General features: G+C 37.0%; 2 protein-coding genes, 1 long non-coding RNA gene and 1 pseudogene across 3 annotated transcripts in view; 1 reads left to right on the forward strand and 3 right to left on the reverse strand.

Moving 5' to 3' along the window:
* Positions 1-2,408: 2,408 nt before the first annotated feature.
* LOC104415993 lies at positions 2,409-21,824 on the reverse strand. Its single transcript, XR_005545914.1, has 2 exons — positions 21,511-21,824; positions 2,409-2,715 (listed from the first exon to the last, which is right to left on the reverse strand). It is a non-coding gene; the product is annotated as an uncharacterized LOC104415993 (long non-coding RNA).
* A 5,159-nt stretch (positions 21,825-26,983) lies between these two features.
* Positions 26,984-30,312, reverse strand: LOC104417930 (annotated as a pseudogene).
* Positions 30,313-64,765: 34,453 nt separating this feature from the next.
* On the forward strand, positions 64,766-65,209 carry LOC108958099 (nucleolar protein 3-like). Its single transcript, XM_018869993.2, has one exon. It carries the CDS (start codon positions 64,766-64,768, stop codon positions 65,207-65,209), a length of 444 nt encoding a protein of 147 aa, XP_018725538.2.
* A 5,387-nt stretch (positions 65,210-70,596) lies between these two features.
* Positions 70,597-72,089, reverse strand: part of LOC120286090 (amino acid permease 4-like) — a 3,633-nt gene continuing 2,140 nt past the window's right edge. Inside the window, exons 4-6 of the mRNA XM_039299438.1 lie at positions 71,864-72,078; positions 71,613-71,752; positions 70,597-71,513 (exon numbers count right to left, since the gene is read on the reverse strand). Coding sequence (XP_039155372.1) covers positions 70,860-71,513; positions 71,613-71,752; positions 71,864-72,078 — 1,009 coding nt within the window. The 3' untranslated portion in view covers positions 70,597-70,859. The remainder of the gene's footprint in view (positions 71,514-71,612; positions 71,753-71,863; positions 72,079-72,089) is intronic.

Below are 72,089 nucleotides of genomic sequence, written 5' to 3' on the forward strand. Positions count from 1 at the left end.
TAGAGCATAAAGATACTAGGAAGATAAAATTGAACAATTAGTGTTCATTGATTGATTGGTGGTCCATACTACAAAATACGAACCAAGCATTTATACTACCATGAATAGTTAACTACGCTTACAAACAAGGCAAATATCATCCTACGTGACTCCTTGAAATTAAGACAGCCTTAGTATATCACAACATCCACATTAAGATTTTGTCTAAATCAACTCGTGTATTGTATAAAAACCTCCAAATACTTTTAATGTTCTTAATAACTCCTCAAGTAGAGCTCATTGATAGCATTAGTTCAAAATTACTCCTTCAAGCAAAATGGAATTATTAACTTTTCGCCTCTCCTCAATATATTTATTACCTTTCGCCAAAAAAAAAAAAAAAAAAACCTTTAATGCACCCTAAACACTCCTAGCATCACTATATTTGAATACGACTATGGTATTCTGAATCATAACACTAAGATAAGATCTACTTCCTCGAATTTTATCTCAACTTTCTCCCAAGGCAATGTACTGTATTCCTCTCCAGGACAAGGATCACCAAAACAAGAACTTATATATTTATACCACAAAGCCTCATAAAAATGTCACCACTCAAAAAGTCATCACTTAAGATTGAATGCCTATAACTTCCTAAATCACCAAAATTTGAACTCATCTACTTTTCAATAAAATTCAATCAACTTGACTTACAAATGAAACCTCAGTTGAAATTGATCTTAGCTACTTAGTTCCACAAAACTCTTTAAAGTAAGATCATAACCTAAAACTATGAAGATCACAACCTACAGTTATGAAGATCTTGCCTACTAGTTCCGCAAAACTTTTTAAAGTAAGATCATAATATACTACTCAAAAGATCATAGAAAAACTTTTTAAAGTAAGATCATAATATACTACTCAAAAGATCATAACCTACAACTATGAAGATCACAACCTACAGTTATGAAGATCTTGCCTACTAGTTCCGCAAAACTCTTTAATGTAAGATCATAATATACTACTCAAAATATCACAACCTACAGTTACGAAGATCACACATGTTACACCGAAGGAAATTTAATTTTCAAGCTTACTTCCTCTAAAGATCAATTCTTATTATACTAAATATCACCATGTAACCTATTGAGACTTCCAATATAAATTCTCCTTTTAATCTCCTCCGACTACGATGTAATCCTCAAAATCATGACTTACATCTAAAGATCATAAATTGTCATGAAATTGATCGTGACATATCGCTAAAGGATCGTCCACTATTATTATAAATTAATACCTTAAAGTTTGTGTTTTGCAATCTAAATTTGCCTAATTTCACCAATAACTAAATCTCAACCATTTCATATTGAATACTTATGACAGAAACAATAACTTGCGACTTGGCGAAAATATCCAAACACCAAAAAGACAATCACTCATTGCCTGAGGTTTAAATTAAAACTTAAACACTTCTAAAATCCACTCTAACCATGATGTAAATCAACCAATACTAGGATTCATGGCTCCATCAGATATACTAAATTCCCAAAGATCATAGCTTATCAAATAACCTATTAATCTTTCTTTTGGAACTTATTATTTCAACAATTCCTCCACCAAATTAATCATGAAACTCAAAGTATATATCCACACTCTATCTAATTCTATTTTATCACTCCATTAACCTCGCTCTAATACCAAAAATTGTCACCACTTGAAATTCCCATAAAATTTGAACTTCAAATGAAAAATAATTTCGCCTCAAATGATGTAGAAAATATACATGATCAATACTCCCTACATAAAATATACACCTCTACTCTTGTTGTGTACTGTGATCCAAACCTTAAAAGAGATTCAAAAGCACAAATCTAAACTCCAAAAACTCTACTAATCTATAACGTATTTTGAAAGGATCCTAAGCACAATAAATGAAATCTCTATGTTTAAGGTATGAGATAATCTTACCAAGAGCAAAATAGCATAGTAACATTCAATGAGTAATTACATAACATTTTGAGGTATCGCCATAATATATTTTTACCTTATTTCTCAATTATTTGCATGCATATAATAGAAAAAGTCAATCCCTTGAGGGACACATTCTACATAGTTCAAGTACTTATAGCCCCATGCCAATCTAACATGTCAACGATTTCATCTTTTATCAGCATGTATCATAACAAAAATTCACAAACACGTCAAAAAAATCCAGGTACTTCACTGCCATAAAAATCATTACGAGTGCAAATCAACCATGTCAAATTTCCTCATCATTTGCTCACTTCAGTAATAATCAACTTAATTTAAACCACGAGTATTTAACTACCTTTCCCGAAAATGATCTAAATTCATTTAAGGTGTTAGTCGTGCATTATCACTACACATAACTATAATCATGTATGCAATGAATAAAAATAAGTACCGGATGAATGAATGGATAATCTACAATTAAATTGGTCAAACAAAAATTTGTCAAAATATAGTGTCGAGCTTATTGCACAAATATCCACTTAAGGTAGATTAGTTAACTATATCAGTTGCACATTGATATGAAATACATTGCCAAAATTATAAGCTGACTATAATTAAAATCAGTTGCTCAAAGGGAGTGAGAACTTGTACCCTCTCTCTCTCTCTCACACACACACACACACACACACACACACACACACACATAAAACCTGCCCACCTGAAGACCAATTTCTTACCACAGGATGCTTTATCCATAATCACCTGAACAAAACACAATTACTGTTAAAGAACAAGATATTATGAGATTTAGGAAAAATAATGAGATATCCATCTCGTATACAATGGGACAAGGGTGAAACATGTCGAGAGAGTAGTTTGGGCTTGACTTGAGAGATCACCTCATATGGTTTCAAGTCAAGCTCAAAGTCTGAGCTACTTAAGTATCTTATCGAGTCAAGTCAGCTTGACAGGCTTGTAAGCTTAATAGAGCTTTTGTTTTTTCATTAATATTTTGCTAGTCACAGTCACAAAAACAAATCATATAATCGATTGAGAGTATATAAGGTCAAGCTTGAGAGTATTGATTTTAATCTAGTTTAAGCTTTGACAGCTTAAAGAGTATTGATTTGTAATCTAGCTTAAGCTTGATTATTTCGATTCTCTATTAAGGCAAGTTCAGGCAGAAATTCTAACACAAACGAGCTTCGAGATCAAGCTTGGCATTATTATCAACTTGACTGGACGTGATTACTCCCCTTAAGTGGGACAATACTGCTTGTTTCAAAAGTAAAATAATAACCTTGCGCAGAGAAACTCGCTAGAGTCAAAGGTTTACAAACAGAGCCATCAAAACAGTAGAAAACATGAAAAATAAAATCACTTCAATAGTATACAGAAGATTGACATAGCCACCCAATATTTGTGTCTATATAAAGATCAGGGAAACGTGAAAAGGAACATGATTGCAACGGTAATCACAAAATAATATAGCCAACATAAGGTAAATGTTCGATCTATAATTTTCTTTCCTGACAGAATTGCTCATGATTCCAATTTATATAGATCCCTTTTTGTTATATTAAGACAAAGCAAGATCAAGAAGGAACACCAAAGGGTAAACTAAATGGAGATTTAAATAATATAGCACGTCCGCCCCCTTATGGAGTTGCTAACTAATTTGCAAAACATCAACCACAAAATTTCTCAAGGGAACCTATGACTCTATCAACTTCAGAAAACAGGACACTAGCAAAGTAGCTTATGCTCTATAAAATCAGTACTCCGACAGTCATTCTTCTTTAAAAATCCCAGAAAATAACTGATTTCAATAATTCAACATTTTAGGTATTCACTTTGTCCTGCCCAGTTTATTTTCACCCACTGATAAAATGTGCAAAGTCTGCCACTGCACAACATCTACCCAAAATTATTCTGCTCTATGTTTCTCCCTAAAGTCAGGACACTAGCATCTCGTCACCTCAAATGAATTTCACCCTTGAAAGTCGCCAAAGATCAATGTCAAATACTCACCCAAAATAATAACAATCATCCTAGCATCAAGCTTAAATAATCACCCAAGGCTCTATTTAAATGATTCCTCAATCAACTCAAGTGCAAAAGTTAAGAAAAATCAATACTCCAACAATCACCTCAGGGGAACCAATGACTCAATATTGAAACTTAAGAAAATGGAGCACTAGCAAATATTCGCCTCAAATGAATTCCATATTTGAAATTTGCCGAACATCCATAGCCTCCATAGCAAACAATCACCCAAAGTTCAATCATTCCAACGTCAACATCACATAATCACCCAAAACTACAGAAACCATTTTGCAATCAACTCACCTTCACCCATCAAAAGTTTTAGAAATCATACTCCAACAATCATCTACTCTATATTTCTTTCCAACAGCAACATATAGCTTCTGCCCCATTAAACGTTGTCCACCAATTTGCTGAACATCAACCTCATAATTTCTTAAAAGAACCCATCACTTGAGATATCAAACATAAGAAAACAACCCCAAAATTATTATGCTCTACATTTCATTTTTAAAATAAGGACATGAGAATTACCTCAACAGAATTTCATCCTTGAAATTTGCCAACCATCAATCTCAAATAATCAACCCCACTTATGAAAAACAATCAAAGGTCAAGCTCAAAAAGTCACCCAAAATTATTAAAACCATTCCACAATCAACTCACAATATCAACATAGTTCCCTCGTCTCTAGTCCATCACTAAATCTGATAGCTCATCAAATCCCCAAACATAATTCCCTCAGCTCCTGCCAAATGGTCTCACAAACTAACCCGGTGGAATTTAGTTTGATCTTATATTGGTTTCTTTGGAAAACGTACATATGCTTAAGACAGAAAAGTAGCCAACCAATCAAAGTGAAAATGACAGAGGACTATTGAGTTAAAAATCCAAGGACCACATAATTTAACATATGGTGTCATCCAAAAATAACTTAATGTGTTTGTCTTGACATTTTTTTGTTAAAAAGAAGTCAGAAAAAGTTTTGTCCTTGCTGCAAGTATTCATACCATTTACAAAGAACACATTAGTCGTGACAGAAAAAAGCTCTCCTAATGACAATTAAAAGATATGCAATTTTCATTTGGCATTTGGGTGGCTCATTTCATAAATTGACAAACTTCTGTCCAGTAAACTATCTCTTGCAAGTCAAAAGCAAATTTTACTGCCGAAACACGTCAAACGTCAATTTGAAACACTCACCCAAAATGATAATAATCATTTTTATAATCAATATAACCTACAAAAAATTGATCAAAATCACTTGCTCTGGAAGCTGTCTGGTTCTATATTTGTTTTTATTTAACTTAGCCTCTTAAATGAATATATTCATTCTCAAAGTTGCCGCTCATCATCCTCAATAATCAAGCAAAATCATATGAATCATTTCATTTATCCTTCTAGGTTTCTCACCACAATAAGTAAAAAATTTGAACATAACCAAAGTATTATCAAATATCCACTAACTTAACATTACATAAAGCTCTTAAAACCACTTTAGTCCTACATCCTGTCACTTTTCCTCTTCCAAACTTCATACTCAATCCCAGTGAAGACCATCATTACCCTTATCACGCAGCTTTTCTCGACCCTAAAGTGGAGTTTCGATCAATAGGCATGCAAAAATTTAGAGACCATTCCATAGCTAAATATTTTAATATTATAACATCTACTCACTGCAAATGATACTTCCTCAAAATTACACAAATTGTTTCGACATCAACCTCTAACCAATAATCGCCCAAAACTAGAAAATTATACAAATCATCCTGTAATCAACTAACAAGATCAATATAGCTGCCGAATCTCCTATTCCATACAAAGACCCAGCAAACATTAAAAGGAAAATGACTGGAGTAGTAATCACAAGAAAATCTAGTAACAACGAAAAATTTCAAAGAATTTCTTTCTTGAAATACCTATCTTGATTTGAATTTATATAGATCCACTGTTTTCTTCGTTAAGACAGAGCAAGGTCAAGCAGGAAAACCCATAATAAGGGGATAAACAAATGAGTAGAACATGCCAATTCACAACGCACAAATAGCAGAAGTAGAAAGCATATTTCAATCAAAACTCATTCTTGTCCACCATCCTTCGCTCACCACCAGTAGTGTCATACTCTATTTTCAGTGATCTCTCTATAATCAATCTTATCAGTCAGCCATAGAAAACCATTTTCCAGCTCACCACACTGAGACCTCGAGAGCATACTAGGGCTTTCTAATGGTATAATAGTTAGTCAACGAATTTCCACCAGATATCAATCAAAACCCATCCTTGTCAACCATCCTTCGCACCCCACCAGTTGTGTCATACTCTAATGTCAGTGATCTCTCTATGATCAATCTTACCAGTCAGCCACCAAAAACCATTTTCCAGAACACCACATGGACACCTCATTTGCAGCTCTCCAATCTAAACACCATCAATGGACATATGAATCCTTCCACTTATCACTAGACACTATTATTACTTTGTCCTTAAATTTTGCCAACCCAAGAAAGCCAAGATAAGTCAAAATTTAGCAGCCTAGACATTCTCCTCCTTTAGTTAGCCCAAAAAACCACTTGATCATCTAAAAAATAATTTGTGAGAGAAATGTGAAATTGTCAAATGCCAATTTGGAACCTTGTTGACAATGCTCTCTCAACACTCAAGTAGATCATCTTACTTATGTTAACTACCATTGCTATTGAGCTAAAAACTTGCAGTTAATAAAGCAACTGAGAAATAGATTCGACTAACACTTGATAAAATCTACCATAATGCGCATTATGTTCTTTAAAGGCAAATTTATACTCCAAATTTTGTTTCAAAATAACAGGTCTCGGTAATATATAGAAAATTGCAATCCAGTTACCAAAACTGAAAATTAAGAAGTCTCACTATTCTTAAGAACAGACAGACATGTTCCAAAACCTCTCTGAGAAAGAACTTTTAAAAAACAAACATATATAGAGAAGGAGAAAACCAGAGTTTTAACTTATTTTGCAGAAAAAGATATTTGAAAACATCCTGCTCATAAACCTAATGAGAAATAAATTGAAAAACTTGCAATAGAATCTAAAATAATATGCATTACATTCTTTGAAAGCAAATTTAAACTTACAATGTTTGAAAATAGTAGGTCTTGTACAAAATAGAGTAAGGAAGAAAATTGTCATTATTTGCAACATATGTAAACAACTTTGAATTCCTCTAGGACAGAAAACTTGCAATCAAGAAGTAGATATTTATAATGGAAAAAACATAAATCTCAAAATCCTTTAGAATAGAGAAAAAAAAGGTAATCTCTTTAACAGAGAACTTTTAAAACAGAGATAAGTAAACAAAATGAGAAAACAAAAGTGGCACAAAAGAGATATTTGCAAACACACTGCTCATAAAGCTATTGAGAGATAGTTTGACAAACTTGTGATGGAATCTAAAATAATTTGGATGACGTCCTTTAGAAGCAAGTTTAAACTCCCAATGTTGTTTGAATATAGTAGGCCTTGTACATAACAAAGTTTGGAGGAAGCTTGCCATAATTTGCAAGATATGGGAGCTAGTCTAATGAAAACGTTGAATCCAGTCACTCAAAGGCAGGAAACTTTAAGTCAAGAAGTTAATATTTAGAAAGGAAAAAACAAAAAGTCTTGCAATTTTTAAAAAAGAGGGATTAGATAATCTGTTTAACAAAACATTTGGAACGACTTTGGAAAAAAAATTGAATCCAGTTACTCGAAGACAGGATACTTAAAATCAATAAGTAAACATTTTGAAAAAACAAAATAAAAGTCTCACAACAGAGATATATATTAGAAAATCTATTTAACAAAGAACTTTTAAAAATACAAAACAACAAAAAAATAGTGTATGTTCTTTTGGCTAAAAAGAGAGATTTCCATGCCTACTACTCATGAGCTATTGAGAAATTGGTTGGAAAAACTTGGGATAGAGTCTAAATTAACTTACATGACGTTCTTTAAAAGCAAATTTAAACTCCCAATGCTTTTTTAAAATAGTAAATCTTGTACAAAACAGAGTAAGGAAGAAAAATGCCATCATATCTCCACCATTTACAAACGGTTACGAAAGAAAACTTTCAATCTGGTTGCTACGTGATAGAAAACTTCAAAATCAATAGTTAATATTTAGAAAGCACAACAAGTCTCAGAATTCTTTAAAACAAAGAGAGATAATAGAAAATCTGTTTAACAAAGAACTTTTCAAACAGAGAAATAAATAGACAGACGGAGAAAACAAAAGTTTTAAGATATGGGAAAAAAAGAGATACTTGCAAACCTTTTGCTCACAAGGCTATTATGAAATAGATTGGAAAAACTTGTGTGTAGAATCTAAAATGATTTGCATGGCGTCTTTATAAGCAAATTGAAATCCAATGTCCATTGAAAATAGTAGATCTCGGACAAAACAGAGTAAAGAAGGAAATAACCATCATTTCCACAATTTACAAAAATTTTTGAAAGAAAACTTTAAACCCAATTACTTTTCGGAAAAAAGGAGATACATGCAAACCTTCTGCTCATCAAGCTATTGAGAAAGAGATTGGAATATCTTGTGATAGAATCTAATATAATTTGCTTGATGTTCTCTAGAAGCCAATTTAAACTTCCAATGTAATTTGGAAACATAGTAGGTCTTGCACAAATTTGCCCAAATTTGTAATATTTGGAAATGAATTTCAAAGAAAACTTTAGATCCAGTTACTCTAAAACAGAAAATTCAAGAAGTCAATATTTAGAAAGGACGAAATCATATGGTCACAATTCTTTATTACACAGAGATATTAACAAATCTCCTTAAGAAAGAACTTTTAAAACAGAGAGAGAAAGATAAAGAATAAAACAAAAGTTCAGGTTTTTTGGCACGTAAAAGAGATACTAGCAAGCTTCATAAAGTAATTCAAAATCAGATTGGAAAAGCTTGTGATAGAATCTAAAATAATTTGCACGACGTTCTTTAAGAGCAAATTTAAACTTTGAAAACAATAGGTCTTGTTTGGAGGAAAATTGCCATAATTTGCAAGATTTGGAAACTACTTTTAATAAAATCGTTGAATCTAGTCACTCAAAGGCAGGAAACTTAAATTCAAGAACTTAATATTTAGAAAGGACAAAACAAAACTCTTGCAATTTTTAAAATAGAATGATCTATTTAACAAAACATTTTAAACGACTTTAGAAGAATATTTTGAATCCGGTTACTTAAAGACAGGATACCTAAGACAGGATACCTAAAACAAAGAAGTTAATATTTTGAAAAAACAAAGTAAAAGACTCACAATTCTTTAAAACAGAGAGATATATTATGAAATCTGTTTAACACAGAACTTTTAAAAATACAAAAAAGGACAAAATAGTAGTGTACGTTCTTTTGGCAAAAAGAGATTTGCAAATAATTCACATGACATTCTTTAAAAGCAAATTAATTCTCATGAAGCTATTGAGAAATCGATTGGAGAAACTTGCGACAAAATCTAAATTAATTCACATGACATTCTTGAAAATAGTAAGTCTCGTACAAAACAGAGTAAGGAATAAAAATGCCATCATTTCCACCATACAAACCATTATGGAAGAAAACTTTAAATCCAGTTGCTCTATGATAGAAAACTTCAAATCAAGGAGTTAATATTTAGAAAGGACAACACAAAAGTCTCAAAATTATTTAAAACAGAGAGATAAGAACTTTCAAAATAGTGAGGTACACAAAAAAAGAGAACAAAAGTTATAAGTTTTGGGAAAAAGAGATACTTGCAAACCTTCTGATCATGAATCTATAAAGAAATAACTTGGTAAAACTCGTATATAGAATCTAAAATGATTTGTATGACATTCTTTAAAAGCAAATATAAACTCCCAATCCAATGTTGATTGAAAATAGTAAATCTCAAACAAAACAGAGTAAGGAAGAAAAATACAATCATTTCCACGATTTACAAACATGTTGAAAGAAAACTTTAAACCCGGTTGCGTTCTCTCTCTCACAGAGAGAGATATTTTTACAAAATGTCAGAACTTCCCAAAAAAACGAAGATATATTCAAAAGGAGAAAACAGAATTGAACTAATTTGGCAAAAAAGAGATACTTGAAAACTTGCTGTTCATATATAGCTATTAATAAAGAGATTCCTGTGTGACGTTCTTTAAAAGAAAAATGGTATAAAAAGACGAATCTAGTTACAATTTAAAATAGAGTGAGATTTTAACGAAATGTCAGAACTTCCGACAAGTAAAAGGATATTTCAATAGAAGAAAATAAAAGTTCAACTTATTTGGAAAAAAAAGAGATACTTGAAAACTTGCTTAACAAAACAGAGTAAGGAAGAAAATTGTCATTATTTGCAACATTTGGAAACAACTTTGAGGAGAAACGTTAAAATCCAGTTATACTCTTTAACAGAAAACTTAAACTCAACAAGTTTATATTTAGAAAGGACAAAACAAAAGTATCACAGCTCTTTCAAACAGAGAACATTTTTACAAAATGTCATAATAAAGAACTGTCAAAAAGACACATAAAGAACTGTAAAAAGAACTGTAAAACTTAAAATCAAGAAGTTAATATTCAGAAATGACAAAACAAAACTATCACAGCTCTTTCAAACAGAGAACATTTTTACCAAATGTCTATAATAAAAAGCTGTAAAAAAAGAGATATATTCAAAAGGAGAAAACAAAAGTTTAAACTTATTTGGCAAAAAAGGGATATTTGAAAACTTGCTGCTTGTAAAGCTATGAAGAGATACAGTGGGAAAACCTGTGAAAGAATCTAAAATAATTTGCATGATGTTCTTTAAAAGCAAATTTAAACTCCCAAAATGGTTTGAAAAAGTAGGTCTTGTACAAAATAGAGTAAGGAAGAATATTGTCATATTTTGCAACATTTGTAAACAACTTTGAGGAGAAACTCTAAATCCAGTCATACTCTCAACAGAAAACTTAAACTCAAGAAGTTAATATTCAGAAAGGACAAAACAAAAGGATCACAGCTCTTTTAAATTGAGAAAAATTTTACTAAATGTCATAATAAATAACTGTAAAAAAAGACATGTATTCAACAGGAGAAAACAAAACTTTTAAACTTAGTTTACAAAAAGAGATATAAACTCGCTGCTCATTAAGTTGACGAAATAGATTGGAAAAACTTGTGAAAGAATCAAAAAAAATTTCCATGACCTTCTTTAAAAGCAAATTTAAACACCCTAAGTTGTTTGAAAAAGTGTCTTGAACAAATAGAGGAAGGAAGAAAATTGCCATAATTTGCAACATTTGGAAACGACTTTGTGAAGAAACTTTTAAATCCGGTTACTCTTTTACAGAAACTTAAAATCAAGAACTAAATATTTAGAAATGACAAAACAACAGCATCACACATCTTTCAAACAGAGATAGATCTTATGAAATGTCTTTAAAAAGTTTTAAAAAGGAGAAATATATTCCAAATGAGAAAACAAAAGTTTAAACTTATTGGGCAAAAAGAGGTATTTGAAAACTTCCCGCTCATAAAGCTATGAGGAAATACATTGGAAAAACTTGTGAAAGAATCTAAAATACTTTGCAAGACGTTCTTTAAAAGAAAATTGAAACTCCCAAAGTCGTTTGAAAAATGTAGGTCTTGTACAAAACAAGAGTAAGGAAGAAATTGTGATAATTGGCAACATTTGGAAGCAACTTCAAGGAGAAACTTTAAATCCAGTTATATTCTTTAACAGAAAACTTAAACTCAAGCAGTTAATATTTAAAAGTAACATAGCAGTTTCAAACAGATAACATTTTTACGAAATGTCATAATAAAGAACTATAAAAAAAGACATATTCAAAGCAAAAAACAAAATTAAACTTATTTGGCAAAACAGAGATACTTGAAAACTAGTTATGAGGAAATAGATTGGAGAAACTTGTGAAAGAATCCAAAATAATTTGCATGACCTTCATTAAAAGCAAATTTAAACTGCCAAAGATGTTTGGAAAAGTGTGTCGTAGAAAACAGAGTAAGGAAGAAAATTGTCATAATTCGCAACATTTGGCTACAACTTAGGAGAGAAACTTTTAAATCCATTTACTCTTTGACAGAAAACTTAAAATCAAGAAATTAATACTTAGAAATGACGAAACAAAAGTAACACGCCTCCGTCAAACAGAGAGATTTTCACGAAATGTCTTACAAAAAGTTTTCAAAAAGAGAAATATATCCAAAAGGAGAAAACAAAAGTATCACATCTTCACAAAAAAAAAAAAAAAAAAAAAAAGTATCACACCTCTGTCAAACAAAGATAGATTTTCATGAAATGTCTTTCAAAAAGTTTTCAAAAAAGAGAAATATATCCAAAAGGAGAAAACAAAAGTTTAAATTTATTTGGCAAAAAAGAGATACATGAAAACTTGCCACTCAAAAAGTTTTGGAGAAATACATTGGAAAAAGTTGTGAAAGCATCCAAAATAATTTGCACGGCCTTCTTTAAAAGCAAATTTAAACTCCAAAAGTTGTTTGAAAAAGTAGGTCTCGTACAAAACAGAGTAAGCAAGAAAATTGTCATAATGTGCAACATTTGGAAACAACTTTGAAGAGAAAGTTATAAATCCAGTTACTCTTTAACAGAAAACTTAAAATCAAGAAGTTAATATCGAGAAATGGCAAAACAAAAGTATCACACCTCTTTCAAACACAGATCGATTTTTACAAAATGTCTTTAAAAAGTTTTCAAAAAAGAGAAATATATTCAAAAGGAGAAAAAAAGTTTAAAACTTATTTGGCAAAAAGAAATATTTAAAAACTTGCTGCTCATAACACTATGAGGAAATGCATTGGAAAAACTAGTGAAAGAATCTGAAATAATTTGCATTACCTTCTTTAAAAGCAAATTTAAACTCCCAAAGTTGTTTGAAAAAAAGTAGGCGTTGTACAAAATAGAGCAAGGAAGAAAATTGTCATAATTTGCAACATTTGGAAACAACTTTGAGGAGAATCTTTAAATCCAGTTATACTCTTTTAACAGAAAACTTAAACTCAAAAAGTTAATATTCAGAAAGGACAAAACAAAAGTATCACAGCTCTTTCAAACAGAGAACATTTTTACAAAATGTCATAATAAACAACTATAAAAAAAGACATATTTAAAGGAGAAAACAAAATTAAACTCATTTGGCAAAAGAGAGATATTTGAAAACTTGCTGTTTAGAAAAGTTACGAGGAAATATATTAGAAAAACTTAATTTGCACGACTGTCTTTAAAAGCAAATTTGAAGTGCCAAAGTTGTTTGAAAAAGTGTCTTGTACAAAACAGAGTAAGGAAGAAAATTGTCAAAATACGCAACATTTGGAAAAGACTCTAAGGAGAAACTTTTCAATCCACCCACTCTTTAACAGAAAATTAAAATCAAGAAGTTAATATTTAGAAATCACAAAACAAAAGTATCACACCTCTTTAAAAAAAAAAGATAGATTTTCACAAAATGTCTTTCAAAAAGTTTTCAAGGAAGAAAAATATATCCACAAGGAGAAAACAAAAGTTCAAATTCATTTGGCAAAAACGAGATATTTGAAAACTTGCCGCTCATAAAGCTATGAGGAAATATGTTGGAAAAACTTGTGAAAGAATCTTAAATACTCTGCATGATGTTCTTCAAAAGCAAATTTAAACTCCCAAAGTTGATTGGGAAAAAGTAGTCTAGTACAAAAGAGAGTAAGGAAGAAAATTGTCATAATTTGCAACATTTGGAAATGACTTTGAGGAGGAACATTTACTCAAAATCAAGAAGTTAATATTGAGAAATGGCAAAACAAAAGTATCACACCTCTTGCAAAAAGACAGATGTTTATGAAATGTTTCTAAAAAGGTTTTCAAAAAAGAGAGATATATTCGAAAGGAGGAAACAAAAGTTTAAAACTTACTTGGCAAAAAGAGAAATTTGAAAACTTGCTGCTCATATAGCTACGAGGAAATACGGTAGAAAAACATGTGAAAGAATCTGAAATAATTTGCATTACCTTCTTTAAAAGCAAATTTAAACTCCCAAATTGGTTTGAAAAAAGTAGGCCTTGTACAAAACAAAGTAAGGAAGAAAATTGTCACAATTTGCAACATTTGCAACATTTGGAAACAACTTTGAGGAGAAACTTTAAATCAAGTTACACTCTTTTAACAGAAAACTTAAACTCAAAGTTAATATTCAGAAAGGACAAAACAAAAGTATCACAGCTCTTTTAAAGTTATGAGGAAATACGGTAGAAAAACATGTTAAAGAAACTGAAATAATTTGCATTACCTTCTTTAAAAGCAAATTTAAACTCCCAAATTGGTTTGAAAAAGGTAGGCCTTGTACAAAACAAAGTAAGGAAGAAAATTGTCATAATTTGCAACATTTGGAAACGACTTTGAGGAGAAACTTTAAATCAAGTTACACTCTTTTGACAGAAAACTTAAACTCAAGAAGTTAATATTCAGAAAGGACAAAACAAAAGTATCACAGCTCTTTTAAACAGATAATATTTTTACAAAATGTCATAATAAAGAACTGTGAAAAAAGACAGATATATTCAAAGGAGAAAACAAAAATAAACTTATTTGGTAAAAAAGAGATATTTGAAAACTTGCTGCTCAGAAAGTTATAAGGACATAGATTAGAACAACTTGTGAAAGAGTCCAGAATAATTTGCACGACCTTCTTTAAAAACAAATGTAAAGTGCCAAAGTTGTTTGAAAAGGTGTCTTGTACAAAACAGAGTAAGGGAGAAGATTGTGAAAATTCGCAACATTTGGAAACAACTTTGAGAAGAAACTTTTAAACTCAGTCGCTCTTTAACAGGAAACTTAAAATCAAGAAGTTAATATTTAAAAATCATAAAACAAAAGTAGCACACCTCTTTCAAACAAAGATTTTCACGAAATGTCTTTTAAAAAGGTTTTCAAAAAAGAGAAATATATTCAGAAGGAGAAAACAAAAGTTTGAACTTATTTGGCAAAAAGGAGATATTTGAAAACTAGTTGCTCATAAAGCTATGAGGAAATGCATTGGAAAAACTTGTGAAAGAATCTGAAAAAATTTGCATTACCTTCTTTAAAAGAAAATTTAAACTCCCCATGTGGTTTGAAAAAGTAAGTCTTGTACAAAACAGAGTAAGGAAGAAAATTGTCATAATTTGCAACACGTGGAAATGACTTTGAGGAGAAACTTTGAATCCAGTTATACTCTTTTAACAGAAAACTTAAACTCAAGAAGTTAATATTCACAAAGGACAAAACAAAAGTATCACAGCTCTTTTAAACAAAATGTCATAATAAAGAACTGTCAAAAAGACATATATTCAAAGGAGACAACAAAATTAAACTTATTTGGCAAAAAAGAGATATTTAAAAACTTGTTGCTCAGAAAGTTATGAGGAAATAAATTAGAAAAACTTGTGAAAGGCTCCAGAATAATTTGCACGACCTTCTTTAAAAGAAAATTTAAAGTGCCAAAGTTGTTTGAAAAGGTGTGTGTTGTACAAAACAGAGTAAGGAAGAAAATTGTGAAAATTCGCAAAATCTGGAAATGACTTTGAGAAGAAACTTTTAAAAGCCAGTCACTCTTTAACAGAAAACTTAAAATCAAGAAGTTAATATTTAGAAATGACAAAATATAAGTATCACACCTCTTTCAAATAAAGATAGATTTTCACAAAATGTCTTTCAAAAAGTTTTCAAGGAAGAAAAATATATCCACAAGGAGAAAGAAAAAGTTCAAATTCATTTGGCAAAAAAGAGATATTTGAAAACTTGCCGCTCATAAAGCTATGAGAAAATACATTGGAAAAACTTGTGAAAGAATCTTAAATACTCTGCATGACGTTGTTCAAAAGCAAATTTAAACTCCCAAAGTTGATTGGGAAAAAGTAGTCTAGTACAAAAGAGATTAAGGAAGAAAATTGTCATAATTTGCAACATTTGGTAACAACTTTGAGGAGGAACATTTACTCAAAATCAAGAAGTTAATATTGAGAAATGGCAAAACAAAAGTATCACACCTCTTGCAAAAAGACAGATGTTTATGAAATGTCTCTAAAAAGGTTTTCAAAAAGAGAGATACATTCGAAAGGAGGAAACAAAAGTTTAAAACTTACTTGGCAAAAAAGAGAGATTTGAAAACTTGCTGCTCATATAGCTACAAGGAAATACGGTAGAAAAACATGTGAAAGAATCTGAAATAATGTGCATTACCTTCTTTAAAAGCAAATTTAAACTCCCAAATTGGTTTGAAAAAGTAGGCCTTGTACAAAACAAAGTAAGGAAGAAAATTGTCATAATTTGCAACATTTGGAAACGACTTTGAGGAGAAACTTTAAATCAAGTTACACTCTTTTAACAGAAAACTTAAACTCAAGAAGTTAATATTCAGAAAGGACAAAATAAAAGTATCACAGCTCTTTTAAAGTTATGAGGAAATACGGTAGAAAAACATGTGAAAGAATCTGAAATAATTTGCATTACCTTCTTTAAAAGCAAATTTAAACTCCCAAATTGGTTTGAAAAAAGTAGGCCTTGTACAAAACCAAAGTAAGGAAGAAAATTGTCATACTTTGCAACATTTGGAAACGACTTTGAGGAGAAACTTTAAATCGAGTTACTCTTTTGACAGAAAACTTAAACTCAAGAAGTTAATATTCAGAAGTTAATATTCAGAAAGCACAAAACAAAAGTATCACAGCTCTTTTAAACAGATAATATTTTTACAAAATGTCATAATAAAGAACTGTGAAAAAAGACAGATATATTCAAAGGAGAAAACAAAAATAAACTTATTTGGCAAAAAAGAGATTTGAAAACTTGCTGCTCAGAAAGTTATAAGGACATAGATTAGAACAACTTGTGGAAGAGTCCAGAATAATTTGCACGACCTTCTTTAAAAACAAATGTAAAGTGCCAAAGTTGTTTGAAAAGGTGTCTTGTACAAAACAGAGTAAGGGAGAAAATTGTGAAAATTCGCAACATTTGGAAACAACTTTGAGAAGAAACTTTTAAACTCAGTCGCTCTTTAACAGGAAACTTAAAATCAAGAAGTTAATATTTAAAAATCATAAAACAAAAGTATCACACCTCTTTCAAACAAAGATTTTCACGAAATGTCTTTTAAAAAGGTTTTCAAAAAGAGAAATATATTCAGAAGGAGAAAACAAAAGTTTGAACTTATTTGGCAAAAAGGAGATACTTGAAAACTAGTTGCTCATAAAGCTATGAGGAAATGCATTGGAAAAACTTGTGAAAGAATCTGAAATAATTTGCATTACCTTCTTTAAAAGCAAATTTAAACTCCCAAAGTGGTTTGAAAAAGTAAGTCTTGTACAAAACAGAGTAAGGAAGAAAATTGTCATAATTTGCAACACGTGGAAATGACTTTGAGGAGAAACTTTGAATCCAGTTATACTCTTTTAACAGAAAACTTAAACTCAAGAAGTTAATATTCACAAAGGACAAAACAAAAGTATCACAGCTCTTTTAAACAAAATGTCATAATAAAGAACTGTCAAAAAAGACAAATATTCAAAGGAGACAACAAAATTAAACTTATTTGGCAAAAAAGAGATATTTAAAAACTTGTTGCTCAGAAAGTTATGAGGAAATAAATTAGAAAAACTTGTAAAAGACTCCAGAATAATTTGCACAGCCTTCTTTAAAAGAAAATTTAAAGTGCCAAAGTGGTTTGAAAAGGTGTGTGTTGTACAAAACAGAGTAAGGAAGAAAATTGTGAAAATTCGCAAAATCTGGAAATGACTTTGAGAAGAAACTTTTAAAACCTAGTCACTCTGTAACAGAAAACATCAAGAAGTTAATATTTAGAAATGACAAAACAAAAGTATCACACCTCTTTCGAATAAAGATAGATTTTCATGAAATGTCTTTCAAAAAGTTTTCAAGAAAGAGAAATATATCCACAAGGAGAAAACAAAAGTCTAAACTTATTTGGCAAAAAAGAGATATTTGAAAACTTGCCACTCATAAATTTGAGGAAATACATTGGAAAAACTTGTGAAAGAATCTAAAATAATTTGCATTACATCCTTTAAAAGCAATTTTAAACTCCCAAAGTGGTTTGAAAAAAGTAGGTCTTGTACAAAACAGAGTAAGGAAGAAAATTGTCATAATTTGCAACATTTGGAAACAACTTTGAGGAGAAACTTTAAATACAATTATACTCTTTTAACAGAAAACTTAAACTCAAGAAGTTAATATTCAGAAAGGACAAAACAAGAGTATCACAGCTCTTTTAAACAGAGAACATTTTTATGAAATGTCATAATAAACAACTGTAAAAAAAGACAGATATCTTCAAAAGGAGAAAACAAAAGTCTAAACTTATTTGGCAAAAAAGAGATATTTGAAAACTTGCTGCTCATAAAAGTTTGAGGAAATGCATTGGAAAAACTTGTGAAAGAATCTAAAATGCTTTGCATGACGTTCTTTAATAGCAAATTTAAACTCCCAAAGTGGTTTGAAAAAGTAGGTCTTGTACAAAATAGAGTAAGGAAGAAAATTATCATAATTCGTAAACATTTGGAAACAACTTTGAGGAGAATCTTTAAAGCCAGTTATACTCTTTTAACAGAAAACTTAAACTCAACAAGTTAATATTCAGAAAGGACAAAACAAAAGTATCACAACTCTTTTAAACAGAGAACATTTTTCCAATATGTCATAATAAAGAATTGTCAAAAAGACATATATTCAAAGGAGAAAACAAAATGAAACTTATTAGGCAAAAAAGAGACATTTGAAAACTTTATGAGGAAATGCATTGGAAAAACTTGCGAAAGAATCTGAAATAATTTGCATTACACTCTTAAAAAGCAAATTTAAACTCCCAAAGTGGTTTGAAAAAAGTGGGTCTTTGACAAAACACAGTAAGGAAGAAAATTGTCGTAATTTGCAACATTTGGAAACAACTTTAAGGAGAATTTTTAGATCCAGTTATACTCTTTTAAAAGAAAACTTAAACTCAAGAAATTAATATTCAGAAAGGACAAAACAAAAGTATCACAGCTCTTGCAAGAGAGATAGACGTTTACGAAATGTCTTCTAAAAGGTTTTCAGAAAAGAGAAATATATTCAAAAGGAGAAAACAGAAGTTTAAAACTTATTAGGCCAAAAAGAGATATTTGAAACTTGTTGGTCATAAAGCTACGGAGAAATGCATTAAAAAAACTTGTGAAAGAATCTGACATGATTTGCATTACCTTCTTTAAAAGCAAATTTAAACTACCAAAGTGGTTTGAAAAAAAGTAGGTCTTGTACAAAACAGAGAAGATTGTCATAATTTGCAACATTTGGAAACGAATTTGAGGAGAACTTCTAAATCCAGTTACTCTTTAACAGAAAATTAAAATCAAGAAGTTAAAATTGAAAGATGACAAAACAAAAGTATCACACGTTTCAAACAAAGATAGATTTTGTCTTTCAAAACGTTTTCAAGAAAGAGAAATATATCCACAAGGAAAAAACAAAAGTTTAAACTCATTTGGCAAAAAAGAGATATTTGAAAACTTGCCGCTCATAAAGTTATGAGGAAATACATTAGAAAAACTTGTGAAAGAATCTTAAATACTCTGCACGACGTTCTTTAAAAGCAAAATTTAAACTCCAAAAGTTGATTGGAAAAAAAGTAGTCTTGTACGAAAGAGAGTAAGGAAGAAAATTGTCATAATTTGCAACATTTGGAAACGACTTTGAGGAGGAACTTTTAAATCCACTTACTCTTTAACAGAAAACTCAAAATCAAGAAGTTAATATTGAGAAATGAGAAAACAAAAGTATCACACCTTTTTCAAACAGAGAATGATTTTTATGAAATGTCCTTAAAAAGGTTTTCAAAAAGAGAAATATATTCAAATGAGAAAACAAAAGTTCGAACTTTTTCAGCAAAAAGAGATATTTGAAAACTTGCCGCTCATAAGGCTATGGAAAAACTTGTGAAAGTATCAAAAATAATTTGCATTACGTTCTTTCAAAGCAAATTTAAACTTCCAAAGTGGTTTGAAAAAGGTAGGTCTTGTACAAAACAGAGTAAGGATGAAAATTGTCATAATTTGCAACATTTGAAACAAATTTGAGAAGAAACTTTAAATCCAGTTATAATCATTAACAGAAAACTTAAGCTCAAGAAATTGATATTCAGAAAGGACAAAGCAAAAGTATCACAGCTCTTTTAAACAGAGAAGATTTTTACAAAATGTCATAATAAAGAACTGTAAGAAAATACAGATATATTCAAATGAGAAAACAAAATTGAACTTATTTGGAAAAAAAGAGATATTTGAAAACTTGCTGCTTGGAAAGTTAGGAGGAAGTACATTAGAAAATCTCGTGAAAGACTCCAGAATAATTTGCACGACCTTCTTTAAAAGCAAATTTAAAGTGCCAAAGTTGTTTGAAATGGTGTCTTGTACAAAACAGAGTAAGGAAGGAAATTGTGAAAATTTACAACATTTGGAAACGACTTTGAGAAAAAACTTTTAAACCCGGTCACTCTTTAACGAAAACTTAAAATCAAGAAGTTCATATTTAGAAATCACAAAACAAAAGTATCACACATCTTTCAAACAAAGATAGATTTCCACGAAATGTCTTTTAAAAAGGTTTTCAAAAAAGAGAAATATATTCAGAAGGAGAAAACAAAAGTTTAAACTTATTTGGCAAAAAGGAGATATTTTTGAAAACTTGCTGCTCATAAAGCTATTTAGAAAGAGATTCTTGTGTGCGATTCTTGTGCTCATAAAGTCATGGATAAATCACAGTGAGGAAAAATTCCATCAGGTACAGCAGTTAGCAAAGCAAAATGGTAAAGAAAAAGCACGGGTGCAAGATCTATAGCAAAATGATTACAAGGCTTGATCTGAGGATAAGCAATAGTGAATCAAGGTGCTTTGCCAAAATCAAAGTACAACAAACAGTATGATTTGTCGAGGCATGTCACTGTCTTGATATGTTCACGTTACAACAGGATCACCAAACAGGTTGAAAAACCAAAAAAAACCCTGGCAAACGAATTACTCCGTAACAAAGAACTTTCTAAGCACCAGATTCATATTCTATGTACAAAAAACAAAAATCAAAACTTTTTTTATAAGAAAGAGAACAGATTTGTCAAAAAATTACTGCTCAAAGAGATATTCTATCATAAGTCATGTTCTTTAAAAGAAAATTCCTACTCCGTAACAAAGAACTTTCTAAGCACCAGATTCATATTCTATGTACAAAAAACAAAAATCTGAACTTTTTATAAGAAAGAGCACAGATTTGTCGAAAAATTACTGCTAAAAAAGATATCCTATCATAAGTCATGTTCTTTAGAAGAAAATTCCTACTCCCAAAGATGATCTGAGAAATAAAAGGTTTTGGCACAAATCAGAGTAAGGAATCAAAAAACCCATCTCCTCCGACAAGATTTACGCCCCAAACGACAGCAGCATAATCATCACGCAACAACACCCATTCAACCAAGCCAGAGAGAAAAAATTCGAGATACTCACACGTCCGCCTCAACTCCAGCACGCCCTCGAATCCGTCGCCCGCCTGAACGTCGTTGCTCAGCCCCGCCTTTGCAGCCACAGAGAGCGCCGTGCCCCGATCATAGCCCCATTCCTCTCTCTCTGTGGCCCCCACACGGGGGCGTCCCGTCTTCGACGATCGGCCGCACGGCCGAAGCAGATGCAGCTCCGGCATCTCCCATTGAGCCGGAATGTGGCTCCGTCGAGAGAGGAAAAGGAAGCAAGCGGAGGGAGCAACATGCGAAGAAGAAGAAGAAGAAGAAGAAGGTGGGAGAGAGATGATGCGACTGAACCGATGAAGCCGTAGCGAATATGTAGCGTCATTTCGCCCGTCGTTCCGAATTTGCCCCTTGCAGAATAGGAAAGTGGATTGAGGTCGAAACGGTAAATTGGCTACGGCTAACAGTAACTTATTTAATTCGCTTCCGAATTTGCCCCTTGTAGAATAGGAAAGTGGGTTGGGCGCGCGAGGTCGAAACGGTAAATTGGCGACGGCTAACCTCTTCAGGTAATCAGCGTGGTGGATTTGTTCAAATTTATTTGATATGATGTAATCGTAACAACGGCTACAGTAACTTACCTAATCCGAAGTCGCAGTGGTAGTAAGTAATTTTCCTTCTAATTAGGAAATCGAGCGTGCCCTAATCCTTGACATTCTTCTTAATTATACTTATTCATAGCTAATAAAGTCTTATCGTAGCAATACAAGCTCTTATATCACGAAAGCAAACTTATATTTTTAAAATTGTATTTTGTGTATGTAAATTTAGCTTCGGCATCGTTAAATTACCTGTGCGTTGGTAAGTATTTTATGAATGCAAAAATTACCTTACCACTCACCAATTAACGTAAATTGCCCACGTCAAAAATAAACTATAAATAAATATATTCAATCAGTCAATTTTGCACAAAAATAAACTCTGAATAAGTGTATGCTTGTTACACAAAAGATCAACATTTGGGAAAATATTTTCTCAAAATTTGATCACTTGTATATTTTATAAATTGTTTACAAATATGTTTAAACATAAATTATAATAAAAAATATTATTTATTGACTAGTTATTTTGAACAATAAAAATCATCATCTTTTGGAAAATATTTTTCATATCACTTGTTTTCTGCAAAACAAATGTATAATGAATGTCTATAAATTTTTGCTCGGTAAAAAGTCAAAGTGGAACTTCGCTTTAAAAGCATAATCTTGTGAGTATAGCAAGAACCACATTTCCAACTAAACTAGAGCTCTCTCATATGGCAATATGAAGATGTAAAATAAGATTCCTTTTACCCAACAACAGGAGTGACATCAGGGAAAAGGGATACATTCGAGGTTTCTAAGATATCTTGGATGCTTTGCTCTTCTGTTGGTGCAGCTACAAAAAGGGTTTACCATATGATATTTCTTCAAAATGCCATGGTTATGTGAAAGTGTTGTTATAATGATAGGTAATTTTTCTGTTCGCTACCCTTGTCGTTCACCCTGACATTCTGCACTTTGACTGTTGCTAGCCATTTTTGGATAATCAAAACAAGATTTTAATGTGACCAATACCACTGTTAGGCCAATCTTACATCCGATTCTTCTCATGTCTCGGAGTTGTCGAGATCATGCAGCAAATCCAAATGCCCAGGTTTGAGCAGGGAATACTAGTCGAAGCAAACCACTAGGACAAACTAAAAGTTAGATTAATATGATCATGATCCGGTCTCCATGGTGGATGTCTGGAGATTTATATCCCCCAAAAAATCTCACTCTTCTATTTTCATCCATTGGATCTTTTGTTCATGTGGGAAATTTAATCAAAGTGCGGATTTCAAGTAATGAGAAGCGATAATATGTGATGGAATTCCATACCAAGGATTGAACGAATAGAGTCCATGTAAGTGTGGTTATATCTGCTAGAGTTAAGGTTGCCAATGCGGTAACAATTAAAGAGCAGGCGATTGGTGCAGTAGCACACGGAGGGGAAAAAGAACATCACAACAGGACTTGCAATCCAGCCCAGCAGAGCAATGTCCGATGCAAGCAAAAGCACTCCTGATCCTATCACGGCTATTATCATGTGTGCACTCACCATCCACAATGTCCCAGATTGATCAACTGATAAAATCTAATTGACTCTTTACATTTGAAATATTTTCATTGTCTCCTAAGTTTTTTAGTAATAGTATATGAAGGAATTATGTTTAAATTGTTAGTTTGAGTGCAAAAATTTTATCTTTCTCACAAGCAGAAATGAATTAGGAATGTAAGAAGATAAGGTTGATTAGGCCCTGCATGTTTTCACTTCTGAAATCTATTTATAAACAGATTTTCTGTTTTTTTGTTTCGGGAACAAAAAAGAACAGAAACGCGTTTGGTTGCATTTTGTTCTTTTTTTGTTTTTTTGTTTCCGGAACTCAAAAAGAACAGAAACGAGAAAAAAAAAAAAAATTGTTTCTCGTTCAAACAATTTTGAAGAAACAATTTCTTGTTTCTTGCTTCTTCTTCTCTCTCTTCTCTTTTCTTCCTCTTTTCTTCTTCTTTTCTCTTTGGCCGCGACGCCGTCGAGGGTCGGCAACCTCGCCGGAGCGTCGCCGGCCCTCGGGCGAGGCTCGCGTCGCCCCGCACGGGCGAGGCGCGGCCTCGCCAGATCCGGGCGAGCCCGAGCTCGCCGCGCGGCGACGCCGAGCCTTGCCTTGGCCGGGTGAGCTCGGGCTCGCCAGATCCCAGGCGAGGCCGAGCCTCGCCCAACGACGGCGAGGCTCGACCTCGCCGGGGTTGGCGAGCCTCGCCGTGGCCGGGCGAGGTCGCCCCCGTCGGCCGGTCGCCGAGGCCGGCGACCGGCCGAAAGAAGAAAAAAATAAAAATATTAAAAAAATTAAAAGAAACAAAAAAGAACAAAAATTTACCAAACGTGTTTCTATTCATTTTTATTTTGGAACAAGTTTACCAAACGCATCTTTTTGTTCAAAAATTGTTCCCAGGAATAGAAACACTTTTTTCTATTTTCGTTCCCGGAACAGTTTTTGAACAAACGTTACCAAACGCGCCCTTACTAGTTCGTTTGAGGTGGCTGTCGGAGGAGTATGAACTAAAGCATCTGAAGACGCTTTGGGGAGGCATTCAAAATGGAGATGTCACCGATTTGGCGGCGGCGGCGGTTTTGGTTGTTCTTGGTGGCAGCGTTCTCATCCATTTTTAATGTCCTAAAGAAAAAAAAAAAAAGAGAGAGAGGGAAGGAAATAGCAATTGTTAGCAAGTTTGTGTGTGTGGATACTAAATTCTGTTTTGCCAAATGAAAGGACCTCTAAAATTTATTCATCCATCAGAATCCGTGTAGTTTCAATCTGGATGGTAGCTAGTCCTACTTGCAAGTTTTATTAGTACTAACCGGTTCAAAACCAGTGGAAAGTGGGTCTCTGTGACTCTGAGGTTGCTTTGTGTTTTGTGCACCCACCTGAAAGCCAAAGGCTCAAACTTACTCCGAGAGAGGGAGAGAGATGGGTGTGGCAAAAAAGTGACTATATGGTAGTATTTGTATTGTGCGGAGTTAGAGCTCACGGAAGATGTTGGAATGATGCTAGGCCTAGGTTATAGACAGGTTATGCGTGATGCAATTTCTCGAATAATGTAGCATGGACTAAATATTTATGGAGCAGATATTTGTACAAAAGTCAAGATGTGTCCACTGTAATTGAGTACGGCGATGAATATCGCTAAAGCAAAAGAAAAGATTTCTGACAAGGCAGAGACTTTTGTAGTCGGCCGACGGAGTCATAGAAAAATGGGTTTTAATGCAACAGTTAGGTGTCATGTTGAGACCTCCATAAGCTCCGTGTGTGTGGGGTTTAGCCCTCCACCCATTGAGTGGGAATCTCCATATCCCTTAGTTCCTTCACCATTACTTCTCCGACAATTATGAAACTATTTCCATAAAATGGTGGAATCATCTTTCCTTATCACATTGCCTAAACCCCTTAAAATCCTTTGATCATCCTCTGCCAAACGTCCTAGACACGTTTATATTTGCACATTATTAACCAAAAGCTATCATATCGATAACTACAATCGATTCAATACTAACATCCTGATATATGTCTCAAATCTCAATTGAAAGTTGATTTTTGGGTCTAATTTGGTTTTTTAAGCTACAAAAGTTGAGTGTCCAAAACGAAAGATATGGTGGAGGTTCAATATAGGAAAATGTAACCTATTTATGTCACTCATTGAATATGTATGAAACAAAATTCTTAATATTATGTGAGAATTCTCGTGTTGCAAACCTTATCTATGCATCGATGGTTATGAGAACTTTCAATAAAATCGTATGCAAAATGCTAAAAATTGTCCCTAGGGTGGGCACTTATTAAGCCTTTATTAAAAAATACTTGAAAAATATAAATTTCTCATTTGGAGTAAGTAATTTATTTTTGAAGCCTCTTGAGGAATTTTATTTCTATATTGAGTTAAATTAACTAGTGCTCCAACAATATTTGTTAAATGTACAAGTGGAGCTAATAATGCTAGACAACAATCTCTTGGGACCAAAATCCCAATAAATCACACTCGTAAATCACTTGTTAATGCATGCAATCTATAACTCGGCAATATGCCTGAAGTCTGAGAAAAGTTTTGTCATATGGTCTTCCCTAATATGCATATATCAGTAATGGAATGTAAGTAGGGTCATGAAGCTATTTTTGAGTACCTAGATAGAATTGAAGCAAATGAATTTGTTAAATGAAGTGGGGCACCAATCAATTTTGGTTTTTAGGGGAAAACATATACATGAAAGAGCTGGCTTGACTGAGGCCACGGAGAAACATTTGATAAAAAGAGAGTTAGTTGAGGATGTCGAAGAGGTATTGGACAAGCCAATCAATCTAATTGGGTTATATTATGTTCAATCTAAGCCAACCCATCGATGTGATGTTTCCCCATTCACATGTTAATCATTTGAAGGAATTCTCAATTCACACGTGGGCTCGAGTCCTTATCTTGCATTCAAATTCCTTATCTAACTATTATTAAAGTATCTTCCAAGAGGTAAAAAAGTCGCTTTTTCTTTAGATATTGATATCCACGCATCCCTTTTCTTTTTCCTCTTCCTAAAAAGGACATACTAATGCTTTCGAATTATGAGATTTCGTTTAATTATCAATTTATACATGATAATAACATGAGACATTCTTTGTTCATACTATAACTCTCCACTCTCCCCCTTATGTTAACCTTGAAAGGTCGGCACACTTGTCATCGCATGATTGGAGCCTAACCCAATTGACGTGGATGTGGCGGTTTGAATAACCAAAATTTCAGATTTTTTTACAACAGGACAATGTGTAACCATCACTTGCATAAAATGCAAGTTTTCTTTAGCAATGGCTAGAACCTACAGAGTTTGTAAATCCAGACTAAACAATGAAAGTAGAAACTTCCTTGATGTTATTCTTTTCTTTTGAAATGGCCGATCAACTAAAGGTCCATGCATTTTGATCGTAGCTCATCCCGTATGGCCAATTTGTCTTAAGGTCGTCCTTAAGTCCTGGGACCGAACCCGCAGCTGCCATGATCGATATCACAAGACAGGCCATGCTCAGCGTTTGCAGGTATACCCATTTAGTGGTCATTTGGGAATTCGTTTCTGTCTAATATACATCTCGACGGGAAAATAGACCATTAGAGGCCAAAAGCCCAAGCTGACGATATCCACGTCTTTGTTGAAGACGAATGGGAATAGCATCGATATCACAGTGGTCAGGATCACGAAAACCGTCCTCCAAGCAAGTCTAAAGAGCTTCATGTTGTATTGGCCCAAGCCTGGTACCAGGATCTTCATCTCTTTAGCGATGAGCTCACTACGAGGCCATCTCTGGTCGGCCTGTTTCTCGACCAGGGCAAATATCGGCTGGCTGTTTACTTGGTATGCTCCAACAAGATGGATCACATTAGCAGAATTGGCACTATCAAGAAGCCAGAATGGCTTGTTGAAACCCAAGTGGATCAGAAAATTTGCCGGAGTGTCATCACCGAAAGCAGCATAGCCCACGCAGCCACATAGCATGTAGATAGTCGTCATCACCACGGTGCTCAGAGAAATGGCTTTCTTCATGGTCTTTACTTCTGATGGTGGAGATCCGATGGTGTCCTGTCAAAGATAAAAGGAAAACAAGGTATTTCCAGTCTGTTCTATCCACTCTTTACCATTTCCTTAGGTTTCGAACTGATGAAATCATGTTTTAGTACCTGAGTTTCAATAAGGATCTCATAAAATGAGTATGCTGAGGCGATATTTCCAAGAGCTTGGAAACATCTCCATATCTTTTTGGGTTTTAGTCGCATCCCCAACGCTTATTACTGTAAGACTACCCTTGAAACTTCCACTAGCTGTTCATCAAGAAAAAAAATTGTGGGAAACAACTTCTTATTTTATGATATTGATAATATAATCTCTTGAAATTTCTTGGCCATCTGTCTTTGGGAAAAGAAGAAACCTGTACCTGCAACTTGGGCAATTCCTAGGCCAAGACCAATCAAAGAGTAAGCGACGAACATAACAGCGGCCACAATAGAGAGCCACCGTATTTGATCGAGATCTTGAATCTGGGACAGCAGAATCTCTGTGATGCCGAACATGATCATGTACGGATTAGCCAAAACGTGGCACGAGTTCTCCCCATTCTCGTGGAAGCAATTCATATATTTTATTGCCCTTTTATTGGAAAGAGGGAACGTGTACAACATTGAATCAGCCAGGTTATATAAGAAACAGTAGAAGTGGAAGTTCGTCGTGATCTGATGAATAAATTTGTCAAGAGTTTGGGAAAGTAGAATTGTACTCACTTCATGCTGAGAGATGCTTGAACGACACAGCTAATGGCGTTTCCAAATAGGGTTACATATTGAAGAAAACCACATGCTTTAAAATTTGCTCCACCTGAATGTAAAGTTACTATTATCACTTAGGGTGCGTTTGGTTAGACTTTTGGGGAAAGCCATTAGGAAAATGCAAAGGACTTTAGGTTGAGGGGACTTTTCAGAATGCAAATTGTGTTTGGTAAATTACAATTTAAAAGTCCATTGTGAAGTATCTTTGAGCAAAATGATGTTTGGAAAAATTATACTTACAAAGGACTTTTGTGATAAAACAAATTAAAAAATATATATAAAAAATTAACTGGTAAGGGCAAAGGTCGGGAGACCCCCGGCGAGGGTTGCCGGACGTCGGGCGAACCCCGGCGAGGGCTGCCGGACGTCGGGCGACCCCCGGCGAGGGAAGCCAGACGTCGGGCGAACCCTGGCGAGGGCTGCCGGACGTCGGGCGACCCCCGGCGAGGCAAGCCAGACGTCGGGCGACCCGCCGCGACCCGGATCGGGGCGGCGAGGTCGCGCGACCTCGGCGGAGGCCGCCGGACGTCGGGCGACCACGCCGCGACCCGGATCAGGGCGGCGAGGTCCCGCGACCTCGGCGGGAGGGCCGGACGTCGGCGACCCCGCCGCGACCCATATCTAGGGCGGCGAGGTCCCGCGACCTCGCCGCCCCGGATCCGGGTCGCGGCGAGGTCGTGCAACCTCCGGCGACCGCCGCAACCCGATCTGGGGCGGTGAGGTCGCGGGAGGACCTCGTCGCCCGGATCCGGGTCGCGGAGGGGTCGCGCGACCTCGCCGTCCCCGGATCTGGGTCGGCAAGGTCGTGGGACCTCCCGCGCGACCTCGCCGCCCCCAATCCCGCGCGACCCCGCCGCGACCCACGGCGATCACCGCGCCCCAGACACGCACCACTCCCCGGCGACGGTCGCACCCTTCCCCGGCGACGGTCTCCTGGGCCACCGCGACCATGCCGAGCCGTCGGCGGAGTTTCGAGCAACAAGTCCTTCAGCAGCAGAGAAGACGATGAACAGTAGAATAGAATGGTTTTGAAAAAAAATAAAACGATGAACAGTGTAACTTGTATGCCGAGAAAGCTGAAAGCCCAAGGCACCCTTGCACCTGCCTTGGGCTTTCAGCCTTCAGAAGGCCAACTTTGGCCTAATGGGAATTGCAAAGTGGTTCCCAAACACCCAAACTTTGACCTAAGTACCTTTAGAGCCTCAAAGCCCCTTTGCAAGGCCAATTCCAAACGCAGCCTTAATCAAAAGTTACACGACTCATTTTGCTATACATTTGGAGACATATGGTAATGGGAAATTTAATCAAAGTGCGGGAGTCAAATAATGAGAAGCAACAACAAGGTGATAGGATTCCATACCGAGAATCGAGTGAACAGAGTCCATATAAGTGGAGTTACACTCGCCGGTGTAGGGGTCGCCAGTGCGGTAACAATGGGAGAGGAGGCAAGAGGTGTAGTAGCCCACAAAAGAGAACAAGAGTATTGCAGCAGGGCCTGCAATCCAACCCAGCTGAGCAATGTCCCATGACCGGCAAAGCACTTCTGCTCCTACCATCCCTATTATTATATTCGCGCTCATCGTCCATAAGGTCCCTGATCGGTCAGCCGATAAAATCTGATCAACCCTTTACATTTGGAAAACTTTCATTATCTCTTGAGTTAGCTTTTCAGTAATTTATGAAGGAATTACACTTGGATAAAGCATATTAAACTGTTACTCCGAGTACAAAAAATGTATATTTCGCACAATAATATGTGCCAAACTTGTTATAAACAAATAGAAAAGAGTTAGACAATATAATACCAGAAGATAAGGTTGATTACCGGTTCGTTTGAGGTGGCCATCATCGAGGGAGTCAAAGCATTTGGAGACAATCTGAGGAAGCGTTTCAATGGAGATGTCACCCATCTAAAATATCGCGAAAACTCAAACTACAACAAAAAAAAAAAAAAAAGAAGAAGAAGAAGAAGAAGGAAATAGCAATTAGCTAGTTGTGTGCGTGGAAACTAAATTCTGTCTTGCCAAATGAATAGACTATCAAATAGATTCATACATCCGGGGTCATGTTCTACTTGAAAGTTTAATTACCACTAACCGAGTCAAAATTCGTGGGAAGTGTGTTTTTCTTTCTGTCTGAGGTTAGTTTGGAGAGAGAGATGGACGTGGCAAAAACGAGAATATATGCAAGTGTAGTTTGAGAGAGAGAGAGAGAGAGAGAGAGAGAGAGAGAGAGAGAGAGAGAGAGAGGTTTGAACTTAGAAATTAGAATAGAGGGAAAGGAGGGATTGAAGTGTGTTTTTATAATGTGCAGAGTTAGGTTTCACGAAAGATATTGGGAACAGGTCCGCAAGTATTGCGAGAAATTACGAAACCCTTTCTATAGATGAGATAAACGCGGCAACATGGGTTCGAGTCAAACTATAAAGACTTGCCGGCCGTAGCTTCATTTCCTTATTGCTATTATCATTGTTTTTTTTTACCAGAAGGCATGTGGAAAGAGCCAGTAATAGAGTTTCAAGTCAAGACACAACATCATCCATTGCATATATCGCTAGAGATTATTTTGATTTTTGGCAATGACCAAGAAAAAACAGTTGAACTCCAGACTTTAAAAAAATCTAAGGTCCCAATTATCTCGAAATTAACATTATTAACTCTATAATAAGTTATGAGACACTTAGAAAGTAAATTATCGCGGTGCGAATTATGTGCCCATATTTGATGTTGGATGCAGATTTAGATTTGTATGCGAGAATCCGTAATACTTCATTACCGCAAAAAGAATTTCAAAAAAATGATAACATTAATAGAAAGAGATTTCTGAACACCTCAAAATATTTGTTGACTGGGTCCGCCTTTGTGGGGCCTAGCCAACGTGAAAAAATAAAAAAAAGCAGTCAAAGTCAAAAAGCAATAAGAAGAGGAAAAAGGGCTGCTCGTTCGTGAAGTGGAGAGGGAGAGAGGGGGAGCACCAAGAGCTCACGAAGAAAAAGTAGAAAAAGATTGCGGCTTTCTTATCTTGATTTGAAGACCAAATGTTATCCGAATTGACTCAAATTTCAATATGTTTTCGTGATATCGTGCAGTAAAAGTTAATTGTTTTGTTCATTAAGAGCTTTCTCCGAACTTTCTGATGATGGCTAAGGTTTTCATACTCTATATGTCTTAATTCACGATCGTGGTGGTGAAATACTATTATATTATTGATGTTAAGCCTTTAATGTGTGATTAGAGAAAAACTTATTGTGTGTGTATCCTAGTATTTTTAGTGATCAATAGAAGTTTTTTGTGGTCAATAATTTTTTTCATATTGAGTTTTTCACATAAAATCTTGATGTTATTATTGATTTATCTCCTTAAGATTTCGACATTATATTTACATATTATGAGGTCGTATTGCTAGAATATATTGTCGGTTATTATTGAGGTTAAGTCGATTTTAGTCGGTTTAGTTTTGGGGGGGAAATTAATTTTGGATTGGATTAGTCCTTAGTGAATTGTTGTCCAGTTCTCCCCAACAATATTAGAGAAAACTTATATCCTTGGACTCAATGAACATCCCAAAAAATTGTATTGGCACAGTTTTTTCTGACTAAGCTAAAAATGAATTTGATGTTTGGTGCTCTTCCTGTTTTGTGTCCATTGAACGTGGCTTTTCAAATTTTTTTTTTTTTGGCCCTATCTGTAGCTTTTAATGGTTGCAAAAGACCTCCTTCTCTGTATTTTCGAAATCCTTGTGTCCCACGTACGTTTCATATTTAGGGATCACTATATATTGCCTACCACTCGGCACGCTGTAAAAGATGGGCCTTGACTTGGCTCGAGTGATCACACTTAAAGATGACCCAAGATTGATAGTTTATCGGAGCATCTACAGGGTCGGGAAAATTATCTAAAATTTCTTAAATGAATTATACAACTATTAATTCAGTCTCAAATTTCTGATTAGTTTAGTTGTACACATTTTGATAACTTTCTAATATAGTGCTAATAAATTTAAGTCGAAAAATTTGGATGTAAATATATAGTTGGCCATCTTACGCTGTGCAATAACTAAGATCTTGCGTTGATAATTGATAGTTGAAATCCCATGTCAGCTATTGAAAACAGTGTCATTTCAATGTGAAACTAGCGGTGAGCAAAATGAATTATACGGACTGAACCAAATCGGTTAGTTCTGGGCCATTCTAAAGGATATTGGTCTGGTTTCTGATTTCAAAAAATTAAAACAATGATTTTTGGTGTCATTTCAGGTTCCATGTCTGGAATTGCGCACTAAGACCACTCGGACCGGATCAACTATTTTTTTGTTATATTCTTGAAAATCTGTAAAAACTTTAAAAAATAAAAATAAAAATCCCCTCAAGCCTCAAGTACTCTCTCGCATGCGCTACTCGCCCGAGTCGCTCCCGTTCACAAATCTAAACGAACAACCCTAATCTCTCTCTCTCTCTCTCTCTCTCGCTCACCACCCTCTAGCTCGAGTGCACCGACTCGGCTCCCTCTCACGGTCTCACTCTGTCGCTCGACTCTTGCCTGAGTCGCTTTGGCCGCCTCCCTCTCGCGGTCTCGCTCTCTTGCTCAACTCTCACCTTCCTCTCTTGCTCTGCTTTTGGCCGCTCGACTCTCACTCTCTGTCTCGCATCACATCGAAGAAATGCTCTCTTTTTTTTTGGCTTTTCTTTGTACACCATTTCGAATTTTTTGCCCGACGAAGAAAACCAGCAAAAAGCCCCTAGATTCAGAGAGTTCCCGTGAACAAGCATTTCGATTGCCCATGAAGCGAAAGTGAAAATACCTAAATTGATTGCAATACAAGAATTAAAAACAAAAAAACATGGGACTGGTTCCATTGGCCACCCATGAAGGGACCAGTCCGGTCCAGTTTCAGGAGACTTCGGTTTGATTCCCAATTCCAGAAATTGGAAAGCAGTCCTTATGATTCGATTCTTAATTCCCGGATGGAACCGCTCGAAAACCAATAATCCCCACTTGAAACCCCCAACAACGTTGCATTGCTTCCTTCTTGCCTCAAATACCTTCGATCACGCCCAAATCACCTGATGAACCTCAAGTGAGATCTTGCAGAAATTGCTCTCAATGTTTGGCCCAAATTCGATCCCTTCTTGCCATTTCTCTCAAGCCGAGTCTCTCTTTCGTCAAATCAACCGTAATTGACTCTCCCATTCCGCTGACACCTTCATCCTCGCAAATTCGCTATCTCACATTCGCCCATCCAAATCGTGAATGCCCAATGGGGAACAGAGGTAATTCATGAGCATGCAAAGTTTTTAACGGTCAATTCGATGAGATTCGAACTAGTCCGATGAAGAGTTCCTTGGGACTCTCGCTTTATGTGCCTTGTCTCCCGCTGATTGGCTTCAGAACGTGTAGGTCCATTTGATTCAGAAGACCTCTTTGTGATCCACGTTTATTGGCTTTATTAAGTTCATTCAAGCACCTTCTATGATTTTTTAGGTCAGGCACAGCTTCTATGATTTAAATGGTCACACATTGATTGGCTTTATGGAGTTCAAGTATTATGTTTAGTCTCTGATATATCTCTGTGGATTTTCAGGATAATTGCGGTAAGCCTATTACCGGAAGTGCACAGCTCCTTGCTTTTTCACCGCAATGTGGATGTTGATATCAAGGAAATCACAATGACTTGCAGCATTTACCTGCTCAGTGTCTTCACTTTTGAAGTATGAGGATTTTGGCTGCTGAGGGCACGTATTTCACACAATATAGAGGTTAATTGAAATTCATTGGGTGGGGAACTAGATGATCTGAAAGTGGCCTGGGCCCGTTAGTTTCTCCTTTCTCTTTTCTTATATGCTATCCTCACTACTTGCAGATGGCAGAATTACAAAAGGAAATTGCAATGGTAAAGGGAAAAGAGGATAAATCAATATTTGGTACTCTATAAGCTTGACAAATCGAAGGATAGAGTCAATTCATTTCATATGGCCTGACTTATGACTCCTTTGGATATCATGGTCAATCATGCAGTCAATTCATTTGATCCTTGTCGTTTTTTTTTTTTTTTTTTGGTCGAAAGAAGATAGTTCATTCGATCATCGAACATAACAAGTCTTACAAGACAGCGATGGAGAAAATTCCGAACATAAAATTTCCAAAAGAGGTAAAGGAGGGGTGGTCAACCAATTTAGAGGAAGTTTGTTGGCACGGTGAGTCATTGCCAGCCAGTTCGCTGCTCTATTTGCTTCTCGGGGACAATAAACCACCGTAACATTTCTGCACGTTGTTAGTTCTTCTATGCATTTTTACACAATTTCGCTTAAGTTCCAAGGAGGCTTGGCTTGGCCCATTACTAGGTCCATGACAGGTAAACAATCACTTTCACAAGTCCACTTAAGTATTTGTATTCGAGTTCCTCCCACGTGCCGCGTTTGAAGCCCTTTCAAGTATAGGATCCTGTGCAACAGAGACTCAGCTTCAGCGTGTTGTGAAGAGGAAACCCTAGAATCGGAGACGAAGCCCTCGACGACTTGCCCAGATGAATCGCGCACAATTCCGGCAACGGAGCAGATAAAATCGCCCAGAACCCATGATGCATCAACATTCATCTTCATCTCCCTTTGTTCCAGCAAGCAGGTATACTGCGATTTGGGGGTTTTGAGTTATGTTTCATCTGCCATCTGCTGAAGGTGATGTGCTGTTCATGTGCTAGATCCAGTAGATCAGCTGGTTGTGGGCATTTTGCTCTGAAGATCCAGTTGTTTCGAGCCTTCCAAATATTCCAGAGGACCATTCCTATGAGCTCTCGTGCAGGTAAGTCACTGTTAGCGTCGAATACTCCCATCAACCACTGATCAAAGCACTTTATGTGGCTTGTGGTGTTGACACCCTTGAATCGTTGGTCCTCCCAGATCTCTTTGGTCCATTTGCACAATTGAAAAAGATATTCTGTGGTTTCTATTCTCGAGTAGCATAACGGGCATAACGGGTCGGGCGTTATTTTTCTTTTGTAGAGATTTTCACTTGCGGGAATGGCATTTTGACAGAGGCTCTAGAGGAAAGTTCGGATTTTCGGGGGTACAGTAAGGCTCCAGATTTGAGTCCATAAAGTTCGTGGGGGCTTGAAGGAACAGGATGCCCTGTTTTGGTTTGTGCTTAGAGTTGTTGAGTAAGCTCTGTTGTAGCCGCTCTTTATAGAATACTTCCCTGCCCTGTTTCCTATTCATACTAAACTGTCCTCCAATAACCCCCTGCTTTGTTTTGGTCTGTATTGATCAATTATGACACCGAGATAGGTTCTTGTTGGTTTGCTAGTCCTCCAATAACCCCTGCTCTAACCACTTGTCTTCTCGAATTTTAATAGATTTTCGATCCCCCACTGACCATTTAATATTTGCTTCTATTGTGTCTCTTCCAAGTAACAAGCTCTACCAGCCCCATTGGCCCTTGCGAGCTGTCCAGAGATCGCCATTTGGGAAGTAGACTCCTTTCAGAACTCTGCTCCACAGGGTTGTTGGAGAATTGGATAATCTCCAGACTTGCTTACCAAGCATTGCACGGTTGAAGGTTAGCAAATCTTTAAACCCCAACCCTCCTTCATCCTTTCGAGTTTTTAAAACTTCCTAGTTTTTTCAATGTGTCCCTCGTTGAGAATCTCCTTTCTGCCACCAAAATGATGCAATTCTTCTTTCTATTGCTCGACAGATAGACATTGGCAGCTTGAAGATGGACACTGCTCAACAGATAGACCTGCACAACACTTTTAATCAAAATCTCCTTCCCTGCTTTGGTGAGAAGCTTTTCTTTCTAGCCCTCTAACTTTGAATTTACTCTCGCTAATATCCATGCGAACATTTCTTTCTTTGGGTGACCCCATTCCATTGGAATACCTAGATATTTACTTGTTTTCTCAAATATAGGGACTCTTAGCTCATAGGCCATATTTCTTCTTAGAGGTAAGGGACTGTTGTTGTGGAAAAAAAACCCCTGATTTGTTTAAATTGACAGCTTGCCCCGATGCATAGCAGTACTGGTTAAGTATATGTGCTAAATTTTGACATTCCACAATAGTGCCATCCAGAAAAAATATAACATCGTCGGCGAAAAGTAAATGAGATAGCGTAGGACAGAACCTGTTGAGCTGTATCCCTTTGATGCTGCCTTCTGCATTTGCTTTTTCCATTAGCCAAGTTAAGACATTTGATATTAAGATGAATAAATATGGCGATAGGGGGTCGCCTTGTCTTAGTCCTCTCGAGGGGGAGAAGAATGGGGGTGGGTTCTCTATTAATCTTCACACTAAATGACACCGTTGAAATACACTGCATGATTAGGGACACCCACTTTGCACAAAAGCCCATTTTATGCATACAATCCTGTAAAAAATCCCATTCAATTCTGTCATATGCTTTCTACATATCTAGTTTTAATATTGCCTGATATTTTTTATTTCTCTTTGTGATGCGCAACTGATGCAAGACTTCCTGCACTATAAATATGTTGTCCTGTATTTGTTTGCCTTGAACAAAGGCGCTCTGCTCTAGTTCAATAATGATTGGCAGCCACTTCTTTAATCTGTTTGCTAGGATATTGGAAATAATTTTGTAACTGAAATTGCATAAGCTAATGGGTCTGAATTGGCCAATTATCTCAGGATTTTTTTACTTTGGGAATCAATGAAATATGGGCTTGATTAAGATGGGGGTCAAGAGTACCTGCGTGGAAAAAGTTCTGCACTAACTGAAACAGGTCAAACTTGAGAATATCCCATGATTGTTGATAGGAAAGCCCGTTGAAGCCATCAGGGCCAGGGGCTATTAGAGCTCCCGATTGAAAAACTGCTGCGTGAACTTCCTCCATCGTGGGATTAGCCACCAGTTCTTCATTGATGTTCTCGGCTACTGGAGAAGGGTACTGATTAAGGACATGTTGGTAGTTGGTAGTTTCTTGGACCCCTCGATTTATGTAAATTCATGTAAAATGATTGAATATGATTTCTGAGTACTACAGGATCTCGACACTAGCTGTGGTCTTCCATTTGCAGCATGGTAATTTTATTTCTCTGCCTTCGTTGTACAGTTGTTGCATGAAAGAACCTGGTGTTTTTATCACCCCATTGCAGCCACTGAATACGCGATCTCATGCCCTAGAATTGTTCTTCCTGTTCCCTCAATTTTTCTATCTGGTTTATGATGTTATGAGCTTCCTTCCTGCTTGTGTGCTGGGTTGGTTGATTAGTAATCTCTATTAAAGCCTGATTGAGCTCTTTTATCCGCAGAGGTACATTGGCAAACTTCTCTTTGCTCCACTTTGCCAGCACTTTTGAAGTCTCATGTAGTTTCACCGAGAAACTGGGCTGGTTAAGAGATGTTGTGTTCCATATTTGTTGTATGAACTCATGATACTCCTCGGTCTAGGTGTTTTTTAATAAGATCCTCCCATTCCCTGTTGTTTGCCCATGTGTATGCACACCCATGACTATCAATGTCCATTAGGGAAGACTCATTAAGCATATCTTTGAAGGCTGCAATTTTATTATTATCAACTTCTCTTTTCCCCAGCTTCTCCCATACATATAAGATCTCATTAAAATCTCTCATGCAAATCCACGAAATAGAATTAGGAGGCTTGAGGGCCCTTAACTTTTGCCATCATGTCAGCCTCTCACCAAAATTTGTAGATGCATGAACAAAAGTTATCTGCATGACATGTCTGCTGTCTGGGTCAGTGCATTCCACATCAATAAACTGCTTGGAACTATCTTTCACCTTCAATGCCACTTCCTCATTCCACATAATAGCTCATCCCCCCGCTATGCCTGTTAGATTTCTAGGAATAGATGTTGGAATTGTAATTTTCTGTATACTCTTTCCACCATCATTACTTTGTTTTTAGTTTCCATTAGAAAAACCAAGTTGGGCCTTTCAAGAGCAATTAAAGCTCTTAGTTCTTGGATTGTTAGGGGGTTGCCCAGCCCTTGACAATTCCAGCTAATGATTTTCATGTCGTCGTTGGTGGCTTATTAAGGCTAGCCACCAAAGCCCACTCTTTTCTTCGATCTTTGATTGACTTAACAGGGGTCTCCAAAAGGTCTGTATCATCTATGAGAAGAGGAGTTGGCTCAAGTACACACTTTTGTTTCTTTGCCTTCTACACCTTCATATTCTTCTTACTACATTGTCCTACTTTCGATAGAATCTGTTTGGGAAATTCAGGACAGATTATCTGTTTGCCAGAATCTTTATTTTCCTTTAAACTTACTGCATGGTCTTCAATTATCTCAGGTTCATGAGAACTTTATGCTCTCTTTTTGCTGCAAGCTGCAATTCGCAAGTCATAGGCTTCCTCTCGATTGTGATGTCCATTCCACTGGTTTGGGTGGGCGAAGCTGGTATAGTCTCTTCCACTATAAGCTCTTCTTCTATTTTACCATAAAATGCTTCCCAACAGGGGCTATGATCACACGCTTCTGCCTTCAACCAGGATCCATATGGTCCGATTTTGTTTACTGCCCATGGTGATTGCGCATAAGGAATTTCTACACAGTCTGTGGCATAGTGGCCAATTCTTTCACATGAGTAGCAGTAATGCGGTAGGCGCTCATATTTAAATTCCACCCAAAGCCATTTGTTATCAATGTCCAAGAGAGCCCTTGATTTCAGTGGAGTAGTTAGGTCAATTTCCGCTCTTACTCTTCCTTCTTTTTGTTGGATCTTACCGTTGAGTCTAGTTGGATGTTCAGGACATGACCAAGTTTTCTTCCCAAATCATTGAACACTGTTTCTACCCTCCAGCCAGGGGGAATACCTCCAATACGCACCTAAAATGCTGATCTAGTAAAATCATAGCAATGCTCTGGAATTTCGGGCTCACATTGTTTGAGGACCAGCAAGTTGCTAGCAAAAGACCAAGGTGCTGTCTTCATAACTCTCTCTTTTTCCTCCTCCGATTGAAAAACAAAGGTGAAGAGACCTGGTTCTTTTTGGGAGCAAGTTACAGCTTCAGTTTTCCACGCTTTCTTCATTGTAGATAGAAAAGCTAGGTAGTTAACATTTGGTTTAGAGTATAATTTACCAAAAAGAGTGCGTTTGCATTCATCCCTTTTTTGTGGAGGTACCTTGGTGAATACTTCAACAACATCATTCTTGGACCATAGAATGGCCGAGACTTTTACATAAAGTTGCCACTCTCATTTCATTCTCTTCCTTACTCTCCATTTGCTCTTATTGCAGGGAATGCGATTATCGAAGGTGATATGGAGAGATTTTGGGGGCAGGGCTAAGAAGAGAGATGGCTTGAAGGGAGCTCTTTATGAGGCATGGCAGTAAGCAAAGGCATAAGGGATCCTGAGGGGGTAAGGGGACATGGGTAAGTGAATAGGAGATGTAGGGCAAATATCATGCGTTCGATCCTTTCTTCTTCTGCTTGTGTAATTACTGCCGAAGTAAGGGTTAGTACCCATCTCTAGTATCAACAGATTTTCACAGCAACTGAGACAACGATGAAGCTTTTTGGAAGATCGGGGAGACGCAACAAAGATTATAATCAAAGCCAGAAACTAACGTCTCAATCCATAGTGACAGAAAATCCAGAAACCCAGTGAAGAATCCAAAAGAGACAGCATAAGTTCCACTCACATAAGCTGAAATCCATAAGCCCAGACTAACATCGAGGAGAAGGAAACTGAAATCCGACCTTTGCGAGGCATCATCTGCAAGATCTTCATTGCCGATTGAGTTCGTAACTTGCTGGAAAGTTACTGTTCTATTAGGCAAAAAGACGACTCAAAGCTCTGCAGAATCAAAGCAAGAGAAGACATTTTTTTGGGTTTTTTGATATTAGCTTTCATTATATAAAGCGAAAGAGAAGGGGATTTGGGTTGCAAAAGACCAGTTTGGATTTAGGGTTTGTAAAAGGGGACGCTACCATGGGGGTAGAGAGGATCTCGCAGAGAGAAATTCACATATAATTCGTTCGTAGCTATTTGATCCTTGTCGTTGATTAGGAAGATTATTTATACATATTGTGGCCACGTTATATGAAAATATGATATGTAGATCATAACTCAATTTACGTGTGTGAGGTCAACACGATAAATTGGCAACGGCTAACCTCCGCAAATAATCAATGAGGCAGATTTGTTTAAATTTATTTGATTCGATTTGAAAGCATTCCTTAGGTAACTTACCCTATACAGAATAATTCAAAAATTTCCTTATAATTGGGAAATTAAGCGAGCCCTAATCCTTGATATTCTTAATTGTACTTATTCTTAGCAAATAGCTAATAAAATCTCATCATAATAATACAAATTACGATATCACGAAAATGAATTAATGCATTAAAATTATGCTTTGTGTATTTAAAATTAGCTTCAGCCTCGTCAAATTCACCTTTACATGGGTAAGTAATTATAAATGCAAAAAATTATAACTTTAGAATCTGTAAATGACCCTCAACAAAAATAAACTACAGATAAATACCTATAACCAATCAATTTTGCGAATTAGATGGATCCCTTTTTTTCACACGGGACCCTCAAAGCGGCCTAGTAAATTAGAAAAAAGCTTGCATCCGAAGCAGATGAGAATGGAGAATCAAAACAAACTGATTCGACTCTAGAACAAATACAACAACAACAAACCCCTTATTTAAATTGCCAGGGTATATCTACTTTAAACGGACGAGTTGATAGAGTAGATGAATGGACTCAAATTATACCAAATAGTAATAATAATAAAAAATTCATCAAGCGCACCCCCTGATTTGGTGTGTAATGTGGCTTCTCGCAAAATCGATAGATCTTGAATTAGATTTGTGCTTGTTCTTCAAATTCAGCAGAATGGCTAGCTAGCCACTCCTAAGGAAGTTCCGGGGTCTGCAAAAGTCAGTTGAATAGAGGCACCACTTGGCTATCATGCAAATCTTGATCGATCCGTGATTGGTGATAGGATCCTGTGTCGCTTCCTTCGCTAAGAAGTTTGTATTGTACGTTTGCCCCCACAGATGAGAGCTTATATTATTCTTTGATCTTAAGGCATGAAGCAAATTCTAAGTAAACATTCAACTTTAAATTTCTCTAAAAATATTACATCACAACTCATACCAATCCTAAAAAGGACCATTATTTCGATAAACAAAGATTCTTCCAAGTTCTATTATAAATATAAGTAAATGTAAGTAATGCATGTGTTGTAGTTCTATATCATTTTCTGCGAAATAAATATACCCTAAAAATAATATTATTCCTTCTGATTATGAGATTAGTATTGTGATTTACAGCTCTGATCTATGGAAGGAAAAGGAATGTAACAAATGAATAAGTAGTTATCAACCCACAAATGAGCGGGCCAAGGGGAACGACGATCGTATTCCTTGACTCCATCTACTGTGTAAGAATCTAGCATTGAATGCTTGAGCTACACTGCGCTTCCTAGGACTAAACTTGCCCGAAACCCTTTATCTTACATTGCAAGAAAATGTTTTGTGGGCTTCAGAATATACATAGAGCCTAGAGATGGGGAAAAAGATTCATTAATTTATAATGTTAATTTGCATGCATGCGACCTTATATTGAGATTTAGTTCAAATACATGAAGGAGACTCCATGAATGGTTGGGGCTTTCAAACTGTTATCTGTTTGACAAAACGCCTACACCGAATCGAGTACCCTTTTTCTAATTGTTAGCATTCATTGGACAATTTTTTCAACTTCTTGTCACAAGTCCTAGTTTTGGTTGTGCTATCTAGACTTATTCGGGGTCTGTTAACAATGGCATGGTGAGTTCAAGTTCATGTTCTAAAACCTCTTGGAAGGCCAGGATTAAACCATCAGTCAATGGTGGATGGATACCCATGGAGAAAGTGCGTTCAGGTACGCAAACACAGGGAACGTAATCTTTATGCTAAACTATGTCTAACTTGTTTTCAATATCTTTAAATGTTCTGCATTTACGAATCAAGAGTTTGCTGACCGTAAGAGAACTCCATGCACAAGAAATTAGTTCGATGGCCTGTGGTTCTTCCATCACGTAATGCTGTTGAGTGTATAGTACGTAAAGTATCTCACGAGGTCCTTAACAGGTACCAGATTCAAAGTGGCTTTAAAGAAATGGTCATAATTTTGGAAGAAAGAGAGGGGGGGGCGGGGGTTGTTGTGTGGAATAAAGGGAGAGAGAGAGCTTGCTTTAAGAGGAAAATGCTGAATGACAGTTATCTTTAGAAGTTAATAACTCCTTTCCTTCATACCCTTTCAAAGAGTGTCTCTCCATCATAACATATCGAGACGAACTGGTGCATTTTAATCGCACTCTATCATGGATGTACTAATAAAGTATAACATCTCCTACTTGGACATGATGGGCTTAATAGCACTCTATCAAGAATATAAGGCATTCAACATTCGTCTACTTTAGAAACAATTCATATTTTGTAAGAAAGCCATACGACCAAAGGAGCCAAGTAGCATCGACACCGACATGCAACACCCGACACGACATGCCAATACGTCGTTTCTTAAAAAACAGATAATTTCGACACGTTAGGACATGTTGCATATTAAATATATATTTTTACGTAGAAATAATAAATTATCATTTTTATTATTACTTCAATTAAATTAATTTGAATCAAATTCATAAATAAATAAATAATTAAAAAAATCCTAGAATGAATATACACTAAAACAATTAATTCACCATTTATTAATATCATTCATTGTTTCAATTTAACAAATTCAATTCTATTTCAATAATTCATAAAACTTGGAGAAAAAACAAACGATTTATATTTTGGACTAGTATGTTAGATATGTTGGAAAAGGTAAAAAAAAAACTTAAGGCGAGAATTGTATATTATGGGAAGTGGGAGTCAAAAGAGAAGAAAAAACTAGATTTTTCTTCTTTCTCCCTTTATTAATTTTATAATTGTGTTTTATTTTCACACACACACACACACACACACACACACACACACACACACACACACACATATATTGACCTCTTATTTATTAAATTTTTAAAATTGACATCGATATCATAATAACATGTCGAAAACTCGTATGTCAGAATTCTGACTCAAGTGTTGGAGAGTGTTAAGAAAGTTGACCAGGTGTTGGAGAGTGTTGGACACGTGTTAAAGTATTCGACACGATACAAAGGCTTTTGGAGAGTGTCGATGCTTTATACTCACTGGCACTTGAGAGCTCAAATTATGCACCTATTATGGATAACAGAATGGCTACAACCCTAAAAATAAATAAACAACCGATGTTTCACAATACCTCGGACATATTTTGTTACATCAATCCAAGTATACATATTCCTTAAAAGTCATACTTGACTCTTCTAATAACACAATATATTTACAATTATATCTAAAACTACAGAAGGCGATATAATTGGTTGACTGATAAATACATATGATGGATGTAAACCAATAATAGTATTCCTTCGCATTCATGTCTTTCTCCATTTCAAAACAACTATTTTCCTAGACATGTCCCATAAAGCTATATCTATTTATGACCGTCAGTAATATGCTAAAGTAGCAACATTAATATTTCACTTCGATAACATAGTCAGAAGTAACATATGATACAAAATGAGGTAAATTATTACCTCAAGAGCTCACGCGATGAGTAAATATGGATAATTTTACTCACATTCCCTTATTGGTCATATAATGCACATGTAGTATGGATTACATGTTATATTGGATTTCTTTTTCAATAAGAGTGTATGTCATTTATTAAATATATCCACTATATGGATCTTAGCCTAAACATAATCATATGCTTCTCATGTACTCATGCTTAGCATGAATGCTATATCAGCTCGCTTTCTATAGCGCCTAATTAAGTATTTACATCCGGCATCTTTCACGCATATATGATTGTGGGACTGTCATGTTCGGTTTTATCATATACAAACTACAAACCTCATTTTGACTCCAATCAAGGTGACATATTATTTTATGTACTATACTTGCTTTTCAACATTTATATGTACATAGCGCCTCATCTCAACGTGCTAATTATAGCACTTGAGGTGATTGCTTGTGTGAGTGAGTCAATCATTGTCTGCTGACATACTTTTCAACAATATATGTTTGTTTGTGCTAGTCTTATAATGGATTTGTACTTATTGATAAAACGTCAAATCACTAATAACAAACAAGTATGGTACATATGTTCACATATACATAACTCAATGATCCTCTACAATATTACATATCACATTCTACGTAAACCTAGAGGCATCCTGTAGGCTAAGAACACGTCTATAGGAATAACATTCGTAAATGGATCAACAATCATTCTATTGATTTGAAATGTATTGAATGATCACTTCTTTCCGCGCTTTTATATCTCTAATGAAGTTGTTATTTATGTCAATGTATTTTGTCCTTCCATGATACTTGGGATCTTTTACATATGCAACGGCTACTTGACTATCACAATAAACTATCACTGGTCTTGGAACCTTAATGACAATGACTAAATTTTCTAATTTTTTTTTTTAACCATACGGCTTCTTGCACTACAGCAGAGCATGCAATAATTTTTGCTTCTATTGTAGACAAGGCCATGCATGTATGTTTCTTGCTATTTCAAGAAATTGCACATTCATTGAGTAAGAATGCATATCCAAAAGTTAAATTGTTGATTTACGCTCATATAGGTCTTCTCCCCAATCAGCTTCTAAATAGTCTAATAAGCATAAATCATTCCATTGATAACAAATTCGATAGTCCATAGTGCCTTTTAAGTATTTCAGGATTTTTTTCACTGCTTTTCATTGTGCTTGACTAAGATTTGATTTATATTAACTCACCAACCCCATGACATGACATATGTTGGGTTGGGTATACATCATAGCATATATCAAACTTCCCACCGCACTAGCATAATGAACAATTTCCATTTCTTTATTTTCTTCTAAAGTCTTAAGACACATCTTAGTATTTAGGCCTTTGCCTTGAATGACAGGGGTATCAATGAGATTATAATGCTGCATATTGAAATGCTTAAGAATTTTCATTATATAAGACTCTTGTGATAAAGTAAGGAGTTTTCTTGATCGATCTCTTTTGATCTTAACTCATAATATATAAGCAGCTTCTCTTATGTCATTCATTTCAAAATTATAGGACGACCATTATTTTGTAGTGATAACAAAATCCTTGTCATTTCAGTCAATAAATATCGTCTACATAAAGTGATAAAATCACAAATTTATCGTCAGACCATTCGACATATACACACCGATCTTCTTCTATCATCGTGAATCTGAAAGACATTATGGTTCGATGAAAACGAAAATACCACTGTTTAGATGATTGCTTAAGGCCATATATTGAGCGATGAAATTTGTAAATTTTACACTCATGACCTTCAATTATGAAATCTATTGACTGCTTTATATAGATTTCATCATCTAGTTCTCCATTGAAAAATGTTGTCTTTACATCTATTTGATGTAATTCTAAGTCCAAATGTGCACTAATGGCTAAGATAACGCGTATTAAGGCAAACCTTATAACTGGTGAAATTGTTTCCTTATAGTCTAAACCCTCTTGTTAAGTATAACATTTTGCCACGAGATGAGCCTTATACTTTTTAATGAATTCATCCACCCTTCGCTTAATCTTGAAAACCTATTTAGTTATAATAGTTACAATTGGATGGTAGATCAGCCAAGTCCCAAACGTGGTTTGCCCTCATTCCATTTAATCTTCTAAAGTTTTTCTCCATCCTTTTTTTATCAAAGGATGAGAGAGCCTCTATGATAATTTTAGCCTCAGCATTGTCTTGCGAAGTAATCATTAATTCTTCCCATTCAATCTCAAAATGACAACAAGGAATATTTTTACGATTACTTTTACGTAACTGAACTTCTTTTGAATTCAGTTCGTCAAGCAATGCGACACTCCCACTAAGTCTTGTATGTCGGGACAAATCTTTATTTCCCTCGACAACATTAGTGGGTATGTTATAAGGGTCTTCTATCTCATATGATTAGAAGTCCTTATCAACCTCACATCTACTAGGAAAATCGTTCTCTAAGAACGTAATATCTTGTGACTCCATTTTGGTCACACTTCCATCAGCTTGTTCACCTAAGAACAAATACCCTTTGGAGTATTCCAAATATCTTATAAATATACATTTCTTCCCTCCAGAGCCTAATTTACTATATTTATGGGAAGAATCACAAATATAAACTACACACCTCCAATGACATATATTACTTAAGTCTGGTTTCCTACCAGTTCACAATTCATAATGAGTGGAAGTGATTGACTTTGAGGATACACGATTAAGTATGTAGATAGTAGTCAATAATGCATCTCCGTAATATGAGATAGGTAAATTTGCTTGCGTCATAGTAGACCTAACCATTTCCAATAAGGTTCTATTCATTCTTTCAGCAATCCCATTTTGTTGCGAAGTATCAGGAATAATCAATTGTCTTACAATTCCCTTTTCATCACAATGAGCCTTGAATTGCTCAAATAGATACTTACGTCTATGATCGGTTGTCAATGCCTTTATTATTTTGTTCAACTAATTCTTTACTAATGTTATATATTGTCTCAAGCAGCCTAATGCTTTTGACTTATGGGAGATTGGAAAGACATAACCGAAATGCGTAAAGTCATCTATAAAAGTAATGAAATATGAGACTCTATGCGTCGCCCTCACGTTCAATGGACCACAAATATCAGAATGTATGAATTGCAATGGAAGTTCGACTATAGTTCATTGATCAAATAGTTTTCTAGTTGCTTTTTCTGCTAGACAATGTTCATAAATAGGTAGATCAATATTAGCAAGTGACCCTAAAAGGCTTTCTCTATCTAACCTTTGTATTCTTTGTAACCCAATGTGACATAGCCTAGCATACCAAGTACTTGCATCAATCTCAACATTACTAGAAGATGTAATTAAAGAAAAACAACCATCAATGTCTAACACCATAAAACCATTTAATATATGACCAAAACTATAATAAATTGTTCCAAATAAAATATCAACACAATCACTATGAAAGTTCAATACATAATGTAGGCTAAGAAGAAAAACTATAGAAACCAAGTTCCGTCGAATATTTGGAGCGTAAAGGATATCATGTAGAAATACGCTTCAACCATCATGTAAAATTAATTTACAAGTGCTAATACCCTTTACTTCAACTCTTGAGTTATTCCCAACATATATTGTGGCATCCCAAAAATAACTCATGGCCATGTGTTTTATAAGTAGGAGTTTATTGATTTATGATTTCAAGATTTATGGCCAAGTGAATAAGAATGATATGGTATTTATATAAATGGATAATTATTTTATTGGAAACGCGTCCCATGTCCATGTGAGACCAATGATTTTATTTGATGAGGAAATTATGTTTTTGGCCATGAATTTTATAAGTTGGATTTTATTAAACTATGTTATAAAGTATTATGGCCATTTAAATTTGTAATTTGGTACCTTGTATAAGTGGGATTAAGATGGATTATCAAAAATAAATATGGGCCATTTAAGCTTGGACTTTAGGCCCAAGAGTGTTGGCCTAAAGTGGGCCAAGAGGCCCGTCCCAAGGAGCCCATGAAGTGGTTGACCAAGGCTGGCCCAAGCCCAGCCAAATGAAGGCCCATCATGTGCATGGCAAAAGTGCCAAGTGGCAAGAAAAGCTTGCCAAGTGTTGCCCCTTTGTAACAAAGTGTCCATCCATGCAAGAAGTAAAGCATGCAAGGGTTTTAATTCAACTAAAAGGAAAAGGGGGAGGGGGATTTCGACCAGAAGAGAGAGAAGAGAGAGAGAGAGAGTACTGTCCAAAGAAAGAAGAGAGAAAGAGAGGAAGAGAGGAAGAGGAGACGCCGTCGAGCCCGCCTAGTCCCGCCGTCGTTCTTGCTGTATTTTCCTTTGATTTAAGGCAAGTGAAGTCCTAAAACCTACCATTTGCATTGATGTGATGTGTGTGTAGAAGATGGTGAATGTTGGTTGCGGTAGATGTGATGAAAAGTCGAAGCTTTGGGGAGAAATTCGTTGGCCATGCATGCTGTTTCAGGAAAGACCAGTCTGACCGTCCATGAGATTGTGTGTTGCATGTGACTTTTTAGTCAGAATATTGTTTTGATTGCTTCATGAAAGTTGTAGAGAACACCTTGAAGAACAACATAATAAAATTTTAGGCAAAACGAACAAGAAATGGTTAGTGAAATGATTTTCTTTGGAGAGACTAGATCTGGAATTCGTTGTGCTGACCTTCAGTGGTTTCGTGGCCTGTAAAGTAACCTTCTTGTGAAATTATCACCTTGATTTCTTAATGAAATTTGTAGTTTACTGCTTGAGGTAGAACATATCAAAAAATTAGAGAAAAAAAACAAGACTAAGTAGGTGAAATCGTGGTCTTTCGGAGATGGTTAGATCTGGAAATTTCGGCACTAGGAACAGAAGTTTTAACCGCCTATATTTAATTACCTAGGACGAATCTGACTTCAATATCTTCATGAAGTATTTACCTTATGGTCTTGGCTATCACATAGTCGAATTTCATAATTTTTAAAGGTCATTTGGGTTTTTAATTGAAAATGTCTTTAAAACTGTGCAATCTGATGTGTCCGGACTTGGTAATGTTGCAATGCGTGGTCTACACCGTTTTGTATGAGATTCTTCTGAAAAAGTGTTCTGCATGAAATACCTTTATTTATGTCTTGCCTACAACATATTCAAATTCCATAATTTTTGAAGTTCACTATTTAACCAAAAATGTTTCAAAAAACTGTGCAAGTGGAACGGGCATAATTAGTAGTGCTGTGATGTGTGGTCTGTATTGAACTATATAGGGATCTTTTGGTGTAGTGTTCTACATGAAGTATCTGCCTTTATATCTTGACTATCACATGTTCGAATTTCATAATTTTGGAATGTCATTTGGGTATTTAATGAAAATTTTTTCTAAAACCGTGCTAGCTGGATTGTGCAAATTCAAAAGCTGTGATGCATGGACTATCATGTTTTGTATGAAATTCTGGTGGTGCTGTGTTCTTCATGAGATGAATGCCCTTAGAGTTTGTCTATGATGTACTAAATTCTTAGAAATTATTAGAGACAATTACTAAATTATAGGAAATGTAAATTAAAAAAGAATGCTTTCTGTTTTCTAAAAGAATAGTAATTGATCTTGCTGCATATGTGATGATATATGGCATTACGTATAAAATCAAAAGCTGAAATTGACTTTGTTGTCATCACATCATGTGCCATGTTAATATTGAGACACAATTGTGAACATGAATTGTGATAAATGAAGATACCGTCGGAGGTGTGAGCCGACGATGCCCCGGGAGTGTCGGGATGCCCGGAATGTGGGGGTGCCAAATGCCCGGTTGTATTGCGATATATGCCCGGATGTCCTCGGGAGTTTCGAGATACCCGGTGGTATACAGTACGTAATTCCAGGGGGAATGCCTAGTGGTACATCGGTACGTAATCCCGGAAGCCTTGGAGATATGTGCCGGGGGGATTCCTTATGATGCTAGTTGGGATACGAGATGCTCGGAATGTGGGGGTGTCGAATGCTTGGAGGTGTGTGCCGGAGGTTTCTCGCGATGCCAGGTTGGGTGTGAGCAATAAATTGTGGGATGCAAACATTGGTCCCTAGAAAGAAAAACTGATGAGATCCTTGTGAAAGATAAGAATTGAAAATGAATCATGTGCATGGGTGTGTGTATATGGCATGATGCATGATCTGCTTATGAAAGTAAATTAATGCTATTTGATATTGAAAATGTGATCATAAAGGCATGAATGGATCTCATGGTGATGTATGCTTGATAGCATAGATGATATGAATCATGGTGGTATATGCACGATGGCATGGTGAGATATGCATGATTGCATGGTGGTATATGCACCTATGGCATGGATATGTATGAATGCTTGATGATGAGTGCATGGTGGTATATGCACATAGGGCATGGCGATATCTGCATGAATGCTTGATGATGAGTGCATGGTGGTATATGCACATATGGCATGGTGATATATGCATGAATGCTTGATGATGAGTGCATGATGGTATATGCACATATGGTATGATGACATATGCATGGTTGCAAGGTAAGTTATGCTTGAATGCATGAATGATATGTGCTCTATTATGATGCCTTGATTGTTATGTGTGACGCAATGAGTAGTTTGGTGGATCTTTACTGCCGAGTGGTTGTACTCACCCCTTTTGGGGATTAATATTTCAGACTAGATAAGATTTATCTACTACCACTACCACCAGTAGATGGATCAAGTGGTTGGATATGACCGCGGGGAGGAGGATAGCAAAGGAATGAACTTTTGGATGCCGACACTAATCAATGGACTTTAAGTATACGACTGTTGGAGGAGATGTCGGTTATCTTTTGAAGTATAGCCAAATATAGAAAACTATGGCTTTTTGATGTACCAATGAATGATGTCCATCTGGTTTAAGTAAATAAAAGTGTTCGGCTTTTACCTATAAATGTTTAGTTGGTGTGCATTGTTTTCTGAATATAAGGAAGGGAATTGATGGATGTGCTTCCGCTATATGAATTGAGCAAGAGACCGATAAAAAAAAAAAAAATGTAAACCCCCAGGTTGTATGGACCCGCTGCAATTGAAATGGTATCATGGTAACATGTTATTAGGGAAAGTGAAAGGTAAGCAAGCTGTGGCGACCCTAATGGATCAGGGGCCATCGAGGGGTGCCACATATATCCATATTCTTCCAAATTGTATCCAACGATACTCCACAAATGCTCATCGGTCTTTAGCTACGTGGTTTATTGTTCTTGAGTCTACATTCCACATTGGATAAGATTCAGCAAGTATTATAGTGTTAGAAATAAAAATATTACTTAAAGTAATGGAGAAATTGTTAGGGAAATCCCTTATGATGTTTTGAAGATGACAAAATAAATCAAAGGCTACTAACATATTTGATAATTAAGTAATAGACAATACATATAATAGAACATGTAAAGGATATTGTCAAAGTCTGAAGACGGCCAGAAGACTGAACGTAACTCATGTCCAAAGTATATTCTGAAGATTTCCAGACTTCTGTGTCAAAGTCTAAACATTGCCAGACTTTAGTGTCAAAGTCTGTTCTACATCAGAAGTCTGCTCATTCTGACAAATTCCAGACTGAACGTGAATGATGAACCAGAAGACAGACTCTATGCTGAAGCTAAACTGGGTACATACCTTAAAGCTAAATTTGTTCAAAAGCATAATATGTTCAGACTCAGATTGCAAAGTCTATCGCACTCAGACTCAGATTGTAAAGTCTATTGCTCTTAGACTTTACATCCAGATTCGACAGAACGTAACTCAAGCCCAATCATATAACGGCTAATGATCTGGTTTGGATTCCACATCAAGATTGATTTGATTGACTCAATCTAATTGATTGACAATTGGATCTTGAAGACAAGATCTTTTTATACGAAGAAGCTTTACTTATGGAAACCAAGATTCCGTTTGTATGGGCGATCGGAAACAATTTGGGATTCTACCTTTGTCACTCAACGGCTACCAAATCTTCTAGATACAGAGCTGTCCAATGGGTATATTGGAAGACGATTCTGGGATACTGTCCAACGGCTAGTTTGGAAGTGGAGAAGTATTTAAGGAGATGAAGGACCGATGAGCAAGTAAGAGATAGAGCGTAGAATTTATAATTCCAAAGTCTGAGCGACCTTCGATCATACACTTGTCTTTGGAGAGCTTAAACGTTTGTGACCGTGAGAGAAATACCAAAAGAGTGACTTAGTGAGATAGTGTGATCTACTAAGTGTTTGCACTCAAAGTTGTAATCTCTTATTGATTGCATAGTGGAATCCAGCCAAGAAGGCTGTTAGCGTGGGAGAGTTAACGTAGGCTTGGATTAAGCCGAACCACTATAAATCTTATGTTCTTATTCTCTTCCCTAATTCCTTTGTTTTACTTGAAATTACTTTATTCCGCATATATTTGCCAAGGTTTATTTTAAACACCTATTCATCCCCCTCTAGGTGTTCATACTAGCTTTCACAGAAATGTGGTACTTCTTTCGACTCAGTTCATTCAAGAGCAAAGTGACCTAATTTGCCATAATTGTAGGAGTTCATCATGGCCTTATCCTTTTTCTCACCACGCTTCTTGCGTCGGAAGGTCTTAACCATCTTGGGTGCCTGATCAATCTCATTCTTTTTATTGTTGAATTGATGGCTCCTTTTGCATTTGAAGTTGGAAGCTTTATGCAAATTCAATTCATTGCAAAATACTCACCCCTTTAAAGATTGAAGATGATGAAACTTTATTTGAGTACTACTGTAAGTTTATATTTCAATGGATCAAGCGCATTCGGATCATCAGGCGCTGGGATTATGATCGTGTCTCCACAAGGTCATAAAACTAAATTTATTCTATGTTTGAACAATCAAGCAGAGTATGAAGCTTTGATTGTTGTTCTCAAAATATTGATCGACATGAAGGTCTAATTTGTGAGGATCAAAGGAGCTTCACAATTAGTTATAAAGTAGCTGACCAGAGAATATCAGTGCTTAAATGAAAACATAATATCACATCCCATCCTAACAAAAGATTTATTGAAAAATTTCACCAAATGTGAATTAATTCATGTTAGGAGAAATGAGAATTCGAAAACCAATGAATTAGCTCAAATGGCATCCGATTATAAAATATCTAAAGAGCTCGCAGAACATATTATTACACTGGTAACGATAGATAATGGAGTGATAATGGTACCAAGCTGTGTGGTCGAGAGCCACGATGATCAAGACAAGCAAGATTAGAGAATTCCACTGATAAATTACTTAAGAAAAACCCAGTTGCCGATAACAAGAATTTAAGAGATAGGTGATGAAGTACTTGTTAATTGGTGATGAGTTGTATCAAAGGACAGTGCATGGGCTGTCACTTAGATGTCTAGGAAAGCAAGAATTGATGGTTGTAATGGCCGAAATACATAAAAAGAATTTGTGGCAAACACCAAGCCGGGATAAAAATGAAAATGAAATGGTTACTTTTAATCAATTATTACAAAGGATCGCATCAATTATACTAAAGGTTGTAAGCCCTGCCAGAAACATAGTCCGCTCCAACATGTGCCAACTGCAATAATGAAACCTATTATTAAACCGTGACCTTTTCGAGGTTGGGTAATGGATTTAATAGGTAAAATTTACCCCCACCATCGAAGAAGCATAGTTTCATCCAGTGGCAACTAATTACTTCACAAAGTGGGAAGAAGCCGCTTCCTATAAGGATATAATACAAAAGGTTGTGAGGGAGTTTATCGAAGAACGGATTATCCATCGATTTCGGATTATTGAGTCTATAACTGCTAACCAAGGGACAGTGTTTACATGGCAAGAGGCGTTGGGATTTTTGAAATCTAGAAGCATTAAAATGGTTCATTGGACGCCTTATTATACTCAGGCTAATAGTCAAGTCAATGCTTCCAACAAGATCATCATTAATCTTATCAAGAAGTACTTGGAGGAAAACCCACAAGAATGGAACATCCTATTATCAATAGTGTTATGGACTTATTGAATATCAAAGATATCAAGTATTGGGGTTAGCCCACATATGCTAACATATGGACAAGAAGCCGTCCTCCCGTTTGAAATTACAGTATAGTCATGTAGGGTGAAATTACAGGACAACTTTTCAAAGAAAGAGTATGATAAGTTGATGTATGCCAATGTTGATGACCTAGGTGAGAGTAAGTTGGTTGCCCAGAAATGAAGTGTTGCCAGAGCATACAATAAGTATGTCAAGCATAAGAATATCGATATTAGTGATTTGGTTTGGAAGACTATATTACCCACAAGTACGGATAATGAAAGATTTGGTAAATGATCATCAATTTAGGAAGACCTATACTTAGTCAGTGAAGTTCTTACTAGGAATACATATTGATTAATGGAGATGGACGGAAAAGAATTTCAACGATCGATTAATGGCAAGTTCCTAAAGAAGTACTATCTGAGTATGTGGGAAAGGCAAGAGATTGAAGAAAATAAAAGGTCAGAGAATTTCTAAAATTTTTCATTCTTATTTTCATTTTGTTTTTATCTCTCTCTCTCTCTCTCTCTCTCTCTCTCTCTCTCTCTTCCTTCCTTCTTCCTTCCTTCCTACTCCCGCACGCAACCACGAAGTGGTGCAGCGATGTCTTTAGGTGGTCGTTGGCTTTTTCTATGCGCTCCTTAGGCTTCTGCAACTTATCCATCGCCGTCTCGAGGGCGTCTCTTTCCTTCTCCAAGCACTAGAGAAGAACCAACTGGTCTCCAATTAGTTCGTCGGCCTTCTCAAGCAAAGCTTCGATAGCCTTGATGTTGGAGTCCATAGACGATAGGGATCTGGCTAGCATAACCTTGTCAATCTCGAGCTCTCGTTGCTCACCAGGGGCTAGCCCATTCTTCAGCCACTTCTTCACCGCTTTAGCCCGGTTGGAGATGACCCCCTAGAACCTAGGCAACTGAGTATGGACGGCATGAAGGGTTCCTTCTACCTCCTTGATTTCACGGTAGACCGCATTGGCATTTTCGATCTCCTCCTTCTTGCTCCATTACTCGTGCTTTTCGATGTCGAAAGTAACGATGTCTCCCAAGTTGGATTGGAAGCTTTCAACACCATGGTTGAAGGTCACCGGGAACTCATCATAGTCGGCGATGAAAGGGTCACCCTTAGGAAGCTTCTTGGGTACAACATTGAGTCACAAAGGTTTTGAGTCTTTCTAGGGCACTAGGCTTGGTGGTCAGCAAGCTATATGTGAGGTTAAGGTAAGAGAGTAGTTATGTTCATAGGGTGATGAAATGGCTGTCGTAGTATGGAGAAGAGAAGGAGGAAGAAGACGATTTTTAGCGCTATTTTGATTTGGTAGAAATGCAGGAAAGCTTCAAAGGTCGAATTGGTGTATGGGAATCCGACTGCCATGAACCACACCATTTATAGGCGAAATTTGGAAGCCGAATAGTCATGACCCTTGATGAACCAATGTGATAAGAGAACGGATGAACGTGCATCATTGTAGTACAACTGGCAAAATAGGAATTCGTTCGTCGTGGGATAATGGATTGATACAACGCATACAATTAAGATTATAATGGAAATTGAAATGATGTGATGTTAACCAATGCAAATCATGCTCAACTGTTGAAGAGTCACGATTATTGAAGGATTGAGACAAGCGAGAAGCCTTTGGTCATTAAATGTGATGAAGACGGTCGACTGCAAGTAATTCAGATGAATCTTGGTTCATGATAAATACTCATTCCTTTTGCTATCAAGCTCCAATAGTTTAAGCTCCAATAGTTTAAGCTCCAAGGAAACACAGACTGCCTCCAAGTCAGTGATCAACCTTGATTGAATCAATAATGCTTGCAAGGGAGTGATCATTCACCTTTAGAATGCTGAAAGTGGTGCGTTGTCGGGACAGTTCCTCCCTTTTGAAAAAGACATTCTCCTCTAGCTTGTTGTGTGACATCTTGAAAATCGAGCCCTTTGAGGGATGAATAAATGTGAATTTCGTCAATGCATTATTGGTTGATCTCACTTGGAATTGATCACTCCTGAGATATTGACCTTGGGGGGAAAGGCTAATGAGGACAAAACTCATACGACTAAAGAACTTGACTGGGGAAAATGACTTGATCGTGAAACTTGTGTGAGGACGATCCTGTAGATAGGCAGGCCGATTTCAAGGACGACTAGAAGTCAAGTCGCGGACAGAACATAATGGAACGACGAGTGATTTCGTAACTGTTATTAAGCCCGCGAACGACCCTAGATCGATCCTCGATAATCGTGTACTTTGAAAAAAGAATCTATCATCTGCAATTTTATGTAGTCAATGACATCCATGTGTCGAGATGTTTTGAACGTGGTTTGGCACGAGTTGGTTACGCATGAATTCTCAAAGCCACCTATTAATCTGAGTTGTACCCAAAATGGCATTAGGGAAAAATTGACATGGCATGAGAACCCAAGATTGGATTTCGAATTATTGGGAACGTCCAAGATGGACCTCAGATGTTGCTACTTCGGCAATCGGTAGTGCCAGTCAAGCCAAGTGTCGGGAAAAAGAACTTACGACCGAGGGAGCAAGCGTGTGAGGATGTGGGCCGAGCAAAGTAGGTGTGGGCCTTAAGCCCAAGATGGGACAACCACCATGGTAGGCCCAAGGCAAGCAAGTGAACCCATTAGGCCTAACCCACCATTTGATCTCCTAAGCCCATTCCTATTCATTTCCTAGCTCATTTCTTAGGCCCACTTTTCATTTTCAGCCTAAGGGCAGATTGGGAAATTGTGCAAGGTCTAAGGGCAGATTAGGAAATTGTGCAAGGTGGAAATGACCATTTTGCCCCTAGCTTTTGTATGGATAAGTCAAAGGATGAGGAAGAAGATGAGGTCACTTTGCATGGGGATTTGGGGCAAGCCTTAATGGCTACAATGAGGAAGACAGCCAGCTCTTTCTTCTCTCTCTCTCTCTCCTCCTCTTCAGCCTAGAAAATTCGTAGCCCCCTCTCTCCTCTGTTTTCCCTTCCTTCCCATTTCTCCTCCAGCTGATCTTCTTGCGAAAAGCTAAGTTAAGTGTTGGCTTCCCGTGCAAATCAGCCCTTGTGCCACCCACCACCGTGTCTAGGACACCCAGACTTTACGGACCAACTTGGCTGCTCGCCGGTCGGAGCCACTGGCTGACCTGCTGGCTGGCTAGAAGTCACCGCTCGCCGGACCGCCTGGCAGCTGCCCGCCTGCACTGTTTCGCCTATTTCAACCATTTTCCTTCCTTTTCAACCCAACCTCTGCCCAGCCCAGCCATCAGCAGATCCCCCTTGACCCCAGGTGCCGCCGGTCGCTGGCCAACCCCTTGCCGAAGCTCCGGCTAAGTACTTCAGCTCTTTTCTTGCCTCTGTAGTCCAGTTTCTAGAGTTGCAGTGAGAGGTAGAGTTTGTTGCTGCTATTTTGAGCTTGACCACCTTGGATTTATGTGGTTGAGGTCCCCGTGCGTAGCCTCCTTCGTCACCACCGCGTCAGTGTCTCCGACCCGCTTAACGGGTGAGTTTAGCTTCTAATCCGTCGATTCGTGCCTAAACTTGTTTAGGGTTGGTTTAATTAGAGTTAATTCTAGTTTAGGAGATTTAATTAAGTTATATTAGCCCTAAGATAGGTGGTTAGATAGATGATTAAAATTACTTTAGCTTAATCTTGCTTTATTTGCTTAATGTGGCTTATATGTTTGATTAAGTATGTTTAGCTTTAACTGATTGGTCGTTTATTTTAATTAATGTTTTTAATGATTTCTGAATTTAATTTATTAGTTAGGAAATTCCGGAATTTCACTTTTCACAAGTTACTGTTCACGCGGTACTGTTCACACGCACTGTTCATCTAAGAGTGAAAAGTTGTCTAATTTCATGTGTTTTAATCCTATGAGGTGAATAGATGTGTAAATGCATGGGCATCCGCATGAATCGAGTGATTTTCACAAAATGGGACAACGGTTTGTCCGAGGGACACCGAAATGGACCGCCTTTAGGAGAAAATGATTTGAAATTGTATTTGCAAGCATTGTGCTTTGGCTAAATGTGCAAAGATAAAAAGGGAGTCTTAGTGGTGTGCTTACGTGATCAAAAGTTGAACCGTCACCCAACGGAAGTTTGGGGTGATACTCGGCGGGAGTCGAAAGCCGATTGTAGTAGATTTTAGACTGATGTTCCTTTTTGGGATACCGTCTAGGCGGAAGTTCTAGACGTTGCCGTGCCCGATGGGGCAGACGAAGCCCAATTTTTATCGGTAGCGGGGAGTCGGATGATCGCTAACTAGAAAGTTGGCCATGGCCGGGAGGTCATAAATAAGTGAAACATGCGTGAGTGTTGAGTTCGTTGAGCCTTATTATGGGGCAAATTGTGTGGCACGGTATGTGACGCGTTATAACGATTTTACCTTATAATCAGGACCCGTGTGATTGATTGATATGTGTTATGTGGCGCACTAAAGTGCAAGAGCCTATGAGAATCATGGCATCATTGGTTCCGGTTGTACATGAGTGGATCACTTTGTTTATGACACACATGCATAAATCAATAATATGCAGGGTGTGGCAATGGCCAGGTGAGATCGCTTGTGACGCGACTCGTATGTGATTGATGAACTGTATCATCTAATGGCCATGTACATTGCGTGTATTGTGCTGAGATTCAATGTGCAGGGTTTGACATATCGGGTAAGGTTGCATGTGAATCGATTTGTTGATTGTTGGTTGTTAGTCGTGGTTTATTTGTGAGGTGGTTCTGGAGAGATACTCCGAGTTGAGTTAGTGTTCTAATCGAGGGCTTAGGGGAGGACTCGCTAAGATTTTATCTCACTGGTTATTATATAACCACTTTCAGGTCCTTAGGATGGCGCTTCCACCAATGAGGTTCAGTATCCCTAAGGACTGGGATACTATCGTGACGCACCACCGCTTTTCGGGTCGGACGCATCTGTACAAGAAATATCTCTCCACTATCTGGGTGGATGAGGGATTGGGGCAATGGATACCCCATAGGTTCTTGGCATGGTTCATCCGGGATGGCAACTTATTGATCGGTCCCCTGAGAGGTTTTGACGGGCCGCCCAGTAGGGGCCCCGAGGACACTGACTGGGATCCCATGGAGCTAGACCATCTTGACGGTGCAGTAGAGGATCTTGGTCCCACTTCAACAATGATCGACCCGTTTGCCTCTAATTGTGAATCGACAGGGTCTGAGTTCGTTGGATATGAGTGATTATATTGCCGAGCCCGAGGGTTCTTTTTGTGTATAGTTGGGTTAGCCTAGCCTAGTGTCTTTTTGGTCTGGCTTAGAGGATGGATCGGCCCTCTGTTGGGCTTGTAGATCGGAAGCGTATCTCCGTAGGTTAATCCAATATAAAAATGTATATATGAGTAGATGTTGTTGTTGTTGTTGTTGTTGTAATTATTGTTGTGGTTTCTGCTGTTCATCTCTCTATCCCTATGTGATTGCTAGATTGTCTACTTGATTGGGAGAGGGTTCGTTTCCGCTTGCACAAAATGAAAGATTAAAATGAATGGTCGTCGATGAATCCTGGGACGTCGCTTTCTATCGACCAAGGAAGGGGCTGTTATGTGCCCGGGGTTCAGGGCGTGACATGTCGATATCCTCTATATGCTTCAGTCGTGCCCTATATGACTCTAGAGTGGAGCCAAAAGAAAGATAGAATTCATTGATAGCAAACTCAAGGGCTCGACACTGTAGAGAATAGGGCAGGTTGGTCAGGAGAGTAAGGAGGGTCTTGATTTCACACTCAATGACTATATCATTAAATATGATGTCATAACCCTTCTTCAATAGGTCATGAAGTTGTAACCATTTGATTGGAATGGAGTTACAATCCTCAGATGGAATTGGCTCATTAGGTAAGAAGAGAAATAGTGAGCCAAGATCATTGGCACCTCTTGAAATTTGAACCATATTAATGTAGTTCATATTAGCTGGATAAAGAGGTGAATCATACATAAGCTCGTCGAAGGTCCGTATAGTTTGCCCATTGGACGATGAAGAATCATTTGCATTGAATAAGTAATTTAGAAGATGAGCAAATGAAAATGAGTAAAAACAAAGGAACTACCTTCACTAGTTGAATGTCCAGAGTTGTTTAGGGCTCGATACTCAAATAACTCCGAAGGTCTTTTGAATTGATGCAATAAACCCAAAGGAAATTGGGTGACTTTCAAAAGGACTCTACTAGCACAGCAAGGGAACAGTTGGAACCGGCAGTCGTTTTACCACTCATCGAAGGATGTAGAACTATGGGAATAATCCAGACGAAGCAGAAATGCTCAAAGACATTGTGGGTGATTTTGTTATGACAAATGATAGCAACTCTATCCTGCACCTAATCAAGGCGCGACTTGAAGAAAGGAAAGTTCATCGAATACAATATTGGCATGGGCACACCTTGGGTCAGTCCAAATTGTTGGGCACAATAATGTGGGTTGCATGTCTCAAAGCCCAAGGAAAATCGACCTCCATAAGAGAGGTTTAGCGTTTAGCATAAGGTTAGAATGAGCCAAAACACGTGATTAGAATAAGCATACATCAGACTACGTAGTCAAAGGGCTGCAAGCTTTATGCTTGTAGAAATCAAAGTCAGTCAGAGACAGCAATGTATTGAACAAGCATTCAAATGGGGAAAAGCCACTGGGCAGTGAAGGAAGCACTCGACAGAATTTCCAAAACCCAAATTCGCTTTTGACAAACGATTCATGCATTTCAGGCCAATGAATTGGGATTTGCCCCTTCTTGTGAAATAGCTGGGGAAAGTAGACATGCGGCCAGCCATGCAAAATCCATAAAGGACTGAAGAAAGGTTTTGGGATGACCTCTAGATAATGAAGTTTGTGCATCCATAAGGCCTCAATACAATACCGCCAGAGCCATACGACCTAATCTTATATAGATACCTTTCAACAATGCATAAGCCATTTTAATGAATTCATGGGATACGGTCAACAAAACTTGACAGAAGATATATCGACAAAGCCAACATAATAAGAAGGCGACATCTTCCTCAGCGAAGATAGGTCCACTAATCCTAGCGAATCTATCCATGAACACAACATTAGAAAAATCTAGGTGAGGAATCTTGTTAAAGAATGGACAAGCACTTATGTATTTACCGTTGGGTTCCACAAAAGGAGATAAGCCAGTCAAAGACCATATATCTAGCAAAGTAATGGTCACTAGACCAATTGGAAGGAAAACAACAATTAGTCAAAGGTGACCAAAAAATAGCAAAGGTTACCAATCAATTTGTACTCTAGAGGATCAATAGACATATGGCAGAACTTCAAACGTTCATCAATCTTGGCATCATTTCATATGCTTGAGATTTCCTTCTTTAGTCTTTTATACATATTGAGAAATCGACTGTTGAAGGGAGTATAGAAATTGAAGCGACAATTAGGAATTGACCAAGCAAAGGAACATATCGAAGACTGGTGTGTGGGCATAATTTCTCCATGGTAACGAGGGAAGCACTTTGCAAGGAGAGATGGAGGAGGCAAGAGCTTAAGATGAGGACCAAAGTTAATATAACCAGTATCAATACTTTGGTCCATAAACATAAGAGCTTTCTCCTCTCTTCATGGACACAGAGCGGATCTAAGCACAATAAGTGTGAGGTCGCCTCAATACCCATGGAACTTTGAGAACAACCTGCCATTGTATGTAAATAAAGGTGTTAATGAAAGAACAAGACCATTGGATATTAATAGGCTCCAAGAATAACTAAGTTAGCCCACTATCCTACGTTTGAGGAATGTGGATGAGTTTATGATATTTGAAGATCCCACCATAATTATCTTTGGCATGCAATGGAGGAAGTTAAGAATGAAGGTGCTACAAAGTAAAATTTTAAAGGAAATAAAGGATAGAGTATGTCAATTAAATGATTTATGTGACATCCCAGATTTTCAATCATGTTTTTTACTGAATAAATCGGGCATTTCATTGACGCGCCTATAAGGCTGTTCTAAGAGCTGATCACTCTTGAGATAACTAGACTATTTGGGGAAGCCATTAAGGAATTTTAAGGCAATAGACTTGAGAATTCGACTAGGAATCGGCTTCTCGACTGTGCTCCTATCAGAGATAGGCTGGTTTGACAGAGATATGTGACTAATCATGGGTGACACCACTAAATTGAAAAATTCTTATAGGCCAGCACTAAACTGATTTTTCTATCGTTTTGGTACCCTGTGTCCGTATTTGAATCATTGAGATTTTCACGACAACTGAGAGTTGCCAATGAGTCGAGTGGGTTCATCATGACTCGAAGAAAATTGACCACGGGTCATTTGCACTAAAAAAAACTTTATGAAAGTTACCCGGTAGCCTAAGTTACGCTAAAAATGCCCCAAATGGAAATTAACTGTGAATTCAAGTCCGATTTTAGAAATTAAAAATTTTTTCATGTCACAATAAATTCTAGGAGTATCAACTCAGTCTCAAAAGATTTTTCTGCAACCCGAGACTTTTTGGGAAAAAGTTGTCCTAAGGCCGTTTTTGTCTAGAAAAAGCCGGTGATCGTTTTTTTTTTATTGCGTAATTGGGATGCAAGATGGATTAATTGGTGAGGAAAAATGTCAATTTGATTGTTGGGATGTTGATTGAATTTATCGAGGCTGATTTATGATGAAACAAGTAGGAACAAGTGGCCAATTGAGAGAAAAATTAAGGAAATTCGTATGCCCCCCTTACCTAGCCATTTTGGACCATTTCAAGGGTTGTGTTTGGAGCCTTGGTGGCTGCTTGGTGGCCATGGAGACCAGCTGTGGCTAAGCAAAGGTCAAGGGGACCAATTTGGATGAGATTGAGCATGGTAGGCCCCTTGTCTCCCCATCCCTTCTCTCTTTCCCTCACAAAGCAATCGGCTAGCTTCTTCTCTCTACCTCCTCTTCATTTTTGCACACAAGAAGCCAGCAAAAGCCAGCAAAAGCCAGAGCAGCCGTCACATGCCGGAACGCCATCCCACCATCGAGCGAGCGCCCGCGCACGTCCGCCAGCCCTTCGCACCTCATCGTCATCCATCTGCATTGTCCCTACCGACCCCGCCTCCAACAAGCTGTCTAAGGAGCCCAAGCCATTGCCGATGTCCACTCGAGCCCCTGTTGTCACCACCTGGACCGCCACCAAACCAAATTGCCTCCTTAGCCATCTTTGACCTACATCAGCCTTTGTTTTCTTTGGTTTGCAGCTCAAAGCAGAGAGCAAAAGAGTGGGTTTTCCAGCAAGCTCTAGGCCCGTTTTGAGGTGCTCTCGAACCTCGAAAGTTAGGCTCGCCTTTGGAAAAGTTGAGCCTCGTCGCGTTCCCCGACGATTTGATCTAATCGAATCTCGAATCAAGTAAGTTTTACTCACTATACCTCACTTAGTAGGTTAATGATGCTTATGGGTTGATTAGATTTAATTAAGTGCAATTAAGTAGATAGATTAGATTAGGTGAATTAATTTAGTGCCTTATCGATGCATGTTAAGCAAATAGTTAGTGAATTTAGCAAGTAAATAGGTTCTAGTATTTATTGAATGAACCTTGGAATTTTTCGGGTCCATTTAAGCATCTAATTAGGCATTACAAGCCTAAATTGGACTTATTGGCATTTATTTAATATTTTCAATAATTATTTTATTATTTATTTATTTATTTTCCAGAAATTAGACCGGGATAGTCGGTGACCAGAATTTTATGTTGATTACTTGTGGTGCGGCTTATTTATTTATTCGAGCTTTAATTTGTGCTGAATTGATTTAATTGTGATTTTAGGATTTATTTCCTAAATTAATAAATTTTGGTAATTAATTGGATAATTACCAGGCGTCGGTTTATAGCGCCAAAAATCTATTTTGGGACTGCCAAAAATAGTGGGAGGTTCAAAAGTGAAAACCTTGTATTTTGGCTAAGGCCAGCCGTATACCCACATACGTGTATTTTTATCGAGAATAATAAAAATGACAAATTGATTGTACGATCAAAATGACATATTATACTGGCTCGATGACTCTATATGTCATCTTGGAGAAAGAACGATATATTGATAAAAGTGGTAAATTGATGTACAGTCTGAATGTTATATTATACTGACTCGACGACTTTATAGGTTGTCTTAGAGAGTGAATGGTATGCAATGTCGACTCGGTGACTCTATAGATCATCTTGGAGAATGGACGACATACCATAACGGCTCGGTGACTCTATATGTCATCTTGGAGAATGTACGTTATGTTTTATATACTCAGTGACTCTATATGTCATCTCGGACAATGAATATTATAATATACTAGCTCGATAACTCGATAGGTTATCTTGGAGAATGAATAGTATATTATAGTGGCTCGGTGACTTAGTTTGTCATTTCGGAGAACGAATATTATAACATACTGGCTCGGTAACTTGATATGTTATCTTGGAGAATGGATAGTATTGAATGAAATGACCGGGGAGTGATATGAGTGACATGTAATTGACTAGCTCGATTGATCGATGTTTCGATGTGTGGTGATTGATTAGGTGCCTATTCGAACTGTGTTGTATTGTAGGTGGAATCTGAGGTTAAGGTAAGTCCTCTGACCCGTGTTATGCATAGGCAGCCTTTATGACGTATTGGCCTTCTAATCGAGTCTTAAGGGGTAGAACTCACTGAGACGTCGTCTCACCCCATTGTGGAATAACATTTCAGGCCCCTAGATGGCAGCACCTCCATCTCCTCATCCTCCCATGCATTTTGGTATACCCTAAGATATTACGAAGATAGGATACAACTTCCATATGCATAACCATCCCGAAGGACCGAAGTACATATTGATCAAGTCCACTGTCTGGGTTGATGTGAGTAAACTTGATAAGGTGCCCCACGAGTATCGGTCGTGGTACCATCACTACCATGATGGGCGAAGAGAGGGTCCCATGCCAAAAAGTGATGTGCCTTTATATGTGTTGGAAGAGATGTACAGAGAAGGGACGACAAATCCTAAGGATGGATTGGTAGTAAATGTAAAGGATCCCAAGCTCGGCGATCCAGAGTCTCCATTATACTCCAACGTGGATTCCAGCTGGAGCATCGAAGAACGAGTGGTCATTAATTCAGAGGATGATCCAGAGGAGGAACCTGATGAGGAGAATGATCCAGAGGGGGAGCCTGAAGAGGACTCAGAGGATGATTCAGAGGAGGATCCCGAGGACGATCCAAAGTATGACCCGGATGAGGACTAAGGCCCCATCCTATTTTGCAAACCCCGAGATGTATACTGATGCGTGATAGACCAGACTTTTGTGAATAATATTGTAATATATACTATGAGAGTTGCTTAGTATAAAAGTGTGGTTGTGGTTTTTCATGTTGAAAAATATGGCCCTACTTTTCTATCTCATTGTTTTATTATCTGGAAATTTTCTATATGCTTTCGCATGCGTATTAAAAAGGAATGGGTCAGCTATCCGTCTTGGGATGTCGCTATTATATCGACCAGATAAGAGATGAGTGCGTGCTTGAGGATCGAGACGTGACAATTTCATTCCGAAGACTTAGGGTATAAGAAAGATTTTACATCTTGCTGAAGATTACACATGAGCTAGTCAAAACCAAGGTTTTGGTTTAGATATTCATTTATGACACGATGACGTTCTGAAATTTACTACTTTCAACGAGCATAGTCTTCTATCTTCGTTCCCTTGAGGATAGCTACAGACTTGCGCAATTGATTTTCACTTGGGGCTTTGCCATTAAACTTGGTTTCCAGCTTCTAGTGAACTTCCTCCAATCTCCTTTCAATTGCCACCTTTTGTTTCTCAAGAGTATACTCCTTCCTTTCAAGGTCAGCAATTTCATTCATGTTAACTTGCAGAGATCAATGATCTTGTTTTACCTATTATTCTGCCTCTTTCACTTGATTACTTAGCTCAAAAGGAGGTTCTTTAAGAACAATTAACATTGTGAACTGAGTCCGGTTCTGATGATAAGTATCAAAAATAGATGAGAACCTATTATAGAAATCCTTGAGCCCTGACTTAAGGCTTGGAGGCAGAAGATCACCAATATCATCTTTGTTCAATTCACCCATCAATGACTTAAGCTAAGAATGGGTGGGCCGACTGCTCATCATCATGATATACCAACACTTGAGAGGAACATAAATTGTGCTAGCTTGTCCTTTAGACTATCAAGTTTGACCACTTATGAGGAAACTCCTGAGGTCAAATCACCAGTATCAACAACTAGGACACGAACGACTTCATCCAAAGCACTGATAGTATTGGCCAGAATAACTAGAGAAGTCTTGTTCTCTTTGTGGATGAATGACAGCAAGAATGGAAAGAGGAACTTGTGGCAGAGTGACATTAGCTGTCGAAGATGCAATGGTTGGTGGAGATTGAGGGATAGATACTGTCATATTGAAAGAAGTAAAGATAAAAGTTAGTTCATTTACTAAAACAGAGTAAGGAGACCTTATACATACCAAGCTCCATAACAATATCTTCGATCAAAGGCTAAGTAGAAGTATGCTAGGTTGATTCCTTGCCACTAGTTGATGCATTAATAGCTGTCATGTCAAATAATGTCAACACCTAAAAGCATAATAAGCAAACAAAGATATGACAGAAAAGAGAAAAACACTTGCCATGAATTGCTAGAGGAACAGAGGTAAGCACAACCCCAGCATTCCCAAGAGTTAAAAGGTGAGCTTCTGTACCCTGGAAATCTTCTATTGAGGCCTTAAGTGGACCATTGAAGTTATTAGGTTCATTTGGAGACATGTGGCTATCTTCTATTGGAATTAAGGCCACATCTTCAGCCATTAGTCGAGGTTATTTCCTCATCGAAAGGGGAGAAGTATCCTTTTTTTTTTTTTTTATTGAGTTGAGATATTATAACACCAACAGGCGTATCTAGATAGCAAAGGAAGAAGAGTTAGCAAAAATATAGGAGAATTAGAGGAGATTAATCGATTATACCTTTGATAGTCCAAGCAGACGCCTAACTAGCCTTTCTCCGTAATCCTCCTCCTATGGTTCTTCTTCTTCCTCTTCTAGATCTTCTTGCTCTAGCCCCGGATCCTCTCCTGGATTTTCTTGCTCTAGATCCTCTTGCCACGACGAAGCTGGTATATGAACGTCGGTCCCTTCGAAGCCCCAATTCTAAGTGTTGTCGATATGATTGGAGGACCAAGTTCAAGAGGATATTCCAACACTAATTTGCCTTTCTTAGTTGTTTCAATCGACTGGGACGGCATTGCTTTATTCGATTGAAAACAATCTTGATGGCTTCTTCATATGGGATTGCAAATGTGAAAGAGACCTACTAGCTAGTATATCCCGCTATAACTCCCGGAGAAATTGAAAAAACTTCCAAATTTGGAGAAAATCGGCCCCATATTGTCACAATTATCTAATAGCAATAGACAAAGGGCTTGCGTTTTTTATAGTTGTAATTTTTTTTTTTTTTTGTTCATCAAAGGATACTTCATGAAATAAGCAATTGGCATTAGTATAACCCGATGAAGACCAAACTACTTGGCACAGTACTGCGAAGAATAGGCTTCCAACCCATGGTAGAATCTTTCCTTTTTATAGAGCCGTATCGGAAGGTCAAATGGAGACAACCAAAATGTATCGAAGTCATCTAGGTGCTGAATCTTTGCAGAAAAAAGGTAGTAGAACTCGAAAGCTTCATAAGGGAAGAGTTCAACATGAGCATGGTCAAAATTTAGAATCTCCTGGAGGTAGTAAAGAAAAGGAGAAGTGTCATCAAGAACCTTTCTAGGAGATAAGGTGAGTAGTCAGTAACATAGACTTTGAGGTTTTGGCTACATGGATTTCGACGATGGGCTGAACGGAAGAGCACGAGGAATTCTACTGAATAAGAAAGGAAAATAAAGAGCCATTCATACTTTTAAAATCCAGAATAAACCAGCTAGAACTTTGGTCTCTTTCGGCATCATCGAAATGACAACATAGGTAAGACTCCTATACAAGATGGCTAAGACAAGCGGGCCAAGAGCTACTTTCTTTCCTCCCACAAGATTGGCAAGAAGTCTAAAGAAATCCTTTGAGACTTTTTGGGATGGATTAAAGAATACATATTTCAACAGCGAATAAAGTAAGAAAGTAGTTTGTTCTTTGAAGAGACTAGGACCTGAGGTTTTATGGTACTCATCAAAAAAAGTTCCATAAGTGAGGACACCATTAAAAATGGAAAAGTCCTCAAGAGCTTCGATTTCATCTACAAAAATATCATCTAGAACAAACCCAAATATAGTGAATATGCCTAAAAGGGTCACAGACACGGGTCCCCAAGGAAAAAAGAAACAATTGATAGATGGGGATGAGAAGCAGACATAAAAAGCCACTCTCTATTTAGATCATGGGACAACATGCTAACCTCTACTACCATCTCGATGCCCGCATTCATCCATGTCAACTAGGTTGGCAAATCATCCTATAATTGAAATACCAGGCGTGGAAATTCTCTTCAAATAAAGGAAAGCTTCGAAACTTGCTAGGAGCAAATGTCCAGATATCCTTGATAGAAGAGTACTAAATTGAAAGTTTCTCATTCCACATGGTTGGGAAACAAGGTTTGAGAGGCAGTGGAGCATGGTTATTGTCCAAAAGGGCAAGCCCAAGAAGCAACAAATTTGTATGCTGCTCTTCTACAACGCTCAAAAGTTGAAATCGACAATAACTGGCTTCCTTGATGTAAAGAAAGCAGTCAAAGTTCGAAATATAGGATTTAGGTTCGAATTTGGGAGCTTCGATCACCATGAAAAGCTTACAAGTAGTATGAAGGATTTAGGATTTAAGGAATAAGACAAAAGTACAAAAGAGAAGATGAGGCGTATTCTTCTATTGGGAGTAGGAGACAACAATTCAAAAATTAAAAATATTTGTCAAAAACCGAAGCGACGTGTCAAGATGCAATGAGAGCCATTGATTCGTATCAACTGCTAATATGTTAGAAAATAGAAAGGTATAATGATCATCCATAACAGACCATGCACAGAAAGAGATATTTTCTTTAAAATAAATAAATCCATATGTTGATACTCAAAAATACTACTACAAGCACGTGCTGGTCATGAGGGACAAAAAACTATAAACTTGCCCTTGATGGCGATATATGGGCCATAATCTACATTGGCCCAACCTATAAATGGTTATGAAAATAAAGGATAGCCAAAGACTTTTAGAAACCTTGGGCTAAATTTCGACAAACAAAAAAGCAAAGACAAATAATTCCATGATGAAGCAGTTGGTTACCATGTGTCGAAGCCAAGGGTCACTAATGAAGATACAACATTGACAGTGGAAAAAGGCGGGAATAGTTAAAATGGCACCAAACTCAAAAGGAGCAGTTAATGCCTACTAAACAAGCCGTGAGAATGTTGTCAAAGAGGTCAGAAACTAAATATGGATAAGGCAGTTCAGCATAGAAAGTTGAGCGACTCTTGAGGAGAAAGTAATCGACCATTGACGGTTACCAGATCAGCCTATAAATACCACAAGCAATCCAACAAAGAACCCCCTAAACAACACACAAAATTACTTTATCTTGCACTTATCCTTACTTAGTTTAGCTTAGTTATAGCTTAAGATTTCCGTCGTAAATTCAATTCCAGCGAGTATCTATATCCCGAGCAGTACTATTAATTAAATTTCAGTGCTAACCCACTATCTAGCATTGTCGATTAGATTCCGACATTGTGTCCTCGTACTCGTCTATGAGTAGTGTGTACTAAGTGTTGTTTTCACTATCCAGCATCGTTGATCAGATTTTGACATTACGTCCTCATACACATCTAGGAGCAGTGTGTATTAAGTGTTGTTTTCATTGTCTAGTATCATCGATTAGATTCCAACGTTATGTCCTCATATCCATCTAGGAGAAGCGTCTAGTAGGTGTTATCCTTATTATCCAACACCGTTGATTAGATTTCCTTGAACTTAGTAGAGAGTAGTGCTTTCTAGGCATTTTGTTAGTATCCAGCATTGTCGAAGTACCTTTAATATTGTATAAACTACTTTAATTTTAATTGGTTTTTATTATTACGTTAAAGTAAGTTTAGATGATATTACCGGTTAGCTTTCAACATTGACCATCGTTGATATTAAGCTCGTGTTAAGATAGCGACTTCTTTGAATTTGAGATTATAAGATGTATAGTCTCATTCGCATTTGACCATCTTTGTCCAAAACTAACACAAAACCTGAATCTCTTTTAATAAAAGTCAAAATATAACACTTGATGAAAGACATTTCGTTATAAAATCCAAAACTGACGAAATAACTACTATCGCAATATTAACGAGCCAATCAATGTAACTCATTTGCGATGTTTGCGTGGGTTTATGCCCTTTATCATCGATACTTCGTTTGGAGTTTTCATCTTTCTATTTTTAAGAAGTACTGTCCAACAGGAAAAAAAATCACTTTTTTTCTTTGAATATTGTTATCCATACATCTCCTCTTTGTCATCTTCCCAAAAAAAAAAATATACAACTCTTTCAAATTATGAGATTTCGATTAATTACCTTTGATTACGTGATAATAATATGAGACCTTCGTTATTCATATCACAATTCCCTCACTCATGTTAATCTTGGGAGGCCGGCACACCTATTACCACATGAATGGAGCCTAACCCAATGTACATGAACGTGGTGACTTAAACCGAAATTTTCAGATTTTTTTTCTTTTAAAACAAAAGGACAATGTGCGACCATCACTTGCATAAAAAGCAAATATTCCTATGCAATGGATATAAGATACAGAGTTCGTAATTCCATACGAAACAATGAAACTTGAAACTTCCATGATAGTAATTTTTTCTTCTGAAATGGCCGATCAACCAAAGGTCCATGCACTTTTAGTAGCTCATCCCGAATGGCCGATTAGCCTTAAGGTCGTCCTTAAGTTGGGGGATCGAACCCACAGTTGCCATGATCGATATCACAAGACAGGTCATGCTCAGCATTTGCAGGTATACCCATTTACGGCTCCATCTGTCAATTGATTTCTGTCTAATATACATCTCGACGGGAAAATAGACCATTAAAGGCCAAAATCCCAAGCTGATGATATCCACAACTTCGTTGAAGACGAACGGCACTAGCATCGATATCACAGTGGTCAGGATCACGAAAACCGTCCTCCAAACAAGCCTAAAGAGATTCATGTTGTATTGGCCCAAGCCCGGTACCGGGATCTTTATCTCTTTAGCGATGAGCTCACTACCACGCCATCTCTGATCGGCCCATTTTTCGACGAAGGCAAATATCGGCTGGCTGTTTACTTGGTAAGCTCCAACGAGATTGATCACCATAGCAGCGTTGGAAATATCGAGAAGCCAGAATGGCTTGTAAAAAGCCAATTCCATCAGAAAATTTATTGGAGTGGCCTCTCCGAAAGCAGCATACCCAATGCAGCCACATAGCATGTAGATAGTCGTCATCACTGCGGTGCTCCGAGAAATGGCCTTCTTCATGGTCTTTGCTTCTGATGGCGGAGATCCGATGGTGTCCTGACAAAGATAAAAGGAAAAACAAGGTAGTTCCTGTCTGTTCTATCCACTCTTAACCATTTCCTTAGTTTTTGAACTGATGGAATCATATTTTAGTACCTGAGTTTCAATGAGGATCTGAGAAAATGAGTACGCATTTGCGATACCTCTAACAGCTCGGAGGATCCTCCATACCTTTTGGGTTTCAGTCCCATCTCCAACGCTTATTACTCTAAAACTACCCTTGAAACTTCCAGTATCTGCTCATCAAGAAAAAAAAATTGCTGGAAACAACTTCTTATTTATGGTATTGGCAATATAATCTCTTGAATTTGATGGCCATCTGTCTTGAGAAAAGAATAAATCTGTACCTACAACTTGGGCAATTCCTAGGCCAAGACCAATTAAAGAGTAAGTGACGAACATGACAGCAGCCACAACAGAAATCCACCGTATTTGATCGAAATCTGGAATCTGGGACAGCAGAATCTCTGTGACGGCGATGATGATCATATATGGATTGCTTAAAATGTAGCACCGGTTCTCCCAGTTACTCTCGTGGGAGCAATTCATATATTTTATTGCCCTTTTTTTGGA

This window comes from Eucalyptus grandis, chromosome 8, assembly GCF_016545825.1.
Source record: "Eucalyptus grandis isolate ANBG69807.140 chromosome 8, ASM1654582v1, whole genome shotgun sequence".
Taxonomy (NCBI): Eukaryota; Viridiplantae; Streptophyta; class Magnoliopsida; order Myrtales; family Myrtaceae; genus Eucalyptus; species Eucalyptus grandis.

Bases quoted from the DNA above. Each gene is read 5' to 3' on its own strand.
- LOC108958099 (XM_018869993.2), top strand. From the start codon at position 64,766: ATGCATAACCATCCCGAAGGACCGAAGTACATATTGATCAAGTCCACT.